Source organism: Cannabis sativa, chromosome X (assembly GCF_029168945.1).
Source record: "Cannabis sativa cultivar Pink pepper isolate KNU-18-1 chromosome X, ASM2916894v1, whole genome shotgun sequence".
Taxonomy (NCBI): Eukaryota; Viridiplantae; Streptophyta; class Magnoliopsida; order Rosales; family Cannabaceae; genus Cannabis; species Cannabis sativa.
Window position 1 is genome coordinate 12628816 of NC_083610.1, and position 72089 is coordinate 12700904.

Sequence of the window (72089 nt, forward strand, 5' to 3'; positions counted from 1 at the left end):
TGTGTTTATAAGTAAACATATATTTTCAAGTATATATGTGTAGATGTTAAGACGTATAAAGAGTATGATAGCATTATTATATAGATTGAATTAGATTTGTGTATTATCATATTTTAATTATGTGATCATAAAAATTAAATTAGACTAATAATTATTATCTATTTTAGATTTGTGTGTTTATTAGAAACATGTTTAAATTTTGCTTATTTTATCTTTTTATTTTTAATGAAATTTACCCTAAATAATGATTAAAAATGATTAGATAGATTTGATCTAATCCAATAAATAACTAGTTAATGCATTTAATAGTTAAAATCGATCCAATCCAATATATCTATTGGTTTAGATCAATTGAGTCAATTCGATTGGATTGGATCGATTGATAAAATTCAACACTCAATAAATAGGAGTTTTTACAAAAATACTGAATTTTGAGCAAACTTTACAATTTTACTATCACATGAATTTTTTTTACAAAAATAATGTTTATTTATAAATTAACCGTAAAACAACAAAACAGAACAATTAAAACAACAGTAGAACAACTAAAAAATAATCATAGAACAATAGTAAAAACTTAAAACAGTATACAGTATAAAAAATACACAATATTTTTGAAAAAAAACACAGTATTTATAAATCCATTGGATGTGAACTCCGATGAACAATCCTAGTTTGGCTTTGGCGTGTTTGTTTCAACTATACTCTCTAATTCTCATTCTTATGTCGCCTCTAAGAATTAGGTAGAATTACATTAGACAATTACAAAACATCACCATTTTAAGCTAATTAATGTGATTAAACTATGTAATTATTAGGGGTGTTCATAAAATAGTCGATCCAATTCAATCCGCAAAGTGCGGATATCTACACTTGTGTAGATTGGATTGGATTAGAAAATTCAAAATCTGCACTTGTGCAGATTGGATGTTGATTGACATGTAAAAGTAACCGATCCGATCTAATCCACACATATTTAAAAAAATTAAAAATTATATATACAAATAACATTTTAATGTAAAGAAAATAGTAATTTAAAAGTCTAATATATATATAATACAATTATATTTCAAAACTTAATAAATCAAATGTATATTTCATTTTTATATATTATTTTTTTTCTACATACAATTTAAAACAAAACTAAATATTTCTTTATACAGACAATTTTTTTTGTCTTCCTTTAAATTTATTATTTGTTATTAGAGACATAAAATAACAATAATTTGTTTTGCTAGTTATGTGAAGAAAAAAAATAGTTTTTTCATAAATATTAAATAATTTAATGTGAAAAGTAACCAATCCAAAATAACCGATCCAATCTGCACTTTTACAGATTGGATTGGATTAGATTTGAACTATTGTGCGAATTGGATTGGATCCAAAAAATGAAATCCGCACTTAGTGCGGATCAAATGCACTATAAACAAAATAGTACAGATTGGATTGGTCAAATGACTATTGACTAATGCCTTTTGGAGTTTTTATTAGTGTACTGAAGTTGTGGTGTGGGGGCAGTTTGGTAATTTGGGTGTTGTGTAACGGTGGACTGGACAGTGGGTTACCTGAGATCAATTGAAAATATGGAGAGTGAGTGTCGACACTATTAGTGTCATCACCATATTCACCAATTGAAAAAGTAGTGAGTAAAGCTTCAACCTTGATTGAATAAATCTCTGTTTTCCTCAAACTATGTCGACATTCTCTTCTCATAATCACTATTCTCATTTCAAAATCCAACCTTTCTTCCACTCTACTAGTTGGGCTCCATGAAAACTATAATGTCAAGTTCTGTTATAAAAAGAAAAAGAAAAGAAAAAGGGGAAAGAAAAAGGGGATTGGGGTTGAGGTTGATTTTCATGGAGCCCAACTAGTAGAGTGGAAGAAAGGTTGGATTTTGAAATGAGAATAGTGATTATGAGAAGAGAATGTCGACATAGTTTGAGGAAAACAGAGATTTATTCAATCAAGGTTGAAGCTTTACTCACTACTTTTTCAATTGGTGAATATGGTGATGACACTAATAGTGTCGACACTCACTCTCCATGTTTTCAATTAATCTCAGGTAACCCACTGTCCAGTCCACCGTTACACAACACCCAAATTACCAAACTGCCCCCACACCACAACTTCAGTACACTAATAAAAACCCCAAAAGGCATTAGTCAATAGTCATTTGACCAGTCCAATCCGTACTATTTTGCTTATAGTGCATATGATCTGCACTAAGTGCGGATTTTACTTTTTGGATTCAATCCAATCCGCACAATAGCTCAAATCTAATCCAATCCAATCTGTAAAAGTGCAGATTGGATCGATTATTTTGGATTGGTTATTTTGGATGAACACCCCTTGGCGTCAAACATTTTTCACAATATGGTGTAGGGGTGGTATGTTCTCCGATGCAGAGGGTTGTTATTACTTATTAGGCCTGTTGTTCTATCAAGGCTCATTCTTGTCTTCGTGGCTGGTTGTTTGGTGTCCTAATGGTCAGTGACAAAGCCACTTATTGTTCCATCATCACTCGAGTAATGCAAGACCATAAACATCATGATGAAAACAAAAGTATCCCATTCCAGCTCCCTACTATTACGTAATTATTATGAATAAAAAATGAAATTTCTATCTTTAAAAAAGGGACAAAGTAGAAGCATTTCAAGTAAGAAGACCTCAAGAAATACAATGCCAATGAATAGTACAAAACCTAAAGCACCATCCCATAGTGCTGTCCTAAATGTTTTCCATCTGAGTTTCCATTGGTGTGAAGGGAATTCTTCTGGGTCTGTAAATTACCCAGTATCCCACAAAAACAGATCCACATAAAGAGACTACTGATAACAAAAGAGCAAAAACACCAGAACCAGAGCTACTTGTTCCTGTTCTTACCACAGACCTCCCCGGAATGACATCTAAGGATATCCAATCACAGCTAATAGAAAAGTGTCCAGAACCATGCCATGGTAACCCATCCGGTGGATACCAAAATGCAACTGACATCTTGCTTGTTTCGCCGATTGTGAATTGAGCATCCTGCATAATGAACCGGGTAAAACTGTATCAGTTCTAATTCTAGCTGTCAAGTTTAAGTAGGCCATTTCTGGTTTTTCCTGAAGTCAACTCAACAGATATGTCCATGGAAATTATTGCACATTATTGTAAAATCATGTTAAGAATAACATTCAGTGAACATCATACAAATTTCCACATACAAATCTTATATATAGACACACACGCACACAAAGGTATAGGAAAGAAAACAGAATAGGAAAATTAACCAGGTTGCTAAAATTTTAGTTAAACCTGTTGTAGACGATCCAGGGTTCTTAAAGGCCTTGAGAATTCATAAAAATAAGTGCCTTTTTGACCATCTTTGGCATAAGGACTATCTTCCTCCACAAAACCTGTGATATGCTAAGTGATATTAGTGTCAAAGAAATAACATAGTGTCATAATACGGAGTAGGAAGAATGTGGCACATATATCAGCACATTAAAATATAAGATAAACATATAAAGCACAGAGGACACATATTTGATATAGTTAAAGCATAGTTTTCATAGACTGGAAAAGCAAGCCTTTGAGTAAGGGTTTTCTTATCTTTAATTAGACTAATAAACTTCTGAAAACTGGTAAGCTAAGGGGCCCTTAATACAACTTAAATACTATATACTGTTAATAAAGGTCCATAAATAAAAAATATTGTCTAGACAAAACATGAAGATCAGTTAAAGGACAATATGACATCCTTTCTTTGATTTTTCAACCCATATTTTTTTTTTCAAGATTTGGCAAAACAGTGCACCTGTCAACTAAATTAAGTGTCCAATGTCAAGATATCAAGGAAAAGTTAGAGCTTTACAAGTATACCAGAAATATAGACTTTACCTGAGTGCAGTGTGAAACTACTGTGCCACCATGCACCTTTCCAATCATTCTGGGAGCGAGAATCGTTTCCTGAAAATGTAAACAATGAACAGCAATAATATGCATCATTAGAACTCATATAAATAAAGGGCTAACTTCCAGAGGAAAGGAAAGAAAGGGAGTGGGAATCAATATAATGATTATCCAATGTAACTAGGATTCTTGAAGTTTCTTCGCGATGTATTGCAAGAAATGAACAAAAATTAAAAGATGATATTCTATGCCTTCCAGGGAAGACAAGATAAATCCTATGTAAACTTTACAAAGATGCCTCAATTAAGGAGCCAGCAACAACTATTAACTAAGGTATTTCTCATAACCAAATTTTTACACCAAGAAGCAATAAAATATTGACAAAAAAGGAAAATTGATTGTTTTACTTCTAATAGTGTAGAATGGGACTTTCTTTGATTAGTTCTTTATGGAAATGCAATACACATCACAGCACTAATCCATGGAACCTTTCCTGGTTATGCTGCATTTCTTTTATTGTTCCAATTTTTGTAAAGAATAAGCCCCTATATTAGCAGCAAGCAACATATTTTTTCTTAAAAAGCAAAGGGAAATATAGCGTAGACTGATAGTTTAGATACCTGAAGGACCCTTTCCATCTATGTATCTACAGTGTGGGTTCCAAGCATAGATATCAACTAAATGGCCAAATCTGCTCAAAGAACGGTAAACAAATAAGATTTAAATTAAATTAAATATCGTTATCGAAATCAATTGGCCAAATGTGTGTTGCTGTGTGAATATTCTGAAAGATGGGATTCTAGTGCATCACCTATCATCACCATTCCCTTCTCCATTATCTAAAGGGTTGCTACCATAGAGCCTTCCTGGAATGGCATTTCCAATTGAGAAGTGCATAATGTCAACTTCATGGCCCTTACAAGTCTTGCTAGTGCAAGAGCTAACTCCTTCCTTACACCCACCCATCTAACACAAAGAAAACCATTTTCGGGTTTAAATTTTAAATATAAAAAAAGGATGAGAAACAACTATTCTATTTATGAAATTAGTCCACAGTAACTAGTAAGTAACTTACATTATGATATGAAGCATCCTCACCAATTTGAAACATCAAAGCAACAGATGGACATTTTTTGTTTTCACTTCACCACATAGAACATACCCAAGTAAGAAAAATGCTTTACACGTAAGAGTCAAACACTCAAGAAGACATGGAAGTGATTGATATCCAATAAAACATAAGGGTCTTCTCTTAATCTCCCATACACACAACACCCATTAAGGGATTAAAAAAGGAAAGTATAATGTTAAAGCCAACATACAATAATTGATGCTAAAGTAGCTGAAATGGTTAGAAATGTGATTCATAAGGCAATATGACAAAAAAAGATAGAAAAATATTATCATGACGCTCACTAAATCTCAAAACACTAATTCATTTTATCCTTGAAAATAAAAGTCTCAAAAGAGAGAGACTTATAGATTTCAGATCATAAATACGATAAAGATAAATGCCAGTTTCTCAATTAAAACTTAAAAGAGAGAAAACGAATGAAAGAAAGTTTTTCCCGAGAAAATTAGTTCATACCCTTTCGAGTACACATAGTCTCCATCAACTTGGAGCATAAAGTACATATCATGGCCATCATGCAAAGCCTGTCATATCATATAAAACCAAGATTATACTTCCAGTCCACCATTTCTGAGTTCAAAATACAAAATTAAGCATAGAAAAAACAATACCTTAACGGTCATTTTTCCATCTTTGTACTCGTGTTCGGCATCTGGGTCGAGAGCGGGGAGGAGAGAGAACTCAAATCCATCAATGTCTTTCCAATCGTCAGTGTGACCATCGAGGGTGATGAAGCCGGGTCTGAACTCGGCAACGAGTTGGGTTTCCGAGTCGTCTGAGTTGCAGCTCCACTCACCCGATTCTTCGTGCGAGTTGACCCGTCCGATCCACAAGGAAGAGGAGCCCAGTAATGAAAGTATTAACAGGACTCGAAACATTGTAGACGATGAGATGAATTGATATGAATTATTGACTTTTATATTTGGTTTTCTTTCTTCTTTTAATCGAAAATAAGAACTCGAGCAACAAAGTTCCGAGGCTAAATTTGAATAGATTAGTTTGTTAATTGTTACTAAAATTAAATTAAACACCCTATAAGAAAATATCATATCCAAATCCCATTTCTGGTCATATAACTACATTGAAATAGGATAATTAGGATTTTTACTCACTATTTTTTTAGTAGTTAAAAATTTTCATGAACTATTGAGATTGTTAGATTTAAATTTTTTTTTTCTAATTTTAGTAAGAAAAGTCATGATAAAAATTCAGGGGCTTAATTTAGTATATGTCAAAGTTCGAGAAACATAATTTGGTAGATATCAAAGTCTAGAGAGCATAATTTAGTACATGGACAATCACAAAATTAGTAAAATTGAATCAAATTGAACCGAAGTCCTTAAATCTAATAATTTTAATAGTTCAGAGGAAATTTTTAACGGCTCAAAAAGTTCAAAGAACATAATTTGATACATGTGAAATTCAGGAACAAAAATCTTAAACATAATCAAAAATTACAATTTTCATTTTTCATTTTTTTTTCAGTCACGCTGTATCAATTGGACTTTTATAAAATGATGTCAATTTTCAAATATATAGCTGAATAATTATTAGGCTTTTTTTTATATGACTAAATAATTATTGGTTTTATATCAAATACATAATAAGAATCTTATTGGCATCCTCCTTGTTTTACAAGCACACCCTCCTAACACTAGATCTCGAGGGGTTAGATTTTCGGCACTTTGTGAGCTGGTAATTTTAGTCGTTGGGCGATACTTTTTATTTGGTTTTGTTTTGTAAAACATTTGTAAAATAAATTTAAGATTCCCATGTTTGTAAATCTTGTATTTTGATTATAAGCAAAGTTATATTTATTATAAATTTTTTTTGTTAATCACGTTTTTTTAATAAATCCTTCAATTAGCAAAGGCTTGTACAGTAATTAAAAAAATATTGTAGTGCGCTTAAGCTAGTAGGACGTTACAATTTTGATATTAGAGTCGTCAGGTTGTTCTCCGAAAATCGTCAAGGTATGTACAATCATCATCAGAGATAAGCTCGACTCACGGTTCAGTAAATCTTTATGTGTTTTAGCACTTTAGTTAGTCAAGCATGATTTGAAAAAATGATAGAAAGCATGTTAGCAGTTTTATATCAAAATATGACCATGATTAAGTTTCCATGTATGCGGTAGTTAGATTAAAAGTTTTCATTGTTATCTGACCGACCTGATTTATGGGTTCGCAAGCTTGTCCTATAGATATGGACACCTAGCAAAATATGAGGGGTTGGGATAATATAGTTGAGGTTGGTGGCCTTCGATGAATCAGAATCCCCCTCATCCTCGTAGAAGAGACATAGGCTGTAGAAAGGCTCGTGGTGGTGGTTATGCAAATTCACCACAGGCTCTGCAAGATTGGGAGCAGAGGTTTGCAAAGATGCAAGCCAGGATTCAAAGTCAAGATAAGGAGATTCAGAGGTTAAGACAACATGATCCTCATGTTGCACCTCATACTTATTAAATCTAAAGGATCTCAACATAATATATATTAAATCTAAATTACTGAAAGAAAGATTATACCTCTTGAAGCCTATCATGATATCTTTGTTTCTTTTCGTATAATTATCGAACATCCAATCCAAGAACTTTGTTGAAGAATCCACACCTTGATCTTCCAAGCCAATCTCAACACTCAGGAATAGAGTGAATTATTAGATCTTATTTGGATGAATAAATTTAGGTATTACAGTGTGTATGTTGGAAATATTTTATCAGGATTTAGATTTACTAACATGTATGCTGGATTATAATTCTATAATCTAACATCCTAAATATGAATTTTCTAAAAATAATGAATTAAACACGTAAAGGTATAGAAAACTTACATTGATGGCAGCTAAATAAAATAACTCATTCCGTTCAGATCTCTAATCTTTGATCCTTTCTATTGCAGAGTATGATCAAGATCTGAACTTGAATTCTCCTGCACGTAACAAAAGACTACACAGTCTTTCACACTATCTTGAGTATTGCCTTAAAATATGTGGGCAATTACTAAATCACTCAAGGGCTTAAAATTGACAAGAAGAAGAAGAAGAGAATTCAAAAATAATGAGAGCTTTATATACTTTCTATTTGTCTGACAAAGTGAGCCAAATAATGTTCTAAAAATAAGAGCTATCATATTCTATTTATATGATAGCTTTATGGTTAGGTTTAGAATTAAAATGGAATAAGAAAAGATAAAATAGTTTTATTTAAACCATGTCGGCTGAATTCTTATATGGGCCTAATGAGTTTCAATTTTGCCATTTAATTGAAACTTATCTTTCTTTTCACAAATACTATTTTTTTCATTCTAACTTTATAATGCCAATTTTATCAATTTAATAATTATAATTAATTATCAAATAATATTTTTATTTAATTTATTTATTAATTAGACCTTTTAAAGTCTTTTAATTAATAAACAAACCCTAAATTCTCTTTTCCTTCTCAAAAAGCCCTATCTTAGTGAAATTCATAAATAAGACATAGTCTTATCTAGAATTCTAATCGATTAATGAAATCAATTAATTGAGTCTACAAGACAATATTATTTCAAGTAGTGTGAAGACCATGTGTCTATATAATTAAGCTCCCAAGAAAGAATTTACCAAGTAAATTCTCTATCTTATTAATTCCTCCTGACTCCACTATAGACTCGGAATCGCACTCTTGATTACATAGAACTCTCTATACCAAGTATGGATACGCTATAAATTATCTATTATTTCAATTTAAATAATCAATGATCATTTATTGATGATTTACATCGAGCAAGGAGAAATTACCATTTTACCCTTCAAAGTATTTTATCCTTAAAATACTTAGCTACTTGTAAATGATATTTCAGTAAACTAATATATTTGCTGAAATGAGTATTCCACCATTTAAACTCGTTTAGCCAAGCTCTAAGGAAACCATCATTTCACTACTATGTGTTTATAGAAACTATAGATTCTATATTCATGATTAGCGCTCTCACTTAATTGCACTATCGTGTTCTCGAGATGTAAGTGTTGGTCAAATCCAATTGGTTAGCTTTAAAAAATAAGTCAAAGAACACATGTAATACATTTAAGCCAGAAGATCAATCTTTAAGTAAGTAAATATCCCTTAAAAATAGGAAAAACCACTATTTTATCATATATTTAAGTTACAAAAATAATTAATTAATATTCCTAAAAGACAGGCAGATAGTTTGGGTTTGAATCCCTACTTTCGTGGGTTGTTAGAGCTGTCCTGTAACTGAAATCGAGTTGTGACCCATCCAGAAAGATGGTTGCGGACCCACCATTCAATCGGGCTTCCTTTGATGCTCTTTACCTGAGCTGGTCGGTCTACCTTTTGCTTGGGGTTGGTCGGCACATAGACTTCCTTGGCTGGCCAGGGTGTGGTCCGGCCAAACCCTCCTGGTTGGCCATTTTCTCGTGACTTGGTCTTGCTCGAGTATTTGAATCCCTTGTCAATTGATGTGTTGTGCATGGTGACTTTGCTCACCTATTGACATGATGTATTCCACGTGGCCTCGGTCTTGCCTACATGGACATGCCACGTTATGTGGGCAAACATTGGGATAACAAAATCCCAAGCAAAATCATCGATAACCCATATATAAAATGTCGATATCCTATCGACAAACTTCAAACTTTTAAAAAAATAACACCTAACTAAAAGTATCGATAAACTATAGATAAAATATCGATATCCTATCGACAAACTCATGACTTTTAAAAAATTAATTAATAACCAAAATCCCAAACAAATCCATCGAACAAACCATAGATAACATGTCGATATCTTATCGATAAACTCAATACTTTTAGAAAATTAATTAACAAACACAATCCCAAACAAAACCATCGACAAACCATAGATAACATGTCGATATCCTATCGATAAATATTAAATAAAATTGAAAAACCAATAAAGCTAAAATTATCAATACCCATTTGATTTTTAATCGATATCCTATCAATAATTCATCGATAACACTGTAAAAAATAACAGACCACATAAATAGATCAAAAAATTTAACTAATCTTAAGAACATACATAAATGCACATCTAAATATATGAAAATGTAATATTTTTCTTTAAATAACTAACCTTTTATTTGAGTATGGTGTTGGTGGTGGCGACTGTTTGAATCTGTGGTGGAGAGAAGTGGGTCTCTGTTATTTGAGCTAATATCGTTGTGATTTCATGGTTGGTGGGGGAGAGAAGTGGCTCTCTATGTTTGAGCAGGTCGATTTTGGATTTGGGTGGTCTTTGCATCGGAAGAGGTCGGTTTTGGGTTTTGGTTTGGGAGGTCGAGAGAGAGAGAGAGAGAGAGAGAGAGAGAGAGAGAGAGAGAGAGAGAGAGAGAGAGAGAGAGAGAGAGAGAGAGAGAGAGAGAGAGAGAGAGAGAGTGGTGGAGTATTTAGGGTTGGGAGGTTCTCAACTGCTGGTCTGACGTGGGAAAGAGAAAGCATGTGAGGAAGAGGAAGAGATAGAGTAAAAAGAGAAAAAAAAAATTAGATGTGAGGGATATTTTAGGTAATATTTTAGAATATTAGTATTGTTTTGTATAAATTAATAAAAGGTCTAAAATTTAGTATAGGAATATTATTTATGTATACAAAATAAAATTTCTTTTTTATTATCGGAGTCATTTTTAAGCATAGAAATTTAAATTTTCCTAATGCAAATAGAAAAATGAAGTTTTTTTTTTTTTTTTTTTTTTTTTTTTTTAAAGGCATTTTATAAATAGAAGTAATGTTATACCTCGTGGTCATTACAAAAGATAGTAACCGGTATTAAAGAAAGATCTACCATACCGGCTATAATGTTAGCAAAAGTCCACTTGGCTACATTATGAGCCATAAAATTACAAGTTCTAGAAATAAACGAAAAATTACAACTTAACATAAAAGTAGAGAGTTGTTTACAATGGCACACATAGTTATCAATTCCCCAAACAATGCCAGTACCGTCAAAGTCTTGATAACTGTCTTGAAATCACTCTCCACCAAAACAAAACGATGATGCTGCGAAATGGTAGTCTCCATGGCTAGTAAACAAACCGCAACTTCTCCAATGAGAGGATCAGAGAAGTTGAGCAAGTTTGTAGCCAGCCACAAAATAGACTCCAGATGATCACTAGTAATGGCCACAACGAACATGGAGTCGCAACCAACTTTGACATCGCAGTTGATCTTGACCTAATCATTTGGAGGCGGCGTCTAAACAAGAGACCCAACAACCTTCAAAGAGGTAAGTAACCAAGATCCATAATCTGCATAACAAGTAGAGATAGATTCAATATAATGTATAATGCTACTCATAACATTCTTGTGTACCTTGTCATTGTGCACTCTCCAAATCGTATCCACCACAATTGAAACATAAATGAATAATTTTTCAATGTCCACCCCTTTATACTTTAGACTCCATAAGAAATTAACCCAATCCCATATACGGGCTTCATAATTCAAAATAAGCATAACCCCCCAAGGGAAAGAACACCAAAGATGAAAAGCAAAATTACAATAGAGAAAGAGATGCTCCATTGTCTCCTTTTCCTCACCGCAAATGGGACAAGAGACCTTCTCAATATGCATTCTCTTCGCGAGAGAGGCACAGATAGGTAGAGCATTTGCCATATTACTCCACCAAAGGACTGATGCTCCAAAATTTTAGAGTTCCAAAGTTTATTCCAGAGCGTCAGGGCAACACTACACAATGGAGCTCGCTCAAGAGCTTGGATAAGGTAGGCAGACTTGGTAGAAAATAACCTATTCGATTCTTTAGTCCAGACCCATCTATCATTCTCTTGACCACTAGGCTTGCCACCTTTGATTATGTTATTAATTGTTTCATGGTAAAAAAAGTTTGAGAGCTTTGAGGTGTCCCAGTCCCCATTCGGTAAGAGTAAATCCACAACTAACCTCAAGTCCTTCGGCGGACGGGTAATAGGCTTAGGGAAGAAATCCCAACTATGAATAACCCACGGGTCCTCCCAGATATTCGTCTCTTTCCCATTCGAAATAAGCTTGCACACCCCTTTCTTGAGAATTTCTTTAGTACACACTACGTTCTTCTAAAACCACGAATCAAAGCTCTTAAAAGTACACGCCAATAACTTTTTACCTCTAAGATATTTGGCCCTTAAAACTTTACAACACTACATCTGGTCCTCATTTAGAAGAGCCCAACCCCACTGAGCTAATAACGCTTGATTCATTTCGCAACACTTTCGAAAACCAAGACCTCTCCGAGATTTGGGAAGACACAAGTGATCCCAGGCCTCCTTTTAGATACCACGTATTCCTTATTCTTGTTAATGAGCATTTGGTCAATTTTATTTTATTTATTTTTTTTTTAAAAAAAAAGAAGAGAGGCTTCAAAATTAGTAAACGACGTGTCGTATGTACCAATACCGAAAGTCATCTCACTAAGAAAGTCTTGAAAAAGAAAAAAAAGAAAGAAAGAAATCCAGCCTTAAACCCTCCGCTAGCACCAGAGCAAGCAAGGGTCACAAACAGTCTGCTGTAGTCGTAGAGAGCCAACGAGAACCATTTCAATCCATTTTCTATTTAATTAATTAATTTTAAGTTAAAAAAAAAAAAAAATGTGAATGATCAGATCTGTTTATTAATATCACAGAATAGTAGGAGAGTAGTAGCGTAGCCCTTTCTCTCTCAGCTCCAGAATTTGGGAGCCAAAAACCATGAGAATCGTCGAAGCTTTATCACTCTTCTTCTTCTTCATTCTTTTCTCTTCATTCTCTGCTATCTCCGCCGATTCCATCCATGGCTGCGGTGGCTTTGTTGAGGTCAATCTCTATTTTCCATTTCATCGATTTATTTATTCGATTTTCACAGCTTGTGATTCTGATTTTGGTGGCGTGGTTTTTTTTCTAGGCAAGTTCGTCATTGGTCAAAGCGAAGAAGGCTAGCGATTTGAAATTGGATTATTCGCACATCACGGTACTTTCCGCCCCCCCTTTTTTTTTCAATTGAAATTTTGACTATATTATATTTATCTATGTATGCATGTGTTTTGGCGTTAATTCATCTGGCATTATAGTAAACTTGTATCTGTTTTACTTGAACTTTGTGCTGAGAACTTTTTAATTGGATCTGAATTCTGCTGGTATTTTAGATTGAACTTAAAACACTTGATGGACTTGTCAAGGAGAGAACTCAATGTGCTCCCAATGGTTATTACTTCATTCCAGTATATGACAAGGTATTTTGTTAATCTAGCAGTCGGACACTGTTTTGTCATGAATTTTTACTAACTCTCAGTAGTCTGGGGGGCCGGCTCTAGCTTTTCTGTGCTAATTATGTTAAGTTTTTCAATTGCAGGGTTCCTTTATTATTCAAATCAATGGACCAGACGGTTGGTCGTGGAATCCAGACAAGGTTTTTAGAAATTGCAATTATTATTTACGTAGTTCCTTCTCAAATTTTGTGCCATGTGCTCCGTTCATAGGGAATCAATTTTCTGATGCTCAGATATTTTCTTGCAGGTTCGAGTAGCCGTTGATGATACTGGCTGCAATGGCAATGAAGATATCAATTTTCGGTTTACGGGGTTTGTTTTATTAGCTCCTGTTTTGTATTTCACTTTGTATTATTTTGTGAGCATATGATGTTTGGACATGGTTAGGATTAAGATACAAATTACTTTTTGTACAATTGGCTTAAGGTTTACTATCTCTGGGAGAGTTGTGGGAGCTGTTGGTGGTGAGAGCTGTCCAATTAAAGAAGGCGGGCCATCAGATGTAAAGGTTGAACTTTTGTCTCCCGGTGGTGATCTTGTTTCTTCAGTTCAGACGTCATCAGGGGGAAGCTACTTGTTTACAAACATTATTCCAGGTATGAAAGTGCTGCAATCACTTGCCCAGGAGATTTATGAAGTCGTACCTTATATTGTAGCTAAGCTATATTAGAAATAGTCAACTCATCAAGTTAACTGCAGGTTTCCTTGTGGATTTCTACAACTGATCGGATTTTCTTTAAATTTGTTTTCCGGATTTTTCATAAAACCATCTCTATTTTTTCAATTGATAGGAATATTTTCTTACCTGTGTGTGTGTATTTTAATTATGGATGCAGGAAACTATGAATTACGTGCTTCACACCCTGATTTTGAAGTTGAGACTAGAGGTTCAAAGGAGGTTCAGTTTCTTTATCTTTCACACTATTTCCTTTAAAGACTGACCTTATTATTTTCTTCTCCTTTCCTTCTCTGCTTGGGCTCTTATCATTCATTACACTTTTCTTTTTTTGAGGAAAATCTCTCATTACACTCAATATGACGGCATGCATTATATGATTCAGTTCATTGAAACAAGTCATCTTGTCTTTCAGGTGAAATTGGGCTTTGGGAATGGCGTAGTTGATGATATTTTCTTTGTCTCTGGGTATGATATTCGTGGGTTAGTTGTCTCTCAGGTACATTTTTTTTTCCTTGGACAGTGGCTGGATAAAGTGCAATAATTATGCTTCACTTAACTCACTTATATCTTTTAATCTTCTGTCAAGTAGGGAAATCCAATATTGGGAGTTCATATCTATTTAACCTCAGATGATGTCTTAGAGGTAGATTGCCCCCAAGGTTCTGGTACTGCCCTTGAAACAACGAAGGCTCTTTGCCATGCTGTATCTGATGCTCAAGGAATGTTCGTGTTTAAATCCGTACCTTGTGGTAATTGTCCCTGTCATGGTGCATGTTTAAAGCATTTTTTTTCCCACCAATCCTTAAATGCTTGCCGAGCATTGGAAACTCATGGGCTTTAAGTATTCTTTAACAAACTCATGGGGCTATACTTTATCCCCTAATAGGGTTGAGCTAGTTTCAATCACTGTTTTTTGCTGTTCATCTCAAGTGCTCTTCATTTGTATTTAAGGGTTTTTGAAGGTAACAGATTCCATTTATTTTACCACTTCCAGGAACTTATGGGCTTGTACCTTACTACAAGGGTGAAAATACAGTTTTTGATATTTCACCTCCTGTCATGTCAGTGACTGTTACACATCAGCATGTGACAGTTCCACAAAAATTTCAGGTAACAATATGTAGTAGCCAATACGGGCTTTTCCCTTTTTTATTTAAGCATTATATGTTTGTAAAATTATTACTTTTTTGGTGTTGAGATCATTTAGAAAGAATAATAGATATTTTTTATCCCATTTTGTGCTGCTCTGAGTTAATTGCTGTAAGAGTTATTCAAGTTTAGCATACCTTTTACTTCTTACAGGTCACTGGATTTTCTGTTGGAGGCCGAGTCCTTGATGGACATGATGTGGGAGTGGAGGGTGTTAAGATTATAGTTGATGGTCATGAAAGGTCTATCACTGACAAACAAGGATATTATAAGCTTGACCAGGTATAATGATGCATTACTCTCACAGTATAACAATTTTGTCTAACACTGTTGGGGTGCAGGCGACTCTAGCTTTTAAAAAATAGCTTGACAAGTACACAGATTCAGAGACATAGAAGAACAAAAAAGTAGTATTTTCATATGAAATCTGATTTCAAAATCTTCATGATTATTGTTATCTTTCCTTGGGTTATTTATCAGGGTTAGCATGGTGATTATTATTATTATAATATTATATTTTTGTATCACTGTTGTGTTTATTCAATTTTTTATCATTTATGGAATTGTTGAAAATTGAGGTTACAAATCTAATGTGTTTAGGTTACATCAAATCGTTATACGATAGTGGCTGTGAAGGAGCATTACAAGTTTAGCATTTTGAAGGATTATCTGGTGTGTTTTTTTAACAATGTTATTTTTCATACTTATTTTGATTTTCAGCATTTTTTATTTTTTTCTTTATGTGGCATTAACAAGTTATACCGAATTTATGTTCTTATTCCTTGTTTTGTGTTTGCCTTGTTATTTAGGTATTGCCAAACATGGCTTCAATTGTGGATATTAAAGCAGTTTCTTATGATGTATGTGGTGTGGTTCGGATGGTTAGTTCTGGTCACAGGGCAAAGGTAAAAGCTGAATTCCTTTTGTTTTCCTGTTCGCTAACCCAGTTCCGCGTCCTTATAGGATTTAATTTGACACATGAACTGTAGGTAGCTTTGACTCATGGACCAGAGAATGTCAAACCTCAAGCGAAACAGACAGATGCCAATGGAAACTTCTGCTTTGAGGTATACTGATGATGGTGCTATATATATTTTATCAATTATCTAGAATACTCATGTTTTTAAGAAAAATGTATTACTCTTGTATTTTGAGTATTTTTGTTGGTCAATTTATTATTTAGACTTTTTTGTTCTTATAATATCAACTTTCTTCTTACTGTCAAATTGTCCAGGTTCCAGCAGGTGAATACCGTTTATCAGCTTTGCCGGCCAAACCTGACAGTGCTTCTGGACTGATGTTTTTACCACCTAGTATTGATGTAGTGGTTAAAAGCCCATTGCTAAATGTTGAATTTTCTCAGGTGAGTTGATGTTTTCTTGATTGTTTACTACCAATACTAGAGGAGTTGATAACAAAAATCCTTGGATATCAAATGCTCAATTGATGCTCTTTATCTTCACAAATAACAAATGTATCTCCTTGGAATTGCAATATTTAATTTACTCAAAACTGACACTTAATCCAAGATATATAACTGAAAAAATTAAATAGTTCTGGATTAAAGGAGTAAAGAAGAATATGGATAGAAGATTTAAAGAAAAAGATAGTTTTACACTATTTGTTTAATATTATGATTTTTTTTAATGAACAATATGTGTTTAGTAGTGCTGTAAGAGTCACTTAAAAAATAAAATTAATTTCACCAAAATAGATGGAGGTGTGAAACTATCAATTTGTTAACCCAATGGAATATATTTATTATTTATAAAATGGAAAAGATATATGTTTCACTAAATTAAATAGTTTTTTTTTTTTAATTTTTCCCAGTCGATCTCTCATAAGTATTTGTTGAAAGATTTGAGCATTCCTTTTGTTGTTTCCCCCACATGAACAATAATCCTGTTCTCTCTGTTGGATGCGTGCTTTTCAATTTTTTCATAACATATTCTTTGGATTTTAATACAATATTTCTCTTTCAACAATTAAGGCTTTAGTCAATATACTTGGTACGGTAGTATGCAAGGAGAAATGCGGTCCATCTGTTTCTGTTACTCTTTTGAGATTGTCTGATAAGCGTAACAAAGAAACAAAGGCGGTTAGTCTGACTGATGACAGCAACGAATTCTTAATTTCCAAAGTCATCCCTGGAAAATACAGGCTCGAGGTTGGTTTTTAAAATATATTCCTGCTACCTTTATTTTATATAGGATACATGTATTTTGCGTTTTTCTACTCACATCTGATTGTTAATAAAAACTTCTTTCTGCTACAATTGCACATGAGTTTTTCATGCTTGTCACTGATGCTGAATCTTTCTTTTATCTTAGGTCAAACACAAATCCCAAGAATCCATGGGTGGGGAAGATAATTGGTGCTGGGAGCAAAGTTTTATTGATATTGATGTTGGTGCTGAGGATGTACAAGGAATTGAATTTGTTCAAAAAGGTTACTTGGTCCATATTATTTCCACACACGATGTTGATGCTCTTATGACTCAACCTGATACATCTCCTATAAATTTGAAGATTAAGGTATCATCTGCTTATTATGTTTTCATGAATACCTCTCACAAAACATTGATGCTCATGGATTTACTTTTGTTACGTGCAGAAAGGCTCTCAGCATATCTGTGTAGAGTATCCGGGAGTGCATGAGCTATATTTTGCTAATTCATGCATTTCCTTTGGAAGCTCATCCATCAAGATTGATACCATTAACCCATTGGTACAATGGCTTACAACTATATTTTCCCTTTGTTTAGTTCTTTTGTAGCTTGCTTGTGGTAAAAACTTATCTCTGTGCTTATATCATGATTTGTTATTTTGGTAGCCTGTCCATCTGAAAGCAGAGAAATACCTCCTTAAGGGACAAATCAAAGTAGTGCCAAGCTCACCTGATCATGTGTCTGAGTCACCTGAGAATTTCATTGTGGACATTTTAAATAGTGAGGGCAGTTTAATAGATAGTGCCATATCTAAACTTTCTTCCAGTGGAGATGAAACAAGTGGTGCTTTGTATGAATATTCTACTTGGGCTAGTCTTGGAGAAAAACTTATATTTGTTCCTCGGGACCCAAGGTACACTTTGATAGTTGGATGTCTTGGAACTGTGTTATTTTCTGATTTTTTGATCTTTCTCAGTATTCATCAAATATTTTGTCATTCTAGTCACTCAATGGTCTTCGTAAGTCCATTTGAATAAGTGCTGATTATCATTGATACGCTCATATTTAAGCAGGAAGTCACTCCTAAATGTTTAACTTAAGTATATCTTTTTATTTTTTAATATTCCTATTGATCATTTTACTACTCTCTTCCTCATTGTATTATAACCCTTATTTGTGTAAGAAAACAGATATGGCTATTTTTACTGAGCTGCATTTAGTTTCTGATTATGAGTCTAATGTTTGCCATTATGTATTGTAGAGAGAACACGGAGGGGAAGATATTGTTTTATCCCAGACAAACTCATGTAAGGGCAGAAAATGGTTCTTTTTGTCGATAGCTTTTGATTGTGTCATCAATCATATTGATATCCATATTTGTGTTGCAGGTCTTGATTAAAAATGATGGATGTCAAGCTCCCATCCCTCAGTTTTCTGGTCGGTTGGGCTTATACATTAAAGGATCAGTTTCTCCTCAGCTCTCTGGTGTTCATATAAGAGTTCTTGCAGCTGGAGACAGCCAAGTAGCTCAACTTAAGAATGGCGAATTAGTACTTGAAACTGCCACTGGTACAGATGGCTCTTTTATTGGAGGACCTCTGTATGATGATATTGACTACCATGTTGAGGCATCGAAGGTCTGACAACTTGATATTGGATCTGTTACCTACCATGTTATGTCATAAGATAGTTTGGATGAGTTATAGATCTGTTTAAGTGTTGACATATTTTTATCTTATAATCATTTAATTACCGGCAACTGATTGTTGTTTCCTTCATCTGTTATCTATTGCAGCCCGGCTATCATTTAAAACGACTTGGAGCATATACATTTTCTTGTCAGAAGCTTGGTCAAATTTCTGTACGCATATATTCGAAAGATGATGCTGAGGAACCAATTCCTTCTTTGTTGTTATCGTTGAGCGGTAATGACGGCTATAGGAACAACTCAGTATCTGAAGCTGGTGGAATGTTCCTATTTAGTAACTTATTTCCTGGAACTTTCTATTTGCGTCCTCTGCTGAAGGTACCCTTCTGGATTAATTGGATTTCTTTTCTGCTTCTTTTCCCTTTTTTCTTTTCTGCTAGGTACTTCTAATTTGGGGGGTTATGTAAATCCTGCATGGCTACTGAGGAATTTTTTTATCTGTATGAATTCTCTGTATCTATTAGTCTTTAGGTTGTACAATTTCTCAAAAAAGGTTTTTGGTCAGCACGTTTAATCTCAAGCTTTAGCCAGGAATGATAGGTTTTGTTGGGCTCTGAACATTTTATATTTTCATAAATTTCTAGTTTTTCACAAGTCACAGTTAGAAATTTTGTAATGCACGATGACCCTATGTTTTAATTTTTTCTTTAATAGCTTCACTTGGCGACCTTATATTGTTCTTGCAGGAATATGCTTTCTCTCCTCCTGCTCAGGCGATAGAACTTGGTTCCGGTGAGTCTAAAGAAGTTGTCTTCCAGGCCACTCGTGTGGCATACAGGTATCATGTTTCAGTCTCTTTTGTTATTTTCATCTAGTTCCTCACATTGAACTCTAGTCATCTTAAAAGCTATTTTCGAAAGAAGAAAACATGCCTTTATTTGTAATGTGAAGTTAAATATATGTATATATATATTTTCTAGTGTAAACGATATACATTTGTCATTTGATTTTTGATCCTGTGATCTTGTAAGGACTTATTAAGATTGTTTTATTCTACTTTCAGTGCCATGGGTGTGATTACTCTATTGTCTGGCCAACCAAAAGAAGGTGTGTCAGTTGAAGCCCGGTCGGAGTCAAAAGGCTACTATGAGGAAACAGTGACTGATTCATCTGGGAGCTATCGTCTGAGAGGACTTCTTCCCGACACCACTTATGTCATTAAAGTGGTAAAGAGGGACGGTCTAGGAAACAATAAATTAGAGAGAGCATCTCCTGAATCTATAAATATCAAGGTTGTTCAATCATTCCTCCATAAATTTGATATCCAAATAATATTTTCTAATGTTTTGTTTCACTAATTTGACCATGCTGAATATGTTTGTAGGTTAAATCAGAGGACACCCGAGGATTGAATTTTCTCGTGTTTGAACAGCCTGACACTACTATTTTAAGTGGCCACGTTGAAGGGAAGAAAACAGAGGAACTACAACCACATCTTCTGGTTGAAATCAAGTCAGCTAGTGACACATCTAAAGTCGAGTCCGTCTTCCCTCTTCCACTTTCCAACTTTTTCCAGGTGAAGGACTTACCAAAGGGTAAGCACCTTGTCCAGCTCAAGTCAAAACTTCCATCGAGTACACACAAATTTGAGTCAGAGATTATTGAAATTGATTTGGAAAAGAGCTCTCAAATTCACATTGGCCCATTGAAATACTTTATTGAAGAAGATTATCAAAAACAGGTATCATTTTTCTCTCTAATAGATTAGTTGATACTTGTAACCTTAATGCTCATTGTCAGACATGATTGAATCATTTTTTTTCTTTTTTAACAGGAGTTAACTGCTGCACCGGTGTATCCTCTTGTTGTTGGCCTTTCTGTGGTTGCACTATTTATCAGTATGCCAAGGTACTATGCAGTTTGATTTTGATTTCGGACTCCTGATGTTTAATGACAAGATAATGATTATTATTATTCTCTTATGCCATGAAGGTTAAAGGATTTATATCAAACTGTGGGAACACAAACACCGGGATTTAGCGCGGCCGCAAAGAAAGAATTGCGAAAACCAATTTTGAGGAAGAAGACATACTAATTACCAGACAATTGTTTTTGCCCCCTATACAAGGAAGGCATCGAGATCCAGTTCGTCTGGTTTCAAAGTTTTCATTAGTTGATTCTAACCAACATTTACAGTAGTTGTAGAAAGCACATTATGATAATTTTTTGATGTGGGCTTCTTTTAATCACCACTACCCTTAGGGGTTTAGTTTAAAATATTTATTATCTTCCAATTTTTATCTACGTTTCTTACTAATAAAAACTTATGTTGTATCAAAATTTTAGTCTCTATTTAGCTTTCTCATTAGTTTTTGGAGAAATTTGGGGCCATAATCCTTAAGTTTCAATTAATATACATTTAACCTCCTGTATTTTTTTTTTTGGCAAAATCCTTAACTTAGTTTTTGTTTGCAAATCAAATGTATCAGTTAAATTGATCCAAATAATTTTAATTATTTTAATAACTTTCAAAATTATTTACAATAATATAAAAAAAATTAAAAGTGATAAATTTTTTAAGCATATTATAAAATAAATAAAAAATTAAAAAATAAACTGAAAAAAACCTGAATTTAAAATCCAGATTCTTTCTATCAATCTATACTCCTTTCTCTTTTCTTCTTCTCTCCCTCTTCTTGCACAGGTGACTGCCCAGCTCGAGGGTGCAAGATAGCAAAGGCGGAGGACGGCAGATCAAGGAAAGAGACAAGGTACTCTGGTCATCTTGACAGAGAATTGCGTGAGACAAGGGTTCTTGGCCACTCGTGGCCTCTGTTCTCGCCGACATCGATGGAGATTTTGAATGGAGGTCATCATACAGGTTGATGGAAGCAAAAGAGATGAGAGCGGTTCAAATATAAGTTTAGTGATTTTCTTCTTTTCTATTTTTCTTCATTTCTTGTTCTTGTTTGAGATTTGGAATTGGGATTTTTTTTATCTTATTTTGTAAGTGATAATGTTTGAAAAATTTGATTTTATATACATACATTGTCCCAAAAATAATACACTAAACATTAGTATATCATAATTGTTAGAATATGCACATTTTTTCTAAACTTAAAATTACCCCTCTCAAAAACCCACCAACTCGACTCTCTCTCTCTCCACCCGAAGCAACATCCCAACTCAAAAATCCAGCCACAACCACCGTCCCAACCCAAAATCGTAGCCAGACCACCGTCTTAACTCGATCTCGCAACCAAGACCACTGTGACTACCCAAACCCCGACCACAACCATGTACATAGATGTTTAAGGTAAGATTTGAATCCCTTTTTTAAAATTTTATGCATGTGTTTGTTTTAGCATTTAATTGTTCATTGATTTAGGGTATATTTTTTTTTGGGCATTTTACAAAAATACTGGATTTGGGGTAATAGTTTTCAATTTCTTGCCACACGGCAGAATTAACATTTATACTGTCCTCCCCTTTTTTTTTTCTTTTATACTGTCAACAACAAAACAAAACTATGAGGCCTCCATCTTTGACAATCACAGACATAACCACCACAACAACACCAGGACACCGGAAAATAACCATTAATTCCGACAAGAATAAACAAAAGCAGTAAAATCGACGTCAATAAATAATCATGGCAAAACAACGATAAAACAACACTAAAACAATCAAACAAAACAAAAGAAAAAAATGATTAAAAAAACAAACAATCTGCTGCACAACCTCAACACCAGATGCAAAATCAACTATATTTGCAAGTCTATTCCTAGAAAATTATAAAAAAAAACTACTAAAACAACACTGAAACAACACAAAAACAAATGAAGCAAATATAACTACTTAGAAAAATATAAAAGAAACACACACCTCAAAACTCTCTTGTGAGTGAGCTCGTCAAATATATTTATAGGAGAACCAAAAGAAAAAAACCACAAAAATAGCCAAAGAGAACGAAGAAGAAATGTATTTATAGCCTCCATCTTCCACACTCACAGACATAACCATCACAACAACACGAGAACACCCGTAAAATACCTATTAATTCCAGCGAGATGGAGCAAGGGCAGTGAAATCGGCATCAAATAAATAAATCATGAAAAACAACAGTAAAATAATACTAAAACAATAGTAAAACAAAAAAAACAATAAAAGAAAAAAATGATCAAAAATTAACTATGTTGTGCACATCCTCAATACTAAATGCACTATATTTGCAAGAAAAGTTCTAGAAAATTAGAACAAAAAAAAATCACACTAACTCTTATATTTTCAAAAAAAAAACATAACTAAGAACTTCAAAAAATTAAAAAAAAAAAAAAAAAAAAGAAAAGAAAAGAAAAGAAGATGAAGAAGAAGAACTGAACATGAAAAAAAAATAAAAATCATGAAAAACAACAGTAGAACAATACTAAAACAACGGTAAAGATGAAGAAAAAAAAATTGAAGAAGAAGATGAATATTAGAACATGGGGGTGAGATTTATTTGAAAAGCTAGAAGATAAAGATGATGAAGAAGATGAATAGTGAGAAATGGGAGTGAGATTTTTAAATCTATTTAAATAAAAAAAAAGAATGAGACATGGGTGTGATTTTTAAATTTATTTAAATAAAAGAAAAAGTAAAACATGTCACTTTTATGACACATCCCATCAACCTTTTCATCAAAATAATAATTATTAAATTATCTCAAAAAATAATAATTATTAAATAATAAAAATAATAAATAATAACTTTTATATCCATTAAAATAAAAAATTAAATAAATAATTGAGCCCATGTCCCAATCAATCTAAAAAAAAAAACAAAACAATAACATAAAATTTTTGGCAGCCGAAAAAAAAAAAAAAAAAGTTGGCAAAAAAAAAAAAAAAAAAAACAATATAAAAGTTATTTTGGGAGTGTAACAGTATAAAAGAAAGAAAATGGGAAAACACAAGATGGTGTAAATTTCCCTTTTTTTGTAATGCGATACCGTGATATGTGTGAGTTTGATTAGATTTAGGGTTTGTTTTGGGTTATATCTCTCATTCTTGTGAGAAACACAGGGTTTTAGCTTAGGCCCGAAGCATGTTTGATATAAGCCCAATATAAGTCTAATGCAAGTGGGTTTGAGATAATAATAGAAGTTGAAGATAGAGGTCTGATAGAGCCTGATGTAGGTTCGAGATAGATTCAATACTAAACTACAGATGCTTAGGTCCGATAAAGGACGATGTAAGGTCCGAATTTTGATTATTTATGTGCTTTTTTTTTTTTTTTTTTTTTTTTTTATAAAATGTGTCTATGTCCGATGTAGGACGATTGTGGGTCCGATAGTGTGTCCAACATTTGTACTTTTGCATCGTATTGCTACATGTCTGATTGTGGGTTCGATAGGGGACGATTGTTGTCCAATAATATAATAGTATTTTTTATATTTCCAAATATACATGTAGGTCCAATAGAGGATGATTGTGGCCGATAGTGGGACCGATATTGATTGAGTTTTCAATTTATTTTGATGTTTTTGTGTCTGATACTGGTCCAATATAGGCACGATATTGGTCCTATATTTTCTTCGAGAATTTCTAACTTGTATTTTCTTGTATTTTTTTCCAGAATTCAAGACCACCACACCTTATAATTCCACTCTTAGAGTAATACACAGGCTGTGTCACTTGGCGTGACGGAAATTATTACTATCCGAGGATTAAGGCAAAATTTGACGAATTCCAATTATAGGGTAAAGTGAAGGAATTTCCTTTCAAACAATTCTTTGAGAGAAAATCGCTAAACTTTTCGGGGGCATTGATCCATCAGTTATTCACGCATAAGATCAAATTTGAAAAGCCAGATGAGGTACACTTTTTTTTTTTCGCAAAGAAGAGATGCAGATTCAGCCGGGTCGAGTTTGCATTGGTGATGGGGTTGAACTTGTTACCTGGGCCTACAGAACAAGAAATGAAAGAGAAAGGAAGTTCGAATTGGTTGATTGTCGAGTACTTTAACGGTGATCCATCCATCCATCATTGTCAGAATTTGAAGTTGAAGATGAACACCCGATAGGTGTTCGATAAATGTCCGATAGGTGCTCAATATTGACACGATAGCTTAGTGTCTAATGGTGTTCGATGGTGTCTGATATGTATGATGATAATAATTTTTTTTTTTTTTTTTTTGTATTTTCCATCCCCTATCGGTCATATATCGGACCGCCATCAGGCAGTATCATGCACGAGGCTCAGATGAGTATACATAGTTCATATCGGGCACATATTAGACTACTATCGGACAACATCGTACTTATAAGGCCTTGTAAGTTTTGAGAAACAACTATTGGCAGTTATTGGGGCACTATCGGGCTGTATCGTCCAACTCTCTATGCTTCATCATATTGAGATGGTATCAATTTACTATCAGAACTTTATCCTTAACCTTTAAACCATCCCTGTATTGGATCCTATTGTCCCAACATCAGACACTATTGGACTATACTGAAAAAACCAAAAAAATACAAATTTCTACCTAAACTCGATTTACACAAATTAAAAAAAAAAAAAAAGACAGCAAAAAATACTAACAAACCACGCATTGAACATTTAAACAATATTCTTAATCATTAAAACAATAAAATAATATCAAGAATCAAAGGAAAACAATAAACCATTATTTTCTTGAAAATACACCTCAATTTATTTTCTTCAGCTCAATAAATGTCTTTGTTACAAGATTTTAGTGTCAAAGTCTTGTACAATTGATAATTTGTTTAGAGAAGAAGAGAGATTATTGGGTTTGCCATTTCGGGTGTAAGAATGAGTAAAAGAAAAGAGAGAAAAGAGAAGAGAAGAGAAAATGTGTTTTTGGTAATAAAGAAAAATGAGCCTACTCTTTAGATGTTTATCCAACTTTTTTTTTATCCCTTTTTTGTAGAGAAATTTATTGAATCACCGAAAGAATTTTTATTATTTTTGTAGGTAAATTTTTAATGAAAAAATGACTAAAAAAAATACAAGTTAAAATCTTTCAAGTTTTTTTATTTAAAAAATGGAAAATATTTAACTTCCGACCAATTTACCTAACCCAAGACCATACCCAACCACGTCAGCTAAAACGCTGCGTTTTGTTATCATCAAACGTAACAAGTATTTCGGATGAATGGCTAAACAAGTGATTTCGTTCTTAGATTGGGTATACAGTATTTATGGGAAGAAAAATTAATAAGTTAAAAGGGAAAGACGGAAATCTCAATGTATTGTCGGAATCTAAAAACACAAAATCAGGAAAGCCGAGCCAACTCAGCTCTCTTCTCTCTTTCTCTCTCTAAAATCTTACCCATCATCCTATTTTTCTTTATGGGCTACTCTCCATAGCTCATTTTTCTAACCAGTACCAAACCCTACCTAAACCCTCCATTAAAGCTTCTCCTTTTCTATCTCTATCTCTGTTCTAATGGCGTCCACACCACCGCACTGCTCAATCACGGCGTCAAAGCCCTATCAAAGCCACCAATACGGTCAAAACCCCAACCTCAAAAGTCAGCGGCAGACCAATCGTCAAACTCAGCAATGGACTTCTCAGAAAGTCTCTTTAACCAAACCTTTACCGGCGCCTCCGCCTCGGAACACCGCTAAACCCGCTTCTACTACGGCTAGTCTATCTCAAAATCCTGCCTTTCAGTCTCTTTGCCCTCTCTCTGCTCCCAAGTCTGAGCTCGCTGCTGTCTTCTCCGGTCGTCGGTCGACCCGGTTCGTCTCTAAAATGCATTGGGGACGCCCCAAGACCACCGTGGGCTCCCGCCATACTTCGTTTGCTGAGGAGGCTCTGCAGCAGGCTGTTGTGTACGGTAAGGATGATGTGGGTCTTGATGGTGTTTTGCTTAGTTTTGAGTCCAAGCTTTGTGGGTCTGATGATTACACTTTTTTATTGAGAGAACTTGGGAATAGAGGTGAGTGTAGGAAAGCAATTAGGTGTTTTGAGTTTGCTGTTTCTAGGGAGAGGAGGAAGACTGAACAAGGGAAATTGACTAGCGCCATGATCAGTACACTTGGTAGGTTAGGAAAGGTTGAGCTTGCTAAAAATGTGTTTGAAACAGCTTTAAATTCTGGTTATGGAAATACTGTTTACACTTACTCAGCTTTGATTAGTGCTTATGGACGAAGTGGGTATTGGGAGGAGGCAAAAAGAGTGCTGGAGTCGATGAAGGGGTCGGGCTTGAAACCGAATTTGGTTACTTACAATGCTGTGATTGATGCCTGTGGTAAAGGGGGAGCAGATTTTAAGAGGGTTGTGGAGATTTTTGATGAGATGTTGAGGAGTGGAGTGCAACCTGATCGAATTACCTATAATTCACTCCTTGCGGTTTGCAGTCGAGGGGGGTTGTGGGAAACGGCTAGGAAGTTGTTTAATGAGATGGTGGAGAGGGAGATTGACCAGGATATATATACCTATAACACACTGTTGGATGCAATTTGTAAAGGAGGGCAGATGGATTTGGCTCATCAGATCATGTCAGAGATGCCATCAAAGAATATTTATCCTAATGTGGTGACTTATAGTACCATGATTGATGGCTATGCTAAAGCCGATAGATTGGAAGATGCCTTGAATTTGTTTAGCGACATGAAGTATATGGCTATTGCTCTAGATCGAGTTTTGTATAACATACTTCTTTCGGTTTATGCGAAGCTGGGTAGGTTTGAGGATGCAATGAGTGTTTGCAGGGAGATGGATAATGCTGGGATCACTAAGGATGTTGTGTCTTATAATGCTCTTTTGGGTGGGTATGGAAAGCAAGGAAAGTACGACGAAGTCAAAAGAATGTACCAACACATGAAAGAAGATCGACTATCTCCAAACTTACTAACGTATTCAACACTGATTGATGTGTATTCAAAAGGTGGTTTGTATAAGGAGGCAATGGAAGTTTTTAGGGAGTTTAAGCAAGCAGGATTAAAGGCTGATGTTGTTCTTTATAGTGAACTTATCAATGCTTTATGCAAAAATGGGATGGTGGAGTCAGCTGTTTCTTTGCTTGATGAGATGACAAAGGAAGGAATTAGGCCGAATGTCATCACTTATAATTCAATTATTGATGCGTTTGGCCGACCAGAGGAGTTAGGTTCTTCACTTGATGCTGCTGCCAGTGTAGAAAGTAAGCTCAAGGCAAAGTCTTCGGTTTCAAATCCCCATGAGGATGCAATTGAAAGTGAGGTTGGAAATAAAGCCGATAGTCAAATTATAAAGATGTTTGGGCAACTTGCTGCAGGGAAAGAAGGGCAATGGAAGAATAATAAGAAGGGTAGTCAAGAAATCTTATGCATTCTAGGAGTCTTTCAAAAAATGCACAAGTTGAATATCAAACCAAATGTTGTCACTTTTTCCGCAATTTTAAATGCTTGCAGGTATGTTTCTTGTTCCTATGCTCTTCCATCTTCCAATATATTCAGCGTTGCATGAAGGTTTCAACTGGTCTTATATTTGTAACTAGTTATTGTCCACGTTAGTGTAAAAATATACGTTTGCTTATGCGATCCTAGAGCTAAACATATTACTCCAGACTAAAACTAAGCCCTTGTTTGGACGTTCTTGAATTTTAAAAAGGAAAAAAAATAAAATCCAAAGGATTCTTGGATAGAATCAATAAATTATGAATATTCTATTTTCAGAAAAAATTAGACTGGAGGGGAGTGTATTGTAAATTTAGATCAATTACAAATGTATAAAAAAGAAAATATTAAAAAAAATGTCTCATGTCAAATTTATGGAAAATATTGTCCTTCATTTTTTCTCTACTATTTTCTCTCATAAAGTTTTTCCTGCCTAAATGTCGGGTTTGGTTAACTGAATTGGGATGATGGATTTTTAATTTTAAATGCAATAGCCATATTTGATGATACAGAGTATGGAATAACAATTTAATCATCTGATGTAATGAATAATGAGCATATTGAGCACCATATGCTTTCTGTTTCCTTCTAATATTCTGATTTCATACTGCATAATCCAAGGATCTCACTGAATAAGAGGATAATTTGTCTCATAATAAATGCAGCCGATGTAATTCATTTGAAGAAGCTTCAATCTTATTGGAGGAGCTCCGGTTATTTGACAACCAGGTCTATGGTGTTGCCCACGGCCTTCTCATGGGCTACAGGGAAAATGTTTGGGTTCAAGCTCAGTCTCTGTTTGATGAAGTAAAGCAGATGGACTCTTCCACAGCATCTGCTTTCTATAACGCACTTACAGACATGTTATGGCACTTCGGCCAGGTAAGTTTACCAAGTTCTGGTCTTTAATGTCTTCTGTCCAAGTACTTGAATTAAACTCATTTTCCAACCTAAGATTGATCTAATGCAATAACTTGATATTCTTAATATGGTTTCATTAGAAACGAGGAGCCCAACTGGTAGTTCTCGAAGGCAAACGCCGTAACGTGTGGGAGAGTATGTGGTCAAATTCTTGCTTAGATCTGCATCTAATGTCTTCTGGGGCTGCACGGGCAATGCTCCATGCTTGGCTGCTCAACATACGGTCAGTAGTGTTTGAAGGCCAAGAATTGCCGAAGCTATTGAGGTATGCAAGTAAATCTATAGTGTTTTGTCTGTGGTAACAACAAGAACGCAGAAGTTTGAATCTTGTGTAAAAATTTTGGTACAGCATTTTGACAGGATGGGGTAAACACAGCAAAGTGGTTGGAGACAGCACTCTAAGACGAGCCATTGAGTCTCTTCTAATCAGCATGGGAGCACCTTTTCAGGTGGCAAAGTGTAACATAGGCAGATTTACTTCGTCGGGGCCGGTGGTGGCTGCCTGGTTGAAAGAATCCGGCACACTGAAGGTGCTTGTTCTTCATGATGACAGGACTTATTCACAGACCGCTAAGTCAGACGGAATCTTTAATTTGCAAACAGTTTCCTTGTAATACTCAGTGTATCGTGTTTGCATTTATTTTATAAATATGTTAATATGATAGCTTAATTTATAAAAGTTTTCGTGCTAATGGAATAAGTTCTGCCCCTTCAAATATATACCAAGTTTTATAACTTACATTGTCGATTATATACCCTTCACCAATTTACTTAGAGATTCATACAAGCACAAGCAAAATTTGTTGTTTTTGTTTCAATACAAATGATTACAACAATGAATGATGATGAATATATTCCACAGCTTAAGATTACATACTTGGAAAGCCAGGGATTTAGTAGGTAAGTCTATACTCGAGCCAACTTTGAAAAAAGCAACAAAGACGGAAGTGAGATGCTCCTTCCCACATCCACCCAATCTGATCAGAAGTAGGAAGGAATGGATGGAGAATTGATGAAGTTGGCTGAAATGAAGAAAATCATATAACTACCACATAGCATTTTAAGTAACTGCCCTCCCTCCCTCCCCTCCTTTTCATCGTGACAAGTTTGTTGCTTTTTACAATATTATACATTGACATCTACTCTTTATTAAACGGACTTCTATTTATTTCCTTTTTTCTTCCGTTTTATCTGACAATGATTTTTTTACTTACTCTATTAGACAACCATCACTTATTATTATTATGGGAAATTTACATAGTATACTAACTTTTACTATTTTTTCACAAAAATACTGTCAGACGGTATTTTTTACTTTTTTACTGTGTTTTTTTTATAAGTTTCATACTGCAGTCAGGGGCGGAGCCAGGTTCAAATAACAGGGGGGGCCAACTATTTAATTTTTAGATTAAAACTAAACTTCCAAAATGCACATGCATAATATCAATATCTTGTATGTTACAAAAATTATCTGCATAAAAGGAAAAAAATATTTATAATCAAATTTTTAGTAATTTTATTTTTTTATGTAAAAAATTGATTTTTTATTATGCACATGACGTTTTTATTATAGATTATAACTTAAAAATATCATCCTATATTATAATAGTTAGAAAAGTTACAAGTGTACAAATAAGAGTTGCTAACTCTAGATTACATTTGAATAACTATATATTAGGCTAGTTTTAAAAGTTCAAAAATACCAATACTAAAATGAGTTATCAAAATTATAAAAATATGTAAAAAAAAAAAAAAAACTAATAATAAAAATATTTACACAAAATCTATATATTGTCAATATTTACATAATTATAATTTAAATAAATTAACTTTTTTTTTTTTTAGAAAAACCCTACAAATTACCTTTCAAGCAAAAAATTTAAAGAAAAGGTAAAGGAAAAACTAATTGTATTAATTCTTCTTAATTTTTCTCATATAAAATAAGATCATGAATATAAGAACAATCAAACTAGAAAATCTTTGTAATAATTTTAAACAAGACATATTTAAGTTTACTAATAAATTTAACTTTTTTTTAAAATTAATGTATAGCTCTCTTTTAAATTATTTTAAATCTTTTCTCTCTTTAAAAAGGCATGGGGCCTAGTACTCAATTAATAAAATGATATATATATATATATATATTGTAATATTAATATATGTAAATAAAAAATAAAAAATGTAATTTACTTAGTTAGTGTTGTTTTGACTTTTTTATCTGTTTGAATAAATTACTCTCTCTACAAAATTTAAAATTATATGTAAAAATAATTGTGTTTAGGAGAAGTGTGGGGGGGCCAGGGCCTCCTTAGATGTATATATACATCCGCCCCTGACTGCAGTATACTGTGTTAAGTTTTCACTGGTGTTCTACTGGTGTTTTACTGGTGTTTTACAGTTGTTTTGAGTTGTTTTGCTTTGTGTTTTACTGGTGTTTTATAAAAACACAGTATTTTTGAAAAGATTTCCGTGTGACAGTATTTTTATAAAAATTAACCCGAATTTCAGTATTTTTGTAAGTTTCCTTATTATTATTTCTTTTATAATACACAGTTTCGACACTAGGCATAGGCCTAGACCCACACTCTTTTGGGCGCTCAAAATAAAAAAAAAAATTAGTAGGCTTTTATTTAAATAAAATTAAGTGTATTGTAAACAACAAATATTTATAGTTAAAGTGTATGACATATTATACAATGCCATGAGTTTAAATCCCATAACACTCATTTTTTTTTTTTTAAAAAAAATTGATATATATATATATATATATATATATTGAAGGGCCCAAAATAAAATTTGACTTAGCCCATAAATTCTCAGAGGCATACATAGTACAATATTAACAATTATATATGAAACTAAATAATTAAATTTAATTAGTTTAATATATCATTATTAATATAATCATTTAGTTTATTATAAATTATTTATTTCATATAGGATTATTAATTTTTAAAAAGTGTATAAAAAAACTAAAATAAAAAATAATTGATTTAATAAAAATATTTTATTAAAAAGCATCAAAAGAAAAACCATAATTATTTTTGTTCAGAAAATTCTTTTCAAAAAAATATATATCAAAGAAAAAAAATAATATTTAAATAATATTCTTATAATAAAAAAAGTGAACTTAATTTTAAAATTAATTTAAGCTAGAAAATAATATATTAACTAATTTTGAAATTTTTTCATAATTTGAATATTTAAGTAAGATTATTATAGTTATTAATATTTGTCAGGTGGTATTTAGCTATTGGGTACTTTAACTTTTTCTTCATTAACCATATATTTTTCTTCTCACAATTATTTATTAATTTTTCTGATATTTTCTTTTTAGATCAATTATTTTTTATTCAGTATCAATTTCTTTAAATTTTTTTAAAATTTAATAATTGTATATGAAACTAAATTATTTACTAATAAACTAAATTATTATAATAATAATTATATATAAACTATTAGTTTAGTATTTAATTCAATATGTAACGATATATTATAATAAATTAAAAAAAGTAATTGTCTAATAAAGTAAAGTAAACAAATATATATTTTATCTGAAAAAAAAGCAAGCAATTATATGGTTATCAGAAAAAAAGTAAACAATTATATTGTTATTGATAAAAAAAAATTAAACAATTATTAAGTGCTGATAAAGAAAAAAGATTGATATAAACAATTATTAGTTGGTGTGGCATTTTTCCATTGGATGGACATCAAAATGGATAGGATTCTTTCATAGGGGATCCGGGCTCCTTAAATAAATTTAAATAACATTAAAAAGGTGATGATAAAGCTACTAGAATACCATATTGGGATTTAGCAGTGTGGCACTACATCTCCAAAATCAGTATTATCAAGGCACGTTGTACTTTATCAATAATGAACCCTATATTAGTAGATATAAGTGTATTAACATTCTAGTAACATCACATGAGCCCTTTTGACTTCTTGTGATTCTCATTGACACGTAGCTGTGACATGAAATAAGTAACACTCTCGACGGCAGGAGCTGCACTAGCTTTGCTTGTGAGATTAGTAGTGCTATTACAGATTGCACCGGCCATGTATACAAGGATGAGCCACATGTAGATCCAAGAACCACAAAGTAGTGATGATACAATATTAAATGTAAGTGCTCTTCCTAAACTTCACTTATAAATAGAGTTGTGCAACTCAACGTAGACTACATGAGTGTATTGTAAGTTGTCCTGTTATATTACTTTATATCAATCCTTACAATATATATATATGTTATTTTGTGGTGGTCTTTATTTGTTCATTGCTTAAGCATGAGAATGAGTATGGGAAATGCTAAAATGTTTGTTTTGATGACGATGATGATCTTCATAGGACTTGGAGAAGGTCATAGAAAAGATTTAAATAATTGTTTTGGCAGTGGTAATACAAGTAGAGGTTGGGGAGGTGGAGTTGGTGCAAGTGGTGGTAATGTGGGTAATGTGGGTAGTGGTGCTGGAGGTAGCACTGGAGGAAATTTCGGTGGTGGGTTAGGTGCAAGAGGTGGTGTTGGTGGTGGAGCTAGTGGTGGAGTAAGTGCAGGCACTGGTAGTAGAGTCGGAGGAGGAGCCAGTGCAGGTGGGAATATTGGTGGTGGAGTAGGTTTGGGTGGTGGCATCGATGCTGGAGGTGGAGCAAGTGTAGGTGGTGGTTCTGTGGTTGTTGGTGGAAGTGGAAGTGCGAGAGCTGGTGGTGGAGCTACAATTGGAGGTGGAGTAAACACAGGTGGTGGTGCTAGAGTAGAAGGAGGAGCTAGTGCTGGCGGAACTATTGGTGGCGCTGTAGGTGCAAGTGGTGGTGTTAGCAGTGGAAGTAGTGGTGGAGTAAATGCAGGCAGTGGTGGTAGAGCTGGAGGAGGGGAAAGCGCAGGCGGCACAACTGCTGGCGGAGCTGGTGCAAGTACTGGTGTTAGTGTTGGAGGGGCAGGAAATTCAGGCGGCGGTGTAAGTAGTGGTGTTAGGGTTGTTGGAAGTGGTAATGTAGGGTCTAGTGGTGGAGGAGCTAGTGCAAGCGGGAATGTTGGTGGTGGAGCAAGTGCAAATGGTGGGGTAAGTAGTGGTGCTGGGGTTGTTGGTGGAGGTGGAGTTACTGGGAATGGTAGTGCAAGTGCAAGTGGTGGAGCTATAATTGGAAGAGGAGCTGCAAGTGGAGTAAGCGCAGGTGGCGATGTTAGAGCTGGAGGAGGAGCTAATACAGGGGGAACTGTTAGTGGAGGACCAAGTGCAAGTGGCAATGTTGGTGGAGGTATTAGCGGGGGAGCTAGTGGTGGAGTTAGCACAGGTGGTGGCAGTAGAGTTGGGGGAGGAGCAAGTGGAGGCAGAACTATTGGTGGTGGAGCAGGTTCAAGTGGTGGTGTTAGTGGAGGAGCAGGTGGAACTGGCAGTGTTGGTGGAGGAATTAGCAAAGGAGCTAGTGGCGGAGTAAACATAGGTGGAGGTGGTCAAGTTGGAGGAGGATCAAGTGGAGGTGAAACTATTGTTGGTGGAGCAGGTGCAGGTGCAGGTGGTGGTGTTAGTGGAGGAGCAGGTGCAAGTAGTGGTGTTGGTGGAGGAATTAGTGGAGGAGCTACTGGTGGAGTAAGCGTAGGTGGAGGTAGACGAGTTGGAGGAGGAGCAAGTGGAGGTGGAACTATTGGTGGTGGAGCAGGTGCAAGTAGTGGTGTTAGTGGAGGAACAAGTGCAAGTGGTGGTGTTGGTGGAGGAATTACCGGAGGAGCTAGTGGTGGAGTAAGCTCAGGTGGTGGTGGTAGAGTTGGAGGAGGAGCAAGTGGAGGTGGAACTATTAGTGGTGGAGCAGGTGTAAGTGGTGGTGTCGGTGTTGGAGGTGGAGCTAGTGCAGGTGGTGGCGTAAGTGGTGGTGCTGGGGTTGTTGGCGGAGGTAGAGTTGATGGGGGTGGTAGTACAGGAGCCAGTGGTGGAGCTATAATTAGAGGAGGAGTTGGAGGTGGAGTAAGCGCAGGAGGCGGTGCTATAGTTGGAGGGAGAGGAAATGCAGGTGGAACTATTAGCGGAGGAGTAGGTGCAAGCGGTAGTTCTAGTGGAGGAATTAATGAAGGAGCTAATGGTGAAGTAAGAGCAGGTGGTGATGGTAAGGTTGGAGAAGGAGCAAGTGGTGGTGGAGCTATTGGAGGTGGAATAAATGGAAGTGGCAGTGTTAGTGCTGGAGGTGGAGCAAATGTAGGTGGTGGTATAGGTGGAGGTGCTGGGGTTGTTAGTGGAGGTGGAGTTTCAGGGGGTGGTAGTGCAGGGGCAAGTGGTGGAGCTATAATTGGAGGAGGAGCTACAGGTGGTAATGCTAGAGCTAGAGGAGGAGCTAATGTAGGTGGATCTGTTAATGGAGGAGTGGGTGCAAGTGGTAGTGCTAGTGATAGAGCTAGTGGAGGAGTAATTGCAGACGACAATGGTAGCACTGGAGGAGGAGCTAGTGCAAGTGGAACCGTGAGCGGCAGAGTAGGTGCAACAAGTGGTGTGAGTGCTAAAGGTGGAGCTGCTACAAGTGAAACTATTAATGATGGAGTAGGTGGAGGTAGCGGTGTTGGTAGTGGAACTAGTGACTGATATGTTAGAACGTCAATGGTATAAGTTGGTATAAGTATGACTAGAGATTGACTCAGTATAAAAATAATCGACCAATGGATGTAGAGGGTGATTGTAAATGTTGGGTCAAGTTTAAAATGATATAATGATTAGTTACTAAGTAGTATTTATAATATATAATTAATTATTTTCTATCCTTAAAACATATTAAATGAGTCAATCATAAATCTATTTTTTGTGTATGCTTAAGTATTGTAATAGGAATATAATAATGGTTCTTTATTTAAAATGGAATGAATACATATTAAAGTATTTTATTGTTAAGAAACAACACTTACTTATTAGTATAATTAACTCGTGTAAAAAAATATCTCTCTCAAATATGTTTCACCAGAAAATTTATAACATTTCTACAATATTTACTATAAATTAAATGAAATACGTTTTTGAATATGAATGGTAACTTGCTCATGAATGTGACATTAGAAATGAATAAAATATTGAGTAAATACCAATTTAGACCTTATTTTTTGTAAAAGCTAACTATCAGACACTCTATTTTGTTAAATAACAAATCAAACTTTGTATTTTTTAAAATGGTACAAAATAGTACCCCAAGCTCAATTTTTATCAAAGTAAAACTTAATAATAACCTAACCTTGAGGTGTTTGTAACCAGACTGATTATATTTTTTGCATCTATTTATGCTAGAAATTCGGATTGGTTATTGTTATCCGCATTTTTGGATGGAGACACATGGCATAAAAGGAGCAATATAATCTTAAGGACTCAGTAATTAAATTCCCTTAATTAAACCAAGTCACGCAGAAGCTTTGCAAATCTGGGAACAGGTCAAGACCGAGAGATATGTGGAGATTTATACTGCCTTATTTCAACTTTCGAGACATGGAAGCCTTACTACCACTCATGGATCCGAAGTGGCCTAGGTTCAAAGCTTGCCCAAGTGATACTCAAATTAAAAGGGTACTTGTAAGGCCTATCACAGACGCTGACTGCCCAAAAGGAATGTAAATGTCTACCTTGAAGATGAAACCAGATCGCCTAACGACAATTATGCTTTCTCTGACACAGGATCAGATCTTGTCCCATGTGTCAGGCCATGGTAGTGCACACATCTTATTCCAAGATATTACTTTTCAAGGTAAAATATTTTAGCAACACGTGTTCTATACGAATGGTGGTCCTTTATTGTCCAACTTCTTCAACGCACAAGTACAAATCCATCCAAGGGGCCTCATAGTCAACTCTCTTTGCATATATTTTACTCCATTAGTAGGCCTTTTGCTGAAATCCTAGGCGGGTCATGGGCATGTCCATACCCGCCTTTTAACCTATAAATATTCTTCTATTTTCATAAAAAGGGGGGATCAAAACCAAGATAGCCAAGACTCTGCTAAAATTGCTCTAAGCTTTCCTCTTCTTTAAGAGAAACGTAAAATCCAACACGCCACCTCTCGTTTCTCTAGACATAATTGCTTACTGACCTTATTCCTAAATAACTTTCAGATTGATTACTTTGAGAGTTACCAATGCTCTCTTGATCGTTTTGATAATAACAACGTGAACCCTCCCCATCTTGTGCTCACCTTTCACGTGCATGGGTTCTAGTGGATCTGCTCTACTCATGGGTTCTTGACTTTAACCTGCTAGGATCTATACTCGACCCTGTTTCTTGAGGTTCCTCTCACACTCGCCTTTGTCTTCAAAAAAGATTTGACATGCATCCCCTACTCAGATAGGTGTGTGAGTTGTCTCTGTCATTGTGGTTTGGCCTTTATGGGTGTCTCGGTGGTCAACTTGATCCAGGCCAATTTCCTACCCCTCTTGCATTATGCTGAAAAGATCCTTGATTCCCAAGTTGTGCCTACCTGGTATTCACATTCATGCAAGATCACTCTGGATTCTCAGGTTGTACATTCCCACAGTTTGTAAATCCATGAGAAGTTCCTGGATCATTAGGTTGAGTTTCTTGATTTCTAGTTTTTCCTGGATTCTGAGGAATCTTATCATCCACTAGGATGTCCCTCGCATCCTTAGGTTGATCCTCCTGAGTGTTCGAGGGATTTCTAGGGTTATTCCCCTAGGGGTATCCCCATGTCTCTTGATTCTAGAGCCTCTAGGTCTTCCTCGAGGTCGTCTAGTAGACGTATCGAGTTGGTTTGGAGGGGCATCGTCTTGTGCAGCCCTTGCAGCTGATGCATCACGCTCCAGTTCTACATTTCTTCGATTTGATTCAACCAGTCACTATTGAAGTTGCCTATTTTTTAGTTCCACTAATGGAACATATCTTGTTGCATCGTATGCATCCTCGCTTCGTGTTACGTGCAGTCAATGATGGCACGTTACAAGCTAAGTGATGCCCACAAGTTGGCCAAGTGGTGGTCAAAGTGGTGGTGCATGTTGTGGTGCATGCAGGTGGCATGATGATGCTTAGTTTGTATGCAGTGGCATTTTTGTAAATATCTTCAATATTGTCCGGATCGGGACGGGACTTGGTATTCGCCATTTATTTGGTATATGGTGCTTCCCATAATGTCTACAGAGCAAAAATCATCTATGTTCCTGGTAGAAGGCTAAAAGCTCAGAATGCTCTTTAAGGGGGGTACTCTGTGTTGGAATTTATTTTACCAGGATCTTAGATCTACTCACAAGTATGTTTATTAACACCCTAAATATGAACTTTCTAAAACGATGAAATAAACACATATAAAGTTTAAGAAACCTTACATTGGTTGCAGCGGAATATAATGACTCCTTCCGTTCAGATATCTAGCCCTTGATTCCTTTCTGTAGCAGAGCATTATCAATATCTGAACCTGGATCTCTTTCTCTGAATCTTTGATGCTGAAACTCCTTCTTGCTGAAAGTCTTTCTTCACGATCTTCCTCACTATGATTGAGGTATCACTTGCTGTGTATGGGCACTACTCTCACACTAAGATTTTCGAAATTGAAGAGGGAAGGAGAAAGAGAAGGGTCAGCCAAAGATAGGGAGAGAGAATGCTCAGTTTTTTCTGAATCAGAAGTGTAGAAATTTAAGTGTAAATTTCCTGAAGCCTTCACTATCTATTTATAGCATTCCACTAGGGTTAGGTTTGAATTATTTGGCATTAAAATAATGAAAAAATCAGTTTAAATTTCCTATAAAAGTGGCTGGCCCTATACAAGTGGATTTGGGCCTCACTTTTTGCAAGTTTGCAGTTTTACCTTTTCTGCATCTGATTTTCTCAAAAACGCCAATTTTCTAATTCAACCATTTAAATGCCAATTCTAACTATTTAATAACTATAAATAATTATTAAATAATATTTTCATTTATCATATTTATTAATTGAACCATACAAAGTATCATAATTAACAAATATGCCCCTAATAACTCTTTCTTTACAATTTCGCCCTTACTCAGTGAAAAATTCACAAATAGACATAGTCTAATTTGAGAATTATAATTGATTAATCAAAACCAATTACATGAGTCTTACAAGCAATATTATTTCAACTAGTGCGGGGACCATGGGTCTATATAACCGAGCTTCCAATAAGTAGATCAAGAATTTAGCACTAAAATTCACTAACTTATTAATTTTTCGTTGAATCCACGCATAGAACTTAGAATTGCACTCTCAGTATATAGAATGCTCTATATGTTCCACCATATAGACACATCATTAGTTATCCATTGTTATAATCCTAATTTGATCAATGATCCTCTATATGAATGATCTACACTGTAAATGGATTAAATTACCGTTACACCCTACAATGTATTTATTCCTTAAAACACTTGACCCCGTATAAATAATATTTCAGCTTATGTGAAATGAGTACTCCACCATTTATGTTCGTTTGGTCAAGCTCGAAGGAGATCATCCTTTGCTTACTATTCGCCAGATAAAAGCTATAGATTCCATGTTTATGATAGCGCTCCCACTCAATTGCACTACCGTGTTCCCAAAATGTACGTATCACCCTGACCTAAAAGTAGGCTTAACTAACAAATCAAAGAACACGAATAGCCTTTCAAGATTAAGCCTAATCATAACAGGATTAAGAACATTTGATCTAGATCAACTAGGCGATATTGACTTGAATAGATATTACGGTAAGTTTAATAAATCTAAGTCAAAGTTCAATATCGGTCCCTTCCGATGCATACTCCATGCATCCAACCTGAGCTTTACTTTAACCAATGCTCTGGAAAGAACATAGCATTTCTCCAAATGCAAGTAAACTCTTGTTGTAGATTATCATATCAGTAAAACCCTATGTCTGATAAATCTAGGAAACTTTATTCACATAGTCATGTTTACTTTCCAATGTGTTGACGGCACAATAAACAGGATCAAGTATGTGAAAAGGGTTTCAGATGAATTCATACATTATGTACATATAATCATGAAATAAATCATGTGAACCATGCAACATTAAATGTTATTTCTGATCTATATTAATAAGTAAATCTGATTATATTGAAATGAGTTTTATTTAGGGCATAAAACCCAACACTCTGGTGTCAGCTCTCCACCACCCCTTGCACCTTGGTGCTAAGTGAGCTACTACTAGCCAGTGGGGATTAGTAGGGCGGGCATATGAGGACCACGAGGGGACTCATATGTCTCCATGAGTTGGAGTACTCATGGACATTATCGGGCCGACCCGGTAGTGCATCGAAGAATGCCGCCAGAGGTTCAATGGTACGTTTCCATTGGCTTGCCGGTATGCCGCTTGCACGAGACGTGGCCTAGATCCTCCAAGAGACGTCGTGGTGCGCCTAGGCCACGAGTCTCAATACGAGATGACACGGGTAGTCATTCGTGGACTAGTTTGCATACGCGCATGGGACGGATGCACCATGTTGGAAAGGGACAGAGGTCTAATGTATGCAACTGGTTTGGTGGCTTGTCTTGAGGGCCTGCCAACATGCGTGGAGGCATGGTGCCTTGAGGATCGGTCCATGGACGTATGGGAGTCCTTGGGCGACGAGAGAGACTATTCAGACAGTATCGAATGGGGCATGATAGAGGCGTTGGCACGTTGGCTTGGTGTTGGAATCTTGCCACACATGCTTCCTTGGTCATGAGTGACAAGGTGAGCGTCGGTGTTGGGATTTGTATTACCATGGTGGGAACCTATGGACAGTGTGAGTATCTTGGCTAGAGAGTCTCGATGCATGGATGCACTCATGGATGCTTGCGAGCATGACTCGACGGGAGTTGTTCGAGAGACGGAAGTGTGCACGGGGCACACGGTCGCACGAAAAATGAGCCCATTGTTACTCGGATGGTTGGAAGGCTGACCTTGGCTTAGAGAAGTCAAGGTGCCGCACGGGTGTTCCGCTGCCTGAAAAGGTGAGCCCATGACAGTTGGTATCAGAGCCAGGTTCATCTCAGTGGGAGGTGAACCTGGTTGGCCTATCCTAGAGAGGATGTAGGCGTGTGGACGGATCAAGATGGTCCGAATGTTGGAACAAGACGTCGTTGAGCCAGTTAGTCTTTTAAAGAGGATCAGTTGGCTGAGATGGAGTTAAGACGGGGTTGCTTTTCTTCATGGGAATACTGGACATCCTAGAGAGGGAACAATGATGGTTGCTTCGAGTTAAGTTCAGAGATGCCAGAAAGACAACTACCACGTGAGACTGTAGAGAGGCGCAACAGAATGTTTGAAACTCGTTGGCATAGGAGAGGGTTGAGGGGATAGTCCAAGCTGTATGCTTGGTACACTAGGCCATGTTTGCCTGAGTGACATCGTAAGCCGCAGGAGGCGCTTTTGTTGAAAAGGAAGCTTGTTGGCAGGAGTGTGGAAGTAGTGCAGGGACCGTCAAATCCTTGTTAGTCACGACAGAGGTCGAGAGTTGATAGCTGAGATGGGTCTAATTGGGATAGACATGGAATGCTTCAGTTGCTACATGTGTGTGTCAAGATGGGCGCACATGGAGACCAAGGGGGCAGATGCCGCAATCGTCAGAGGACTATTGTACTTGGAAGTGTTCGCGTGCGAGTTGTATTTGATCCATATGGAAGCGCGAGGCAGTTGGGTTGAGATGTGTTGGCTTGTTGAACCGCCAGAGGGCGTAAGTCACACAAAGATATCGATAGAGACGCGGAGTTGTGGAATAAAGGCATCAAGGAAGCCAGCAGGGCTGAGAAGATCGAGCGCAAGCGTTGAGATGGCACTAGAGTTTGTGTGGAGGCCAGAGGGCCGTACCAGTGAGACTTAGTAATCATGTGAGCCTGCGAAGGTCGAGAAGGGTGCTAGAGTTTGCTTGAAGGCCAGAGGGCTGCATTATTGGAACTTAGTACACCGTGGGAGCCAGAAGGGCGTGATGCAAGTGTGAATCAGTTGGATGGTTGAGTGGGAAGTTAGTGCATGCATGTGGAAATCGACATGGGTGCTAATGAGATAGTTGACTCGAGAGTCACATCCTGCGGGATGCACTTTTAGATGACATGGTGTGCATGAAAAGTTGGACAGTCAGACATTTGCGTGTGGGCATGTTGTCGAGGACGCCAACAGATGAAGTGGGGGAGAGACCTTCACGGTTCACTCAACAAGACTAGTTATTCATTACAAGCATCGAGATGAGTATCATGGAGATTGATTGTTGTTCAGGATGTAAAGTCAAGAAGACTCAGGACACAGGCAGAGCCAGTTATCTAGGGTGAAAGTCTGCTGGACTCAGGTACTAAGATAACATCAAGGCAATGTTGGCCTAGGGTGAAAGTCAGCAGGACTACAATACTAAGGCAACATTGAAATGTCGAGGGGCGAAGAGTCAGAATGATCGAGGCATTAGTGCAACATCTTCATCAAAGTGAAATGTGGAATGGAGGAACCGTACGCGAGTATGCGGTTAGCTTGCGAGCTATATCTTGAGGGATATTCCTCTAAGAGAGAAGTTGTTTCCCAAGTTGAAGTGGGGGAGCCCACTAATTCATGTGTTTGAAGAATCAGGGTACTTGTTCAGTTTTGGTATGTGAATCCAAAGGGAAACACTACAATTAATGGTTTGTTCAGGGTGAAGACTTGTATGATTGCTGCAAGCTGCAGATAGACAATATGCAAAGGCGTAGACTGAGATCAAGACTGAGCTAGTTTGCGGCATGTTATGGGCATGTTTTGTGTTTATGGGAACACTGGTGTGGTATGGGACATTGTAAGCCGAATGGTTCAGAGAACATATGCCGATGGGAGGTAGCGGATTGGGATGACTTCAAGTCTTAAGAGTAAGACTGGGTGCCATCAAGTTTATCGAAAGTTAGCGAGTCATCGGAGGATGCAGGGTTGATTTCGGGAGATAAACTTGTTACACAATTTTGGGAGCCGACACAAGCAGGAGCTCAGAAGAGCAAGTATGCAGTGGGTCAGTGGGACCTTTGCATGAAGCCGTGGGTATGCGGTTGGGCCGGAGGGCCAATGTTGTCAACTTCGCGAAGAAATTGGGTGCAAGAGTGCACTTGGTGCTGCATTGGGTGCAGTTGGCTTGCGAGCCTCGTCCAGGTGGGACGCACCAAACTTTATCCTGCGATGAGTGTGTCTTGCTCGATTGCCATCAGGAGGATGGTGCGCCATAGAGTTGGCATGTGAAGTTTCCAGAGGGACTTGTCCAGAGTGTTTTGTAGGGGCCGTTGGGAACGGTTGGTTTGCGAACCTCACCCCGAGGGGTGCACCATACTTTGTCCTTGTCGAAATGAGTATGCATTGGACGATTGGCGAGTGAGCTACAATCAGAGGATGTGGTAGCTTCAGGATCAGTGTTGCAAGGGCTACTTGGTTGACTGGAGGGACGTCGTGATGGACTCGGAGGAGTTCATGTTGGGAGAAGAGTGGGGTAAGCTTAGGAGTCGAGATCAGGGAGATTTGCCTGCGGTCCGTCGATGAGGGCATCGACATGTTGAAGTGGGGGAGAATGTTACGTGCAGTCAATGATGGCACGTTACAAGCTAAGTGATGCCCACAAGTTGGCCAAGTGGTGGTCAAAGTGGTGGCGCATGTTGTGGTGCATGCAGGTGGCATGATGATGCTTAGTTTGTATGCAGTGGCATTTTCGTAAATATCTTTAATATTGTCCGGATCGGGACGGGACTTGGTATTCGCCATTTATTTGGGTCTACAAATAGAATGGTGCAATCAGTTTGGCAAAACTAGGTGAGTTGGTATATGGTGCTTCCCATATGTCTACAGAGCAAAAATCATCTATGTTCCTGGTAGAAGGCTAAAAGCTCAGAATGCTCTTTAAGGGGGGTACTCTGGTGTCAGCTCTCCACCACCCCTTGCACCTTGGTGCTAAGTGAGTTACTACTAGGCAGTGGGGACTAGTAGGGCGGGCATATGAGGACCACGATGGGACTCATATGTCTCCATGAGTTGGAGTACTCATGGACATTATCGGGCCGACCCAGTAGTGCGTCGAAGAATGCCGCCAGAGGTTCAATGGTACGTTTCCCTTGGCTTGCCGGTATGCCGCTTGCACGAGACGTGGCCTAGATCCTCCAAGAGACGTCGTGGTGCGCCTAGGCCACGAGTCTCAATACGAGATGACACGGGTAGTCATTCGTGGACTAATTTGCATACGCGCATGGGACGGATGCACCATGTTGGAAAGGGACAGAGGTCTAATGTATGCAACTGGTTTGGTGGCTTGTCTTGAGGGCCTGCCAACATGCGTGGAGGCATGGTGCCTTGAGGATCGGTCCATGGACGTATGGGAGTCCTTGGGCGACGAGAGAGACTATTCGGACAGTATCGAATGGGGCATGATAGAGGCGTTGGCACGTTGGCTTGGTGTTGGAATCTTGTCACACATGCTTCCTTGGTCATGAGTGACAAGGTGAGCGTCGGTGTTGGGATTTGTATTACCATGGTGGGAACCTATGGACAGTGTGAGTATCTTGGCTAGAGAGTCTCGATGCATGGATGCACTCATGGATGCTTGCGAGCATGACTCGGTGGGAGTTGTTCGAGAGACGGAAGTGTGCACGGGGCACACGGTCGCGCGAAAAATGAGCCCATTGTTACTCGGATGGTTGGAAGGCTGACCTTGGCTTAGAGAAGTCAAGGTACCGCACGGGTGTTCCGCTGCCTGAAAAGGTGAGCCCGTGACACTTCGCCTCTCTAAGATTTCATCTCCCGTTTGTTCAAACTCTCCACCATTTCTTCCAGAATGGGGAGTTTCAGTGGTATTCGTCCTATGAGAAGTCTGATGCTCCTTTCCTGAACGTTGAGTCATCTCTCCTAGCTGATTCTTTCATTTCGAGGAATATTGTCTTCCATGAATGGACAATTTTAATTTGTTTTCAAGGATGGTGTTCTTTTGAGATGTTGTTACAAGGCTCTCTATGAAAGTACTAAACTGTTAACGCAAATTTTTGTTAACTAATAAATGAACCTTTTTTGTAATAAATGATCTTTAGAGTTAATTAAGTAATAATTAATAATAATAAAAAGTAGTTTGAAGTTAATTTTTCATAGTACATGAGTCTTATTTAAAGTTTAATAAATTATATATATATATAATACAATACATTATTTTGCAGAATGAATAATAGATATATCTCTTTTTCTTTTCTCCAAAAATGGTCGTCCCTTGTTCTCTAGGTCTGTTCCTATTTATAGTAGTCTAGAATGACAGTTATTCTTTTAGGATCTTATCACTTGTAACTGTTCATGAAACGTGGACATTTCCCACATTTCATATTTACATCACATGGGATAATTATTGATAACCACCATAACCACTCTTTGTCTTTATCTAGAGACGGTTATGCTGACTACGCTTCATACTTCTCGCAATTCAATAGTACTTTTTTGTATACTTCATCGTGAGCTAGCGTATAAGTATATGTTGTAGTATTCATTGCGTTTTTATATTAATATTGAGTGAGGTTTACACGAGAAGCTTATTACAACGTTGCAAAAGCGAGATGAATCATGCTGAGGTTGTTGTCTTTAATCTTTTAACATAATCATGTGTATGTAGGTCGGCGAGCTGCAAACTCACTAACATACTCACGTGGATATGGGTCAATGAACTGCAAACTCATTATCTACCCTTTCCAAACAATTCTATAATATGATATGTTTATCCCCAGATGGATTTTCTATATTTATCTCATCTGGTCTCATCAATCGGTAGTTATTACTCGTGTCTCACTATTGTCTACAAATATTGAGTTCGAGTATTTCTATCAACTGTATTTCTCGGGGCGAGTTGTCTGGATGCATTTATTGATGCATAATTGGAGTTGGTTCATATTCCAGCTATATTACACATGTCAGCACCATCACCATATTAGTATAACATCACTCTTTGATAATATAAATTTATATTTGCAAAATTCTTTCTTGTAGTCTAATGATATAATCAATACAAATAGTTTATTTTCCAATTTATTAGTTCATAATAATTATTGTTTTAACTATAAGGGTGCAAAGTGGAGTCCCATGAGCTTTCAGCATATTTTCACTTATTAGGGTGGAAAAACAGTATTTTATGTCATATTTCTCAACAATTTCTTTGAGCTTGGACCCGTCATCATAAACGGCATCTTATTAGCCAATGAGGATGTCTCTAGCTGCCTCCTTTGACAGATCATCAACTACATCTTTTCTCCTTGGCTTATTAGACACGTCACATTGTCAATGCTACATCATTCTGAAAAAAAATATCTTATTATTATTTTGTTAACTAAAGTTGTAAGTATTCAGTATTGTGTATAGGTTAAAAATTTTCAAATTAAAAAATAATTTGGTAGGACACGATCTCATAATAGTAATTATTTGGGAAGAAAAAATATTATTATTTTATATAATAATATGTTAGTATTTATCTAATTCTACCAATAGTTAGAAGGGTTGCAATAAGAATTTGAATACTTCAAGAAACATATTAATAAAAGAAGTGAATATAAAAAGCTGAATTGTTTTTGCTCTTGATAAATATAAAAAGTGAATATAATGAACTCATTCATTTTATTTTTTTTGGTAGAAGAACTCATCAAAAGGTTAAACTAATCAAAAGCATCAACTAAAGTAGGAATATAGGATAAGGGATGTTTATTCAATCCAATTCGCACAAAAGTTTAAATTTAATCTAATTCAATTTGTAAAAGTGCGGATTGGATCGGTTGCTTTTTAATATTAAATTACTTAATATTTATGAAAAAAAATAATTTTTCCATATAACTAGTAATAAAATAAAACAAATTATAGTTATTTTATATCTCTAACAACACATTAAAATAAATGAAATAACAAACAACAAATTGAAGAAAAATATTTGTATGTATATAGAAATGTTTAATTTTACTTTAAATTGTATATAGAAAAAAATTATAGATAAGAATAGAATATACATTTGATTTATTAAGTTTTAAAAAATAATTTTATTATATGTATTAGACTTTTAAATTACTATTTTTTTTTACATTAAAATGTTATTTGTATATATAATTTTTTAATTTTTTTTATAAATATATATAGATTGAATTGGATCGGTAATATATAATATTCCGCACAAATATAAATTTTAAATTTTAAATTAGATTGAATCGTATAGAACTAAATCGCCTATTTTATGAATAGCCATATGTAAGATCACAACAATTGAAATAGAAGTATAAAGTAAGTAAAGTAAGAATATTATTTCTTTTTAATAATTGGCTTATTCTTTTCTCTTTTTTTCCTTCATCAAAAAAAGTTAGGGATATGTATGACTAGGTAGCAATTGTACTAAGTTATTGTATATACATGATTCCAATCTCAATTTTTATGATTTTGATAATATCACTTTATCTTTTATTTTAAAAAAAGAATAAAAAGTAATCTCACTTTATCATCTGTCACCACCTTCCCAAGCTTGTTGGAAATCGCTTGTTTGATTATATATTCATACTTATAAGTTGGTTCATTTAGTAAAAATTTCATTAATGTTTTTTTATATATACAAATATGTTTAACAAATGTTTTTGTAATATATTAAAACAAAAAATAAAAATATGTTTTATTAATTTTTTATTATGTGAGGAGAAAGAAAGTAAAATGAGAGAAGTTTTGATGGATTAAAAATATTTTATTCAATTTAATTTATAAAATATAATTAATTATTTAATAATCAATTAAAATATTCTAATCTATTAAAAAAAAATTATTCTAATGATCAAATTTAATTACTAAATTTTTTAGTTGTTTGATTTAATTTTTAAAATTAATTGTAAAAATAATTTGACAATATTAATTGTGGCAAAGATTTTGATGAAATTTTTATCTGTCTGATTATTTTGATGTTTTCTTTCTGTGTAAATGCATATGCATATATATAGATATATATAACTCTCATTTTTAGTTGTTTATGGCCGCTCAAAAGAATGTTTTCTTTTAAATTATTTTGATTCATTTTGTTGTTAAAATTGTTGTATTCATTCATTACTAATATTTTACATGCAATTAAAACAATTGTTTATGTATATATACACATATATGCATGTTCATATGCACATATATATATACTAGTTGGTTAACACGTGCAAAGCACGTGTGTTAAACCTTTTATAATTTTATTAAGTTTGTAATGTACAATTAAAATTAAAAGAGAATTAAAATTAAAGGAGAAATTAAAGAAGAATTAATTTGATTAACATAAAAATTTATTTGGAAATTAAAATTAAGATTAAAGGAGATTAATTTAGTTCAAATTCTTATTTTGCGAAATTTGAATGAAGTCTAATCGTGAAAAAAATTTCAAAAATTGGGGATATACGATTTGTTAGAGAGATAAGTGGGTAAGATGATTTTTTTTTTAAATTTTTAAAAAGATTGTTTAATTTTTTGGGTTTAATTATTGGGTTTATTTATTTGTTAACGTTTAACGTTAACAGTCTGTTAAGTTAATCGTGTAAGGTTAAATAAAAAAAGAATCGTTAAAAAAATCGTTAAACCAACAATTGCCGTTAGATAGACACTTTTTATATATAAAGATATATATATATATATTTTCTCTTATATATATAATTTTCCATTATTATGTAATTTTATTATTTAATATTGATTAGAATTTATTACTTTATTTATTTCTCATAATTTTAAAAATAAAATCATTGTATATTACTGTATAAGGTGATTCTACAATGCACTTCTTAAAATGAATGTACTGATGCACTCTTAATTTATTTCGGCATCTAGAAGAATTTTTTGTTCTAGTTTCTTTTTTCATATTAATGTACGTTATATCTATTTAAGATATCCTACAAAATTTTGAAAAATTTGGAATAATTTACAATATAGAAAATAATATTCAAACAGTCTATTTTACACGCGTATAAAATAAATTAGTCACGCGTGTAACACACTGTTTGAACATAATTTTCGACGTGTTAAATTTTTCCGAATTTCTTAAAATTTTACAGGATATCTTAAATAACTATAACGTACATGACTAAGAAAAAATTTGACTAAAAAATTATTTCGGATGCTAAAACAGATAGGGGTGTATTAATATATCCATTTTAAGAGGATGCATTGTAAAATTTTCGTACTGTATATATAGACGATTTTTTCCATTTTCAACATATGATACGAAAACTTTATTTTTGTATTCTTGATGTATTTCTTTTTTTCGATCTTTTTTTAAGTGAATCAGCATTAATTTCATTACTTTAATAATAAATTACAAGACAAACAGCATCTTTATAAGAAGGCCTGAAAACAAATACAATTCTATTGAAATGAATTTTATATATGACATAATATCCTAACAGTTACATATTTTTTTTTTTGTTTTTTCTAACTTTTTGTCACTCACACAATCACATGAAATTGATATCCAAATATTAATTTTATAGGTCAATCTAATAAAGAATTATTAATTTTTTTTTCCCTTTTTGTCAATGATTATACTAATATATACAATTTGAATTTGAAGTTTTGTGCTCTGTGAAATTATTGTTGTACCTCAACTTATATAATATTCATTTGGTATCGTAGAAAAGAGAGAAACAAATGACAAATAGTTTAACATTAAGATGCTAAATTTTTTTAAAATTATTTATCTTTCATCCTTTTATTAACTCTGTTATTATTCTTAAGTTTAAGTTGAACCCAACTGAATTATTTGGTTACTATATAACTTTTTAATGTTTGTATTCTTTACATGTTATGCACATACAATTATATAAAATGTGTATAATGAATAAATGATTTTGGGCACATTAAAAAATAGGGTTATTTGCGGCAAAACCCCTTAAAGTAAAGAGGTTTTTACAACTAACCCCCTAATTCTAAAATTTTTGCGGTAAAACTCCTTAAACTCAAGTTCTGTTAGCACTTAGCCTTTTCCGTCTATTTTTCTCTGTTAAATGCCATGGTGGAATGTCCACGTGTACACAGTGTACACGTGGCACAATTTTATTGGTCCATGCAAATAAGTATTTAAAAAAAATTAATTATTTAAAAATAAAAAAATAAAAAAATATTTTTCTTTACAAATTAAAAAATCAAAAATTAAAAAAAACAATTTAAAAAAAATAAAAATTGAAAAAAACCCTAATAACCCTATCCCATTCCCACTCTTCTTCTCGTTCTCTCTCTGTCAAGCCGCCTTCTTCTTCTTCTTCTTCTTCTTCTTCTTCTTCTTCTTCTTCTTCTTCTCGTTCTCTCTCTGTCAAGCCGTCGTTGACTCCCTATGAGGTCCATCACGCTCTGCTCCCACACAACATCAGGCTCAATATCATCCTCAATGACCGCCCCAATCCTCTCCTTCTTACTCCGAGCCACACTGCCATAGTTTTCGAACATAGCAACCGAGGCCAGCTCCTCGCCATTTGGGCCACGGCTGGGCTTGTTAATGAGGCGCGAAGCCAATTTCAAGAAGAGCTCCCCAGTGGCGACAGCAAGAGATTTTCTTACAGGTCGCGGCGGAGGCAATGGTGACGGAGAAGGGAGGGTGAGGGTGTGACTGAGGGTGTGACTGTGAGTGAATTTAGGGTTAGGAGTGTGGGAAGAGAAAAGAGAGTGAGAGTGAAACTGAAGGAGAGATGAGAGGGAAGAAGGAGCCATGAATGAAAATGATGGGGCTGATTTTGGGAGTCGGCTAGGGTTAGAAGGAAAGAGGCAGAGGATAGAAGAAGAAGAAGAAGAAAGAAAGAAAGAAAAGAGAAAGAAAAGAAAAAGAATATAATTTTTTTTTTTTAATTTTTAAAGATATTTTTATTTTTTTTATTTTTTATTATAAAATAATTAATTTTTTTATTTTAATTTTAAATATTTATTGCGTGAACTAATAAAATTGTGCCAGTGTACACGTGGACATTCCACTATGGCATTTAACAGAGAAAAATGGACAGAAAGGACTAAGTGCTAACAGAACTTGAGTTTAGGGAGTTTTACCGCAAAAATTTTAGAATTAGGGGTTAGTTGTAAAAACCTCTTTACTTTAGGGGGTTTTGCCGCAAATAACCCTAAAAAATATAAACAATTAGTTTTTTTTTTTTTATTGTCTACGAGTAATTTATGAATACACACCATATATTAGGATTTTCTTTCTAACAAAATATTAAGGGTTGAATTAATACATGTATATATAGTCATAATTTTTGAGTGGTGAGTTTTGATAATGATATGTTATTTATAAGGTTTTAGGCTTTTAGCACTAATTACAGTTGTTGAAGCATGAATTTTTGTGAGGTTTCATATATAGAACTTTTTGTAAATTTTCTCAAATAACATATCTAGATTTTAAGATTAGGAAGAAACCAAAATAATTCAAAACCGATAATCGTAATAATAATAATTTATATAATTTTATTTTATTTTCTTTTTGTTACATTTATATTAAAATAATAGGTAAATACCATTTTGGACCCTGTGTTTTATTTAATGACAAAATGGACCCTGTATTTTCTAAAATAGTAAAAATAGGACGCTGAGCTTAATTTTTGACAAATTTTTTTTTAATACAACCAACTTGAAGACAATACTTAATACGAACAGATACAAAAAATGTAAACAGTTTTGTCATAACACTTTTAGATCGGATTATAATTATACTTTATTTTGACAAAAAAATCAATTCAGGGTCCTATTTGTACTATTTTAGAAAATACAGGGTCCATTTTGTCATTTAACAAAACACAGGGTTCAATTGGTAACTTTTGTAAAACAGAGGGTCCAAAATTGTATTTACCCTAAAATAATTAGCAATTTTGCTCCCTGAATTTTCGACAATACTGATTTTTCCCCCTAAAATATACGGCTTGTTAAGAATTTCTCATGAACTTTTACATTTACATAAATGTCCTTCTGTTAGGTTCTGTCATTATTCTGTTTAAATGTTGAAGTATTTTTTTTAATTAGCAATTTTGCCTCCTAAACTTTGACAACTATCCATTAATCGTACATCCTCATAATAAAAATAAGAAAGATTCAACAATTTTTCTTAATTAAAAAATTAATTTAGATTTTAAAAAATATCATTTTTAATGATTAAGAAAATTAAAAAAGAAACTAAAATTTATAAACTAATTAAGCAATTTTAAAAAAAAATTATTTATTTATTATAAAAAAAATCATTTAGACATAAAAAAATACATTAAAATTTTAATTTTTATAAAAATTAAAGTTTACCGAAATAAGCTTGAGTCTATTTTTTTCCTCTCAATCTAGATTTGTTTAAGCAAACATAACCTTTTTTAGTTTAATTTCTAGATTTTTTATAAAATAATTTTGTATTTTTATTGAATTTTTAATTATTTTTTAAGATATGAGTTTATCAAAATAAATAAGTTTAATTTTTTTCTTAAAAAACTTAATTTGTTTAATTATTTATTAGATTTTCAATAATTTTAGTTTAATTTTTATAAAATACGTATTTATAAATAAAATAAAGTTTGAAAATATTTTTTAAGAATAATTTATTTTTTTTTTAAGTAAACTCATTACTTTTTTTAATAATTTAATATTTTTATTAGTTTTTTTTTAAATAATTTTTATTAATTTTCTCACAATTAATAGAATATTATAACTTTAAAATTATTTTTTAATAGAAAAAGAGAAAATTTTGTATTGATCAAAATTCAAAGAGTAAAAATACTAACTTTTAACGGTAAAAGAAATTGAACTTAACAAAAAAAGCATAATTATACAATTATTATATTTTTAAAAAAAAAAATTAACAAATCATATATTTTAAGGAACAAAATTAAATATTGTCCGAAATTCAAAAGATACTAATTATTCATTTTTTTTTCTATTATTTTAACAGTCCAAATTTGGTCACTGTTTCCTAGTCATAATATACTCGTCCAAATGGTCAAAACGCATTATATATGATGATGGCATTTGCAAGTGACAGGCAGCCATGCATGCAATGCATACATACATCATCAAACACGTGCCTTAGTTTCACTTTCAAGTATACATACACTACACACTCATGTATTCTGAAACTTTTGTCTTAAATAGTTTTAAACATTAATTACTCTACTAATTAATTCTCTTTCTCTTTTTATCTTTTGAAGTCTTTTTTGGGACGTTACAAATTTACAATCACTTCAACTACTGCCTTTTCATGGAACAACTAGTAGTCGGTTTGTTTGTTTGTTTTGATCTAATGATGTTCTTCAATCCAACTTTTTATCTGGATAACTTCTTTGATTCTCTCTCATCATTTATTGTTTATTTATTCCATCTTTTTCAGTCTATAAATATGTACATTCCCTTCCCAATTTATTTTCGCATTCAACCAAACATAGTCCTATTCTTTCTCTTTTCAGTCATACAAACAAAACACTCTTAATCCATTTTGAGCTTAAAATTTAATATTTGACTTCCATTTCGAACTGTGTTTTCTTGTAATCATTCATTAAGCCCTTTAGTATACCTCTTAATCAACTCTGTTCTACTCTGTCATGGCACCTCCTAATGACCCTTCTAATCCAATCCACCATGTGTCTGAATCAAAGACTCTGGAAAACTACTTTGATTTAACTCATGAAAAGTTTAGTGTTAAAGGTGTCCCTTTACTCTCTCAAGTTCCCAAAAATGTAACCTTCGAACCATTTTGTAGTTCCATCTTTTCTCAATCCTCAGATGCTTCAATTCCTTTGCTTCAACGTGTAAGGACACTTTCTCATAAAGGTGGTTTCCTTGGCTTCACTCATGAGGAACCGTCTGATAGGTTGGCCAATTGTTTGGGAAAATTCAATGGCAGAGATTTCTTAAGTATCTTCAGGTTCAAAACATGGTGGTCAACCATGTGGGTGGGGAGTTCTAGTTCTGACTTGCAAATGGAGACACAATGGGTGCTGTTAGATGTTCCTGAGATTAAGTCTTATGTGATAATCATTCCCATCATTGAGGGAAGTTTCAGGTCTGCTCTTTATCCTGGTTCTGATGGACAACTCATGATCTGTGCAGAGAGCGGTTCTTCACAAGCTAAAGTGTCTAGTTTTAAAGCCATAGCTTATGTTCATGTCTCTGATAACCCTTATAGCTTGATGAAAGAGGCTTATAGTGCTATAAGAGTTCATCTCAACACTTTCAGGCTCTTGGAAGAGAAGAAAGTCCCTAAATTAGTTGACAAATTCGGCTGGTGCACTTGGGATGCCTTTTATTTGACTGTTGAGCCAGTTGGCATCTTTTATGGCTTGAATGAGTTTTCTCAAGGTGGTGTTTCACCAAGGTTTCTCATCATTGATGATGGTTGGCAAAGCATTAACAAAGATGGGGAGGACCCTAATGAAGATGCCAAGAATCTAGTCCTTGGTGGGACTCAAATGACTGCAAGGCTTTACAGTTTTCATGAGTGTAAGAAGTTCAGAAACTACAAAGGAGGAACTTTGTCAGGCTTGGAGACTCCAAAATTTGATCCTAAGAAGCCTAAACTACTTATCTCCAAGGCTATTGAGATAGAACATGCTGAGAAGGAGCTTGATAAGGCTAGTCTTCAAGCAAAAGCAGCTGATATTTCTGAGTTTAAAGCTAAGATTCAGAAACTAAAACAAGAGTTGGATGAGCTTTTTGGAGAAGAAGAAAGTGAAGAAGCCCATGGAGGAAGGTGTTCATCAGGCAACAATGGAAACTATGGAATGAAGGCTTTCACTGGAGATTTGAGGACCAGGTTTAAAGGCCTAGATGATATTTATGTGTGGCATGCTCTTTGTGGTGCTTGGGGTGGTGTCAGGCCTGGCTCATTAACTCATCTTGATTCAAAGCTAGTTTCATCGAAACTCTCTCCTGGCCTTGATGGGACTATGAATGATCTTGCTGTGGTGAAAATCGTGGAGGGTGGGATTGGACTTGTTAATCCTAACCAGGCTGATGATTTCTATGATTCTATGCACTCTTACCTCGCTGGAGTTGGTATCACAGGAGTCAAAGTTGATGTAATTCACGTAAGTAAAATATATGTACTCATCTCCTTTTTATTATTTTATTATCTGCGTACCTACACATATATATTTATATATTCATTTATATATATATATATATATATATACATGGCTGAGTACATTCATTCATGAATTTGCAGACTCTTGAATATCTTTCTGAAGACTATGGAGGCAGAGTAGAGCTTGCAAAGTCTTATTACAAGGGACTGACCAATTCTCTTCAGAAGAATTTCAATGGGACTGGACTTGTATCTAGCATGCAACAATGCAATGACTTTTTCTTCCTTGGGACAAAGCAAATTTCTATGGGAAGAGTAGGTAATAAAATTGTTTATTATTGTATTTTTTTGTTTAGATAATTGGTGTTGTGCTAGTGTTGTCATAAACATCTAATAGGAAAAAGTCCTCAAACTTAAGATGAGCTCGTTTTTGACTCAGATATACTTGCATGTAATTATGCCTTAACATATACATATTTCATTTATTCTTATTCTATTTTGTATATTTTATCTTTTGTAGGAGATGATTTTTGGTTTCAGGATCCAAATGGAGACCCAATGGGAGTTTATTGGTTACAAGGAGTACACATGATTCACTGTGCCTATAACAGCATGTGGATGGGCCAGATCATTCAGCCTGATTGGGACATGTTTCAGTCTGACCATTTATGTGCCAAATTTCATGCTGGATCAAGAGCCATATGTGGAGGACCTGTTTATGTTAGTGACTCAGTTGGGGGTCACAATTTTCAGCTATTAAACAAGCTTGTTTACCCTGATGGTACTATTCCTAAGTGCCACCATTTTGCTCTCCCAACCAGAGACTGTCTTTTCAAAAACCCTTTATTTGACAATAAGACCATTCTCAAGATATGGAACTTCAACAAGGTAATTAATCATCACTTTTTATTTATTATTATTATTACTATAAATGGTGTTTAAATTGTCAAAATCACTAAAAATTAATGTTATTTCTTGATTGATTAGTATGGTGGTGTGGTTGGAGCTTTTAATTGCCAAGGAGCTGGTTGGGACCCAAAGGAACAAAGAATTAGAGGATATTCCGAGTGTTACAAGCCAATGTCTGGTTCAATCCATGTGAGTGAGATTGAATGGGATCAAAAATTAGAGGCTTCCCAGATGGGAGAAGCTGAGGAATATGTGGTCTATCTCAATGAGGCTGCTGAAATTAGTTTAATGACTCCAAAATCTGATGCTATTCAGTTCACTATTCAACCATCTACGTTTGAGATTTTCAGCTTTGTGCCAGTTCAAAAATTGGGTGGCAGTATCAAGTTTGCCCCAGTTGGACTCACAAACATGTTCAATAGTGGAGGGACTATCCAAGAGTTGGACTACAAATACTCTAGTGCCCATATCAAAGTGAAAGGTGGAGGAAATTTCTTGGCTTTCTCAAGTGAGGCCCCAAAGAAGTGTGTGTTGAATGGTGCTGAAGTAGGTTTTGAGTGGTCTACTAATGGGAAACTGGCTTTGAGCATTGCTTGGATTGAAGAGGCTGGTGGGGTTGCTGATGTTGTTTTCACCTTCTAAACTTCTCAAAAATAATACAGGATTCCCAATAAAAAAATATATTAATTTATCTTTATAAGAAAATTAAAATAATAATAATAATAAAATGCTTCAATTTTATTTCTATTTTATACATAAGATGATGTATAGGCTCCTCAAATATGAGGGTCTATCCTATTGAAAATATTTATGTATACCAGTGGCAATTATAAATGTCATATTTATAATCATATATTTTGAACTACTTTGATTATTATTTCTAATTATGTAAATGGCAGATAATAACATGAATTATTAGTTAGTAGTTAGTAAGAGTAAGTTTATCATTTCTCTTACTTGATCATTAATAATCATATTCATACAATATGGTCATAAATTAACAAAAGGCAAAACACGCAAGGTTTATAAAAGGGAAATTTGTGGCATAAATACTCAAATTGTTTGATTTGTTGCTAATAAATACCCAAATTCAAAAATTGGTGGCATAAATACCTAAATCTTCAAAATAAACTACTTAGTTGGTACCCACTTCATAACTCTGTTAGTTTTTCATTTAAAGCTGGAGCTCGGATTCGCATTGGCGCTGGTTTCACTGTGCCTATTTTGCATACTCCTTGGCTACCTGACCCGACTGATCCATGTGTTTTAAGCACACATCCAGGCCTTGTGGGGGCTACGGTCAATCAGCTTATGAATACTGAGAGGGATCAATGGGATTTGGAAGTACTTGATGATCTTTTTCAGCAACGTGATCGAGAGCTTATTAAGAACATTCCCATTAATAGTAATGAAGTGGCTGATGTATGGTATTGGCAACATGAAAATTCTGGGTTCTACTCTGTCAAGAGTTGTTACCAATGGCTGCAAGCTTCGAAAGGAAGATGGTCCGCTGATATGGAATCGAATCTTTGGCGATCTCTATGGAAACTTAAAGTACCGCCCAAGGTTATTCATTTTGCTTGGAAAGCCATAACCGGTTGTCTTCCCACTCGTTCTCAGCTCTACACCAAACATGTACCTGTGCAATTGAATTGCGTCTGCTGCAATGTTGAAGAGGAATCGATTTACCATGTGTTAGTATCCTGCGGTTTTGCTAGATCAGTTTGGAACCTGTCTTGTGTGCCTACTGGTGCTTTTGTGGCATCAGATTTTGGGACCTGGGTGGAGAAACTTGTGAATAATGGTCAAACCGTGGTGTTGGAAGAGGCTATTATGGTGTCTTGGGCTGTTTGGAAAGCAAGGAATGAGTTGCTTTGGAATAAAAATGTCACTACAGCCGTGGAAGTGATCAACTCAGCAAGAACTGTGTTGAACCAATGGAAATCAGCTGCTGCAAACCGGTTCTCTCCACTTCCTGCTGTCATCAACGACACCAGCAATCTCAGCAACAATTGGATGCCACCTGCAGCTGGTTTTTTGAAGGTAAACACTGATGGTGCTCTATTTTCTGCTTCTAATTCCTTTGGCTTAGGGGGTCTCGCCCGTGATGCTAATGGCCAATTCATTGAAGCTTTTTGTTTGCACAAACCGGGTTGTGTTCAACCAAGTTTAGTGGAGGCGTTTGGTGTCAAAGAAGCTTTGAGTTGGATAAAAACGAAAGGATGGGAACATGTTGTTTTGGAAACCGATTCACTTGTGGTTGTTCAAGCTCTCCAAAGTAATGTGGCCATGCAATCTTTGTTTGGATCCACTATAACTTATTGTCGTAATACTTTAAAGTCTTTGCCTTTTGTTCAAGTTTGTTTTGTCAAACGATCTGCTAACAACGCCGCTCATTGCCTTGCTCGTGGCGCTTGTTTTTGGTCAGATTGTAATTTTGTTGATAGCAATGTTCCTGATGTTATCAACAATGCTGTAATGGCCGATTTGGCTATTCTATCTTAATGAAGTTATCTACTTTCATTCAAAAAAAAAAAATGATTATTTTTATAAAAGATTATTTTTTTTTTGAAACAAATAAAAATTGATTAAATAATATATATATATATGTATAATTAAACGAATGAACTACTCATCTTCTTGAACTTTAAAAAATCTCAAACCTAGAAACTTATTCATCTTCTTCAATCCAAAAAATTTCTAACCCATGAAATTATTAATCTTCCTCAACCCAACAATGCCAAGCCCCCTCCTCGTCATTCTAGTTGTACAAGTCTCGACGACTGTTTGACCAGTCGAAGAACCGTCTGTAACGTACTCGTCATCATCATCTGTGTCAAAGAAGTCTCGACGGCCTTAGCTCCGACGTCTTCCCTAGCTCAATTCAGCCAAGATTTGTTGCGTCTAGCGAGATCATTTCCTTGCCATCACAATTTTAGAGATCTGGGTTTTGAAGATGTTTTTTTTATGAGATGGCACCATATCAAATGTTCGTCTAATACTAGAAACTATAATTTGTTTATAGGTTTTGATTAATAAGTTTACTGGAAACAAAAAGAAAGAAGCATATGAATAAATGGTTAGAGATAATATTATTAAGTTATCATTGAATATTTTAAGTGTTAGGACTTAGGATCTATAGAAGAAGATGGGGAGTGAGCTGGATTTGTAGTTCATGTGAAAGAAGATGGTAAATAAAAGAGAACTGGTTTTTTTTTTTCTTTTTAAATTCTAGTATTAATCAATTTTTATTTTACAAATCATTATAAATTAGTTTTGTTTTGAAATTATTATTTTGACTAATACAATAGTGACACATGGCATCCAAATGAAAAATTAACAGAGCTGTGAAGTGGGTACCAACAAAGCAGTTTGTTTTGAAGATTTAGGTATTTATACTGCTATTTTTTGAATTTGAGTATTTATTAGCAACAAATCAAACAATTTGAGTATTTATGCCACAAATTTTCCTTTATAAAATATAATTAAGTGACTGAAGATGACTTAGTGACTTACCAGTTACCACAAACTACACATCATACAAATATACATTTTATTGGCGAAGTCTAGAAACTTCAAACTCAATCTAGATTTTACAAGCATTCATTGTTACGTTAATTAACACAAACTATTATATATTATTATAATATAACTTCTTAAAATTAGTATACAATTTTACAACTTACATTTCCACACTCAACAAATTTATAGAGCTAGATTTGAAAAATCAAACAATCAATTACAAATAGCAAAAGATTGAGAATACTCTCGTAAACAACAATAACTATACAAGGTTTTTTTTGATAATTAAACTACACAAGGAATTGGGAAAAGCTTTTGAACTAGGTCTTTAGTTTTCTTTGTTCTAGTTGACTTGCCAGCTTCTCATCCTTCGTGATGTCTAATAAGAGCCTCTTAGGCTCTAAAATTTTTAATTTCTTCATAGTTAGAAGATTTTGTTACTTAGTAATTTTAGTATTTTTAGTCATTTTTGGAATAACTTGGGGTTTAAAAGAAAATTAATTTTTAGGAGTAAAAAGTGACGGATTTGATGTTTTTTTTATGCTAGGGAATATTGGTAGATAGATTGACGCGCCAAAATAATATTTTTCTAGAGTTTCAAAAGTCCATGAAGTGCAAAAACCCGTGGGTTGCCGCTGCAACGAGGGTGGAAGCGAGTAGAGAGAAAAAAAAAATAAAACATAAAGGTGTCAGGCCCCGTCGCCGCGGCGAGCAATCTCGTGGCTGCGGTGAGGGACGAATTTCTGCACTGCAATTTTTTTTTTCTTTTTTTTTTTAAGAAAAGATGATTTATTTTTTATTTTAGTGAGATATTTTCTAGTACGGTAAATAGGACCTCTTAGGCTACAAATTTCATTATTCTAGAGCTACAAAATAGAGAGAGAAACTTGGAGAGAGAGCAAGGAAGAGAAGGAGGTCGCAACTTCGAAGTGTTCTTCATTCTAGTTCTTTTCTTCTCCTTAAACTCTTACTAAATATTATGATTTTCTTTATAATTCCTAGTTTAGAGTAGTTTTCTTTTAGTTAAAGGTTATTTCAAAACCCAAGACATGAATTCTTAATTTCAGTATTGAATGTCGATTTTTAATTTCTATTATATCAAATTGTTTCTATCTTCTATGTTCAATGTTATGATTATTATTTTAATCTTGTTTAGACGGCTGCTAAATTAAGTTTTACTTTAATCTACCGTCATCTTAGAATTACTATTCACCTAATAGTCTAGGATTCTAATTGTTTATGAAAAATTGCAATTTTAATTGTGATGAAAAATAGAACCTGTGTTAAATGAATTATCTACTTAATTAATTTGTTGCCTAGATTAGTCTAGGAATAATTACATAAGGCACCATTTTTTGTAAAATATTTACATTTTTACAGTTTTCCAAAAAATAACACGAAAATAACATAAAATCAACAAGAAAACAACATAAAAGTAACATGAAAAAAACAACAAAAAATAACATACATATAACAAAAAAATTAACAACAAATGAACAAAATTTCAACAAAAAAAGACTGTATTTTATGTAAATAAAATCAAAAAAATCGTAAAAATGTTTAAAATTCCGTGAAACCGTATTTTTGTTGTTTTTTTGTTGTTTTTGTGCATTTGTGAAATTAACCCAATAGTCTATCTCTATAAATCTCAAAGTTTTATCTAAGTTAAATAAATTGTCTGCTTCTTGGATGTACTGCTTAGGTAAAAGAGTTAATTATTGAGCGCTTCGCCTTAATTATATAATCATAATGCTAGATTTAAAAAATCAAACAATCAATTACAAATAGCAAAAGATGTTCAACATAATGATTTAGGCTAATTAGGATTTTTTTTATATATCCTTATATTTTTGTGTATGTGTTTCCTATTGATGTCGCCCAATTAGTTACACTACGGTCGCGGTAGTAAACGGGCTATTGTCGTATCCACAGGGAGGTAAATCACTAAAGATTAGTATAAATAGAAAAAGATAGAAATTGGAATGAAGTAAAAATAATAAAATGAGTGAAAGGGTGTGATCAGATAAAGAACTTGGTAAGGTAGAAATATAGCTATGCAAATCCTATTCTAATACCGATATTAATTCAAAACACAGTTGTAATTCTACACCATTAATTACAACTGGAAGATGTATATAATAAAAGCGTAAATTAATTAATCTTGCATAAATTGAATCTCACCTCTAACTTGACAGAGTATCATATTATATATCATAAATCGACAAAAATACCACTATTGGCAGAATGCAGTAAACGACATGCAATATAATAAATATACCAAAATATTAATAGCCTAACTTACATAAGAAAAGCATGACTGAACTTATATAAAAGATACTATTAACTTTGGAAGAAAAATTAGAAGATGAAGAACAATTTAATAAATGAGACATGGAGATAAAACACACAAGAATTAATATCAATAATAGAAATAAGAATTACAAAAGCTACACTCTACTCTCACCAATATTACTATTCTAATACACTCATTTTATCACTAAAATAAGTATAGATAAAATAGTAATAAGAGAGAAGAATAAAATAACAAAGTAATTTTCTACTCTCTCTAAAATATAATGCCTTTTTCACTACATTTGTTTCTCTATTTATAGAGAAAAATTGAACACAAAGCTGGTATTTTTCGTGTAGAGAGAGCGGTGTTTGTGGCCTAAAAAGTTGAGATAAAATGGGATCATGGAGCCACTTGAATTAGCTTATACTACGAGAGTGGGAACTTGTTGCACAGGTGGCACACCCACATTTGTGATGCTCTTCTTTCTTGTTGGCAAAGGTTGTAGCTGAAGGGAATGAAATACACATGTTGCTTGGAGTAGCACCGTTAGATATGTGTATGACGAAGTGGTCTCACTTCAGCTTTAATGGGAGATTGGCTTTGTGGGACGTGCACGTACGTGGAAAATAGCAAGTAAATTGCTATTGTGACATGGGCCTTTAGTTTTTAGGAAAGCCAAATGTGAGATACCTGCTTGTAGAAAAGTCACGCCCAAATACATATTTAATTAATATATACATATGAAGTTTATGAAAATCATTTGGGCATTAGACTCTATTTTCACATTAATTTACTCAAATTTAAAAATACCAAATTTAAGTAAATTAAATATTTCAACTAAAATAATTTTACAATTAAAATTATGAAATATTTAATTTATATTAATTATATATGTATTGATAAAGACTTAAAATGTACAAATTTAAGTCTTACTCACCTATATCATTATATTTTTGTGCATATAGCTTGATTTGGTTTTCATTAAAAAAATTCATACCAGATGTGCCCAATATTATTCTAAGTCCTATCCTTTGACATGGTGTGAGTTTGTCCTTGTTTCTTAATCTATTGGTTGTTTTGTAATTCGGTGATTGTTCCCATTCGTGATGGCTTCCGGAAGTTCAAGTCATCCACCAATTGATATGGAGGAGGAGGTAACTCTTGACATCAAAGAGTTCAGTGGTTTGTCATTGGAGGTAGAAGAAGAGGAAGAGCAATACGACATTCGGTAATGTCTAGTTGATCGGTTCTTGAATGCTGGGATTATCGATGTACAAGCTATGCAACATATGATGGCTTTTCTTTGGAAGCCAGGCAAGGGATTATATGTGAAGGAATTGGAATAAAACAGATTTTTGTTTCAGTTTTATCATGAATTAAATATCAAGAGAGTCATTAATGGAAGTCTATGGACATTTGAACGTAAACAACTCATATTTGAAAGACTTAAGGCAGGGGATAATCTGAGAACTATCACTCTCAATCGACTAGATTTGTGGGTTCAAGTCTATGATTTTCAACATGGATTTCGAACGGAAAGAACTTTACAGAAGATAGGGGATTACATTGGAAAATTTGTGGAGTCCGATGAGAGTAACTTCTCTGGTGTGTGGCGAGAATATTTTAAGGTTCGGGCTATGATTAATCTTGATCAACCTTTGAAGCGCCGAATGAAGATTCATCGAATGAATAACTCCAACTAGTTTTGGGATAATTTCAAATATGAGCATGCCCTAACGTTCTGCTTCATATGTGGATTAATCGGTCATGCTGATAAATTGTGTCCAAAGATTTTTCAGACGCCAGAGAAGATGATTGTCAAACCATATGGAGCTTTTATGAGAGCCACGAATCAACGCCAAAATAAGATGATTGGCTCACAGTGGCTTCGATCGGGAAGAAAAGACAAACAGGGAGAAGCTCAGTCGTTCTCCACCAGAATGCACGGCGGCGAGACAACTGAAGATGATCCAATTGGTGTCCAGGTTCATAATGCAGTTGACAATGTCAAGAATCGTGGAAAAGGAGTTGATTGTGGAATTCAAGAGCCAATGATTGTGCAAAAATTTGGCCCTAATTTTGAGGAGAATATCGGCACTAATGTTGAAATAAATATGCTCAATCACTCAAGTGGGGATTCGCATGACACAGTGGAAGATGGGTTGACTATTTCTAAGGTAAAAAAGAAGAGATTAAATTCGGTTGGGCCAGGTTCTATGGGCCTGAATCTAAATAGTATTTTTGAAAATGAGGAAGAAGGTGTAACAAAAAAACTTATTTGGGGCGGGTCTGGCTTCCTAGGCTAGCCAAGAGTCATGAGTACCTTAAGTTGGAACTGTTGGGGGCTTGGAAACCCTCAGGCTTTACAGTTCTTAAAGGAGTTAGTCTTCCAAAAGAAGCCCAAGTTTGTTTTTCTTTGTGAAACGTTATGTGGAAAAAATGTTCTTGAAAGAGTCCATTTGTCTTTTGGCTATGAGGAATTATTTGTGGTGGAGGCCTGTGGACATAGTGGTTGGCTTGCTATGTTGTGGAAAGACAGTGAAGAGGAAGAAGTAATTAATTTTTCTGAAAAGCATATTAACATTCTTACCCAAGTGCCTGGTATGCCACGATGGAGATTGGTGGAGATATATGGTGAAGCTAACAGAGGGTATCGTGCTAATACTTGGACCCACATTCGTTCTCTTGCTGAAAATAGAAGTCGATCGTACGTTTTCATTGGTGATCTAAATAATATCACCGACCATAATGACAAATGAGGTGGTTGTCCATACACTGAGCGATTGATTCAAGGTTTTACTCAGGTGATGGACGACTTTAACTTAGTCGATTTGGAGCTCCATGGGCACCCGTACACCTGGGAAAGAGGAAGAGGAACTGCTCACTAGACAGTGGTTAGGCTTAATAGAGCTTTAGCTTCTATTTATTGGGTTAATACTTTTTTATCTGCCAAGCTTTTTAATCTTCATGCATCATCCTCCGATCATTGTCCAATTTTTTTTGGATCCGACTGTCCATAATGTTTTCACTGGTGTTAAGCATTTTCATTTCGAGAATGCTTGGTCAAGGGAGCCTCTTTGCTACCAACTTATCCATAATTGTTAGAATGAACACATCTATCTTTCAATCCAAGATAAAATTTCTAAATGTGGTGAGGTGTTGGCTGGTTGGGGAAAGGATGTTACTGGGAATTTTAAGCAAGCTATTGTTGCCTGTAAGAACACCATTAGGCGGTTGAAGGAAAAGAGAGACAATGATTCTATCTTGGCTTATCAAAACGCTGAGAAAGAATTATTTGAAGTTTTAACTAAAAGGGAGATCTTTTGGAAACAAAGATCGAAATAACTTTAGCTAAAATAAGGAGAATAGCAAATATTTTCATGCCTCTGCTAGTGCCCGTAAATGTCAAAATATGATACACAAGTTGCAAGATGATGCTGGTGTTTGGCTTGACTAGGATACGGGGTTGGCTGATCATATGGTGAATTTTTATTCAGGTTTATTTACTTCCCCTGGTACTCTTGGGTCCGATATCATTGATGATATTATTCCTTCTATCACTCCCGAAATGAATTTAGAATTATTTACCACTCTCAATCGAGGAAGTTAGGACTGCTCTTTTCCAAATGCATCCGGATAAATCTCTGGGACCGGATGGTATGACCCCGAGTTTTTTTCAAAAGTGTTGGGATATTGTTGGATCTGATGTGGTAAAACTTGTTCAACAGCTCTTTAGCTCGGCTTCTCTTCCTATTGATCTAAAAAACACTTTGGTGCTTATTCCTAAGAAGAAAAATCCTAAAAGCATGAGTGATCTTCGACCCATTGCTCTTTTTAATGTTGTGTACAAGATCATCTTAAAGTCATGGCAAATAGACTTAAGGTGCTCCTAAATGGTATCATCTGCGAAACATAGAGTGCTTTTGTCCGGGTAGATCGATCACGAATAATATTTTGGTGTCTTTTGAGATTATGCATTATCTCAAAAGAAAAAATAGGGGAAAGGTTGGTCTGACGGCTTTGAAACTTGACATGAGCAAGGCTTATGAACAAGTAGAATGGTCTTTTTTGGAGACGTTGCTTTTTAAAATGGGGTTTCACGTTATATGGATTTAGCTTATCATGGCTCTTGTTTTGTCTATGCGGTATTGGATCACTTCGGGTGGTCATTTTTATGGATCCATTAATCTGTCACGTGGAATTCATCAGGGTGATCCCTTGTCTTCATATCTTTTCATTCTCTGTGCATAAGGCTTATCAACTCTTATCCATAGATACGAAGCTAGAGGTTGGATCAAACATTGTCAAGTGGCTCGTGGGGCTCTTTTTGTGTCACATATGTCTTATGTTGATGATAGGTATTTGTACTGTCGGGCTCTTGAGACGAAGGCTGAAAGAATCATGGCTCTATTGGCAAGTTTTGAACATGCTTCAGGTCAGAAAGTTAATCGTCAGAAATTTTCTATTTTTTCAATAAAAATACTCCTTTGGATGTAAGGAGACGGGTGTGCTCTAGTCTTGAGATGGTGGAAGCGGTGATGATGGCTTTTATCTGGGATTGCCTAACATTATGAAGCACAACAAAAATGCGGTGTTGAGCTTTCTAAAAGATAAGATGAGGAAAAGAGTTGAAAATTAGGACAATAAATTCTTATTTCGTGCTGGTAAAGAAATACTTTTGAAATCTGTTGCCCAATCTCTTCCTAATTATGTTATGAGTGTCTTCTTGATTCCCAAAGGTACATGTGATGATCTGGGCTGATGTGTAAGTTCTGGTGGAGATCAAATTCTAAACAAGGTTCAGGTACTGGATGAGCTGAGATCTTATGTGTATTGCAAATGATAAAGGTTGTATGAGATTTTGACATTTGCATGAGTTTAATGTTTCTCTTTTTGGCAAACAAGCTTGGGGACTACACTCCCATACAAACTCTCTTGTTAGCAAGCTTTTTAAGGCTAGATATTATCCTCGTGGTTCATTCATTATTGTTGAATTAAGCAATAATTCTAGCTTTATTTGGAGAAGTATACTTGAAGCAAAAGAGCTGATCATGAAAAGAGGCTGGTTGCTTATTGGATCGGGTGAGGGGGTTTCTATTATGCATGATCCTTGGCTTCCCGATGGTGATAACCCATATATTACCTCATCTCATCCAATTCTTTGTGGTAAAAATGTGAGATGTTTAATGGATGTTAATGAGAAAAGATGGGATTTTGAAATCATTTCTGACCTTTTCAATAATAGAGATAGAGATTTAATTTATAAAATTCCTATCTCCCATACAAATATGGTGGATAACTGGTATTGGAGCAAGGATGTTTCAGGTGTGTATACAGTTAAATCGACATACAATTTTATTCAAGAGATGAAATATTTGCCTGCTCCCTCCATTAATCCAGGATTTTGGAAAGCTTTATGGACTTTGAAGTGTCATCTATTAGTTCCGGGCATATTCTCCTACTTTTAAGAAAAGCAAACTATTGGTGTCACCCAACCACTGATAGCCAATCTGGCTAAAGTAGAAGTACCCCATTCGATTCAGCTTCAAAGTAGACTTCAAATCAAAATAATATCCAATCTCATACGGAGTATGCTAAGGCCAGCCTAGCTCTGCATAGAGAACAAATATTGCCAAAAGGTACTTGATACTTTTTGGGGTGATTTGTGTTAGACACATTCCAAAGTAAGCAGTTATGTATCTGAAATATGGGTGTAAAGGTAGCATTGCCACCTGCTGGATGTAGCGCTCTATAATGCCATCTAATTGAAGGTCAATCAGTGCGCTCCTTAGTCCCTCAGTGGCACCTCACACTGGACACCTCTCACCAATCCACTCTCTTGTATCCTATTGAGAGTCTCAATAGTGATGACAAATGGAGAAGAGGCCTAATGGTCTCCTTGTGCCCCAACATCGAGAACTTGAGGCTCTGAAGACTATACCAAGACATGGTCTACACCTATCACCAAGGGCTGACCAAGCCTGTTCAATGGCTGCCTATCATCATCATACGAGCCTAGAGGACTGTTAGAGAAAATAGTACAAGTCTAGTACGTCCTCCTCCTAGTAGGCGCATCCTACTCCACCTTAGACTCGCTATTTAGACTCTCAGCACCATGGTCGACCATAAGCACTTCTTCCTACCGACCTCTGCATTTGTACCATCAAGAGGTTGTGTGGCCTCTTCCACTATGCCAACCTTGCCCATTGTTGCTAGCCTGGCAACGTGAGGATCAGATGGTTGTGCACTACGGTATGACCGCTTAGTTCTGGCCATAATGTATCACTGTTAGTGCAGTGGTATTTTCATAAATATCTTCAATATTGTCCGGAATGGGACAGGACTTGGTATTCGCTATTTATTTGGGTCTACGAATACAATGGTGTAATCGGATTGACAAAACTATGTGATTTGGTATGTAGTTTGGTCGTATGTCTATAGAGCCAAATTCATATATGTTCCTGGTAGAAGGCTAAAAGCTCAGAATGCTCTTTAATGGGGTACCCTGGTGTCAGCTCTCCACCACCCCATGGCACCTTGGTGCTAAGTGAGCTACTACTAGTCAGCGGGACTAGTAGGACGGGCATATGAGGACCACGAGGGGACTCATATGTCTCCATGAGTTGGAGTACTCATGGATTATCGGGCCGACCTGGTAGTGTGTTTAAGAAGCTGTCAGAGGTTAAAGGGTACATTTCCATTGGCTTGCCGGTATGCCGCTTGCACGGGACGTGGCCTAAACCTCCCAGAGACGTTGTGGTGCGCCTTGGCCACGAGTCTCAACACGAGATGACACGGGTAGTCATTCGTGGGCTAGTTTGCATGCGCGCATGGGACGGATGCACCATGTTGGAAAGAGACAGATAGTGTATGCTACTAGTTGGGTGGCTTGTCTCGAGGCCCTGCTAACATGCGTGGAGGCATGACGCCTTGAGGATTGGTCCATGGACGTATGGAAGTCCTTGGGCGACGAGGGAGACTGTTCGAACAGTATCGAATGGGGCATGATAGAAGTGTTTGCACGTCGACTTAGTGTGGGCATCTTACCACACATGCTACCTTGGTCACGAGTGACTAGGTGAGCGTCGGTATTGGGATTTGCCTTATCATAGTGGAAACCTATGGACAGTGCGAGTATCTTGGCTAGAAAGCCTCGATGCATGGATGCACTCGTGGATGCTTGCGAGCATGACTCGGCGGGAGTTGTTCGAGAGACGGAAGTATGCACGAGGCACACGGTCGCGCAAAACATGAGCCCATTGTTACTTGGATGGTTGGAAGGCTGACCTTGGCTTAGAAAAGTCAAGGTGCCGCACGGGTGTTCCGCTGCCTAAAAAGGTAGCCCGTGACACTCCGCGTGTATGTATAACAGCAAAATGTTGTATAATGATATTTGAAAAGATGAGACTATTATTAACTTGATTAATACAATTAATATAAGATTAAACTCATTCAAAAAAATCAATAAGAAGTATAAATTAATTTGGTACTTTATTAAGGAAGGAACTGGATGAATGTAATTAAATCTTATTACTTAGAAATCGTACGTACGTAAATGCCTATAAGTATATTTCTACTTGAATATTCATAAAAAAGAAATATAATTATATAATGTCACTCATTGAAATCGTCAATAATTTTATAACTACAAATTCAATAAAAAAATAATCAAGGTGTGAACTCATTCAGAAATACATCATGATATTAATAATTCCACAAACCTATTACTACATATATGACTACCATTATAATCAATCACGATCGATCTATATATATAATAATTTCCCAAACCGCCATATAATTAAAATCAAAATATTTAATATATAATTAAAAGAAATAATAATAATATGCAAGATCAGCTTTACAGAGAGAAAATGGATATATATATATATAGCAACATATATATATATATGTATATAGAACTATACAGCAAGTCACTCTTCATCACGATCATAATCATCATCAGAAGAAGAAGAAGTAGCAGCTGGTGGTGGTTCTGATGATAACACATCAACCATAATCTGCATAACTCTAACTCTCAATTGGAGACTCAAAATATAGTCAGCGGTTTCTCTGAAAAGCCCATCCAACCCTTCTGATTCCCTCCCATTAGGAACAAGCCTCTTTAGGGTTTTGACCTTTCTCACGATTCCACCACTTCCTTCTGTTGTTGTTGTTCTTGATGATGATGATGATGATGATGACCCTTTTCTCTTCTTCATCAAGATCCTCTTATTATTATGTACTCCACTTCTAGTACTTGTTCTCCGGGAAACGACATGTCGTTTCATCAACACCCCTTCAACCACCGTCTTGTTTTGTGCCACCTCATCATCATGATGACTTCCTCGAACGACAGCGCATTGATCAGTAACTCCCATATTATAAAGATGTTTTAATTAATACTTTGTCAATGCAAATATATATGTATGAATGAGCTTGTATAGAGAGCTTTTTCTATGTATATACAAGAATAAAAATGGGAAGGATAATGGCCCTGCTTGGAGAGCTAGCTCTCTATATATAGATGTTATAATTAAAACTTGTAAAAGGATAACACAATAAGAGATTAGTTAATTAAACGAAAAAAGCAAAAGGGTATGTGTAGGGACCACAAAACGTACAATTTCATGGAAGGAGGCCCTCCAAGAGAATGGGGTGAGTGAATGAGATAGTGCCACGTGTCAGAAAGGGGTTATGCTTATAGCTTTGGGCATGTTCATGCACATGCAACCACATGATATTCTTCTTCTTCTTCTTCTTAATTCACCACATATATATATACACATATACACACACACCTCCACAGCCCTCCTCCTAATAAACCCACCACCTTTCATCACCACCCATCTCATGGAAACACTCTGGATTATTCTTCCCCCACTTTCCAAATTCAATGCATAATTCTATTATGTGTATAATTAAATTATATCCAAGTTTGGGATATTTAGCTTCATTGGCCAGCTCAATAAAACACATGGCATTCCCATAAATAACTATTATAATAAAAACTAATTATTAATAATTAAGTACTTAATAATATATTTAATTAATATGTATATATGGTGGTTATATAGGACAATGCATGTTTCTGAACAGGAAACCTATTTAAATTAATAGAAGAAGCAAGAAAAATGTAGCTAGGTGCCAGCAGAGTGTTACTATTGTCAATATTTGTGTTAACATAAGTGGACAAATTAGATCTCAATGTTGGATAAGGGATAGATTTTTCTTCTGACATTCATGAACGGCAGGCCTCGTTTTTTCGGTCGAAATTCCGATCCATAATAATAATAATAATAATAATAATAATAATAATAATAATAATCACATATGATTTATATTGTTCAAGAAAAATGTACATGATTTATATTGTTTTGTTTGTCTTAGAATATGAATTATTATTCGTGAAAACATATGATATATGCATGTTCTAACATGTCTGTACTTCATATAGTACTAACCCTTTAAAGTTGAAACAGTAGTAATACTACTATATATAACTTAGGCAATATCTCACATGACAAAGATGCATGCATCTCTTCTCTGATGTCTTTCCCAGATCGATCATCATCATACATATATATACTACTACTATATATATACTACTACTATATATATATATATGTGTTGTTATTTCTATTCTATATAAAGTGTGACTATATAACAGAATTCTTAGTTTATGAGAAATTCATGGGTGATTTTTTATTTATATTAAAAATAAAATGGTTTATGAGAAATTCATGAGTCACTTTTTATTTATATATAATAAAATAAATCCCATTAAATAAAAAAAAATACGATTGGGTTTTTTCTGCTGTACATCTATGACTGGCTTTTCTAAATATACTTATGTTATTTAATTGAATTTTATTCTAAATAAGAATTTACTACTATTTATATATTATATATATTTTGCTAAAGAATTTTTCTATTTGTTTTTTTTTTTGGCTCGATCAGGTTATAATTATTTGCATCCACATCTGAATATATAAAATGTAGTGAATTATTTGTTTATGAGAAATTATTGGGTGACTTTTTTTAAAAATATTTTTTTTTATATAAAATGTGGCTATATAACAGAATTCTTAGTTTAATGTTATTATTTATTTTTCAATCAAAATGTTAACAGAATATTCTGATTAGAAAACGTTAATTATAATTGATTAATTTTAGCTAAATAATC

At 34.8% G+C, this 72089-nt stretch overlaps 6 protein-coding genes across 6 annotated transcripts; 4 read left to right on the forward strand and 2 right to left on the reverse strand.

Annotated features, from left to right (window-relative positions):
- Window positions 1-2554: 2554 nt before the first annotated feature.
- LOC133031820 (uncharacterized) lies at window positions 2555-6059 on the reverse strand. Its single transcript, XM_061105522.1, has 8 exons — window positions 5641-6059; window positions 5486-5553; window positions 4973-5039; window positions 4709-4863; window positions 4518-4588; window positions 3886-3954; window positions 3301-3401; window positions 2555-3030 (listed from the first exon to the last, which is right to left on the reverse strand). The coding sequence occupies exons 1-8, from the start codon at window positions 5905-5907 to the stop codon at window positions 2731-2733; spliced, it is 1098 nt and encodes a 365-aa protein (XP_060961505.1). The 5' UTR covers window positions 5908-6059; the 3' UTR covers window positions 2555-2730.
- Window positions 6060-12530: 6471 nt separating this feature from the next.
- Window positions 12531-21266, forward strand: LOC133032808 (uncharacterized). The gene is made up of 27 exons (XM_061107323.1): window positions 12531-12831; window positions 12920-12985; window positions 13161-13247; window positions 13367-13423; window positions 13531-13595; window positions 13710-13879; window positions 14120-14181; window positions 14375-14458; window positions 14552-14711; window positions 14957-15072; window positions 15265-15393; window positions 15712-15783; window positions 15921-16016; window positions 16101-16178; window positions 16346-16474; window positions 17102-17278; window positions 17442-17645; window positions 17725-17838; window positions 17944-18191; window positions 18540-18585; window positions 18667-18915; window positions 19074-19304; window positions 19673-19764; window positions 19990-20218; window positions 20311-20667; window positions 20761-20834; window positions 20919-21266. The coding sequence occupies exons 1-27, from the start codon at window positions 12727-12729 to the stop codon at window positions 21019-21021; spliced, it is 3600 nt and encodes a 1199-aa protein (XP_060963306.1). The 5' UTR covers window positions 12531-12726; the 3' UTR covers window positions 21022-21266.
- A 4819-nt stretch (window positions 21267-26085) lies between these two features.
- Window positions 26086-29948, forward strand: LOC133032793 (pentatricopeptide repeat-containing protein GUN1, chloroplastic-like). Its single transcript, XM_061107259.1, has 4 exons — window positions 26086-28324; window positions 28975-29191; window positions 29311-29495; window positions 29580-29948. The coding sequence occupies exons 1-4, from the start codon at window positions 26373-26375 to the stop codon at window positions 29842-29844; spliced, it is 2619 nt and encodes an 872-aa protein (XP_060963242.1). The 5' UTR covers window positions 26086-26372; the 3' UTR covers window positions 29845-29948.
- Window positions 29949-33519: 3571 nt separating this feature from the next.
- On the forward strand, window positions 33520-35802 carry LOC133032034 (uncharacterized). Its single transcript, XM_061105847.1, has one exon. The coding sequence runs from the start codon at window positions 33520-33522 to the stop codon at window positions 35800-35802; it is 2283 nt and encodes a 760-aa protein (XP_060961830.1).
- A 17705-nt stretch (window positions 35803-53507) lies between these two features.
- LOC133031933 (stachyose synthase-like) lies at window positions 53508-56953 on the forward strand. Its single transcript, XM_061105718.1, has 4 exons — window positions 53508-55183; window positions 55321-55498; window positions 55700-56067; window positions 56167-56953. Exons 1-4 carry the CDS (start codon window positions 53699-53701, stop codon window positions 56728-56730), a joined length of 2595 nt encoding a protein of 864 aa, XP_060961701.1. The 5' UTR covers window positions 53508-53698; the 3' UTR covers window positions 56731-56953.
- Window positions 56954-69837: 12884 nt separating this feature from the next.
- LOC115705421 (transcription factor UPBEAT1) lies at window positions 69838-70284 on the reverse strand. Its single transcript, XM_030633132.2, has one exon. It carries the CDS (start codon window positions 70282-70284, stop codon window positions 69838-69840), a length of 447 nt encoding a protein of 148 aa, XP_030488992.2.
- Between the last annotated feature and the right edge of the window lie 1805 nt (window positions 70285-72089).

Bases quoted from the DNA above. Each gene is read 5' to 3' on its own strand.
- LOC133032034 (XM_061105847.1), top strand. From the start codon at position 33,520: ATGAGAATGAGTATGGGAAATGCTAAAATGTTTGTTTTGATGACGATG.
- LOC133032808 (XM_061107323.1), top strand. From the start codon at position 12,727: ATGAGAATCGTCGAAGCTTTATCACTCTTCTTCTTCTTCATTCTTTTC. The intron at 13,424-13,530 runs GTTTTTAGAAAT...ATTTTCTTGCAG, and splicing joins GGTCGTGGAATCCAGACAAG to GTTCGAGTAGCCGTTGATGA. The intron at 13,880-14,119 runs GTATGAAAGTGC...TTATGGATGCAG, and splicing joins GTTTACAAACATTATTCCAG to GAAACTATGAATTACGTGCT.
- LOC115705421 (XM_030633132.2), bottom strand. From the start codon at position 70,284: ATGGGAGTTACTGATCAATGCGCTGTCGTTCGAGGAAGTCATCATGAT.
- LOC133032793 (XM_061107259.1), top strand. From the start codon at position 26,373: ATGGCGTCCACACCACCGCACTGCTCAATCACGGCGTCAAAGCCCTAT. The intron at 29,192-29,310 runs GTAAGTTTACCA...TGGTTTCATTAG, and splicing joins TGTTATGGCACTTCGGCCAG to AAACGAGGAGCCCAACTGGT. The intron at 29,496-29,579 runs GTATGCAAGTAA...ATTTTGGTACAG, and splicing joins GAATTGCCGAAGCTATTGAG to CATTTTGACAGGATGGGGTA.
- LOC133031933 (XM_061105718.1), top strand. From the start codon at position 53,699: ATGGCACCTCCTAATGACCCTTCTAATCCAATCCACCATGTGTCTGAA. The intron at 55,184-55,320 runs GTAAGTAAAATA...ATGAATTTGCAG, and splicing joins TCAAAGTTGATGTAATTCAC to ACTCTTGAATATCTTTCTGA. The intron at 55,499-55,699 runs GTAATAAAATTG...TATCTTTTGTAG, and splicing joins AATTTCTATGGGAAGAGTAG to GAGATGATTTTTGGTTTCAG.
- LOC133031820 (XM_061105522.1), bottom strand. From the start codon at position 5,907: ATGTTTCGAGTCCTGTTAATACTTTCATTACTGGGCTCCTCTTCCTTG. The intron at 5,554-5,640 runs GTATTGTTTTTT...ATGATATGACAG, and splicing joins ATGGAAAAATGACCGTTAAG to GCTTTGCATGATGGCCATGA. The intron at 3,031-3,300 runs GTTTAACTAAAA...TTCATTATGCAG, and splicing joins CCCTGGATCGTCTACAACAG to GATGCTCAATTCACAATCGG.